Here is a 70138-nt window from a genome sequence, read left to right as displayed (position 1 = left end):
CAAGAATTCAAATGTACCGGGAACCGGGCTGGGGGCGGTTCATGGGTGCCGGTGGCCCCGCGCCCCCAGCGCCCCCCCGCGGCGGGAGGGCGGGCGCGCAGCGGGGCCCGGCCCGCGGGGCGCGGGGCTCTCCCGCAGGGATGGATGCGCCTCCCGTCACAGCGGGCACCGGCGCCGGGCAACACTGGTACCCATGAACCGCCCCCAGCCCGGTTCCCGGTACATTTGAATTCTTGGCTCGCTTTCCTCCAGTCCTTCGTGCCTTTCCAAAACTCTATCGGGCTTTCCCGTTGACCGAGGACCTTTGGGTCATGTGGCGCTTTCTGCTGGATCACACTACTTAAGTAAGGAAGCATCCCAAATCTACACCTTCCCCAAACCCTTCTCAAAAGTAACTGGAACCAATGTCTCTTCTAACAGAAGATAGAGAAGGACAAATGTGTTGCACGAAACTCCAGCCATGTGGGAATCAGAAACAATTTTTGGGTTTCATTCCCAAAAATGGGAGCTGACTTGCTCTGTAGGCAAACCAAAAAACTAAGCAGAAAAACCTCAAACAATCGAAAAATAAACAAAAAAAACCAAAAAAAAACCAACAAAAAAAAAGCCAAACCAACCAAACAAAAAACCCCAATCAAACAACAACCAAACCAAACAAAATACACCCAAGTTGGTAAGATCATAGAACGGTTTGCATTAAAAGAGGGCATCTTAAAGATCATCTACTTCCAACCTCCCTTCCTCAGGCAGGGACACATTCCACCAGACCAGGTGGCTCAAAGCCTCAGTCTGGCCTTGAACACTTCCAGGCAGGGTGCATTCCCAGCTTCTCTGGGCCACCTGTGCCTCACCATCCTCACAGTGAAGAATTTCTTCCTAATATCTGATCTAAACTTACCCTCTTTCAGTTTAAAGCCATTCCCCGTTATCGTATCACTACATGCCTTTGTAAAAGTCCCTCTGCCCCTTACTTGTAGGCTCCCTTCAGGCTGCTCTAAGGTGTTCCCAGAGCCTTCTCTTCTCCAGGCTGAACAATTCCAAAATGCTGCAGCTGTACTGTGCACAGGGCAGCAGTACAGCAGAGGCATTCCAGCAGCAGCAGTGTGGTGTCCCTGCATGTGGCACCACGTTCTTTATCCTTCTCTGCTTTCTAGGCTGAAACAGCAGAACCTGACTATGTTCAGTGCCACTGAAGTGGAAACAGGGCTGGCTTTGTATCTCTCACCTGTAAACAATTTTCAACTGTTAGGATGTTTCAACTGCTACAGTTTAACCAAAAAAGTTTTTAGCAATTATGTCCTGCCACAAAAAGTTCTTCTGCTGCAGCCCCTTCAGGCAGCTGATCTCTGAGCCAGAAGCATTTCTGGTCTCTCTGCTCCCTGAGATGCAAGGCAGGCCAGCTCTGCTTCTATCCCATAATCCTTGTTGGTGTAAAAGACTCTTACTTTGTGTATCTCATTATAGTGTCAGCTTTTGCTGCCCTGAAATGTGTTTTTCCCCTTTTCAATTTTTCTTGTAGCTGTTTTTATAGATTTGTATCTTGTGTACAACGGTGACATGATGGTGATATGTACTATCCTACAACGTGCGTTTGTGAAAGGATGGGGGTTTTGCACCCATCCCTGCTCTAAGCCTCTAAACCGAATCTCTCTGTCACACACACTGAGTACAGCGTCCTTAAACAGCCTTGACTGTCAGCAATAGATTAGTTCTCTTTCACTTCACCTGCCCTTGGGAAAAGGGCTTTCTGCAAAGCCATCCACATGCACGCACAGAGACAGCTCGGTACTCCCACAAAAAAGGCAAAACGCTGCCACTGCAGTGCTTTCTCTTCTTTCTTTCAACCTCTCCTCACACACGTGGCATTGCAGGTGATGCAGCATCCTCCTCAGAGTCACTGCTACCTTCTTCATCTTGTCCGTGACATTCAAAGCCAACAACAGACAGCACTAATAGATCTTAAAGCACCTTTCTGAGCGCTAGTACTGGCTTTTTCCCCCGGTACTGGCTTGTTCATCCTCGCAAGAACAAGCTACGGGGATTTGTTAGAGCACATAATGTTTCTGGGCTTAACCCATCAGCTTCAAATTGCTGCAAGCTGCCCCATTCATGAATCAGAGGCAGGAGCCCTCCTTCAGGAGGATGGCCGGACCGTGTCTGATTTTTGTGAATTGGAAGGGGCGCCATTCATGTGTTGGGGCTGCTCGGATGAGCACTGGATCTCCGCAGTCATGGGATTCACCAGCATGAGCAGCGCCTGGCTGTGCCTGAGCCGGGGAGAGGGGTTCCCAGCCTCTCGCGTGACAGGGACACTGGCTGGTCCACGTGCAGCGGCGGGGAGGAGGGGTGGGGGTCACCGAGCGCAGCCTGCGCCAGCCCATGCAGTGCCCGCAGGCACTTCCTCTGCCTCCCAGCTCTGCCAGGGAGAAGAAAGTGCATCGAATCAATCGTAGCTGAAATATTCACGGAGACTTGATGATCCTTTCATCCCTGTAGGAAAATTTGAAAATCAGTGCAATTTTATTGAAAGCTAGTATTAAACAAATGCAAGAGGCTTCAGCTATTTTATTTCAAGATACAGCAAGAAAAATGGAGGATGCAGTCTGTCTTGATAGAGATTTCCCTGAAACCACACCAGGGAGCCTGTTTATATTCTAGTGATGCAGCTAAGCCAGACAAGTCTGCGGCACAGCATCTATTTTTAGACTCCAGGTTGCCATTTATAGTTTGTGAAAATATTCATCAGCATCTGGATAACCGGCTATCAATTTTTGTCAATGCACAGGAGAAATCAGACATTTCGCTTCTCTTTGCTTTGCCCTTTTATGTCCTGCCTTATGTGGCTCTTTGGGGGTCATTTGGAATTTGTTTCTAAGGGCTTCACCATCACACCATACATCTGTCTGCTGTTGCATACGGCATCCTGCCAATTTTCTGTTGGGATGATCAGGGTACAGAAGAGAAAACCTTTTGCTAGCTACTGTGTCTCCACATGTGAAGAAGCTGCATGTGAGATTATGGTGCACCTTATGCAGTCAGTGAAAACACCTGAAAACACCTTTATAATAAAATGAGGCAATTTTAAAAGGCAAATATGAAGAGGAAATCTAATGGTTTGAGGACATCTTTTCAACCTTATTTCCCATCTATGACATAGCAAAACTAAAAACTCATAGCTCAGTTTATTCTTCTGAAAATTTTGTTAGTGTCTACTGCCAATATATAAGGTACTGAACTTAATTAAAGAGTTTCTGTTATAAGAGAAAGAAGGATATTGTAGCAGCCAGGTCCTTGCTTTGGTTCGCTGTTCTGGTATAAGTCTTACAACCAAATGGTACCCTCATCTATATCAGTGAAGTTTTTACCTAGTGTGATCAATAAACTGTATGTAGCAGCCAATTGCATGGTTTTCTCTCTTGATCCAGTCCATCATTCCAGTGCTGCTGGTTTGTGATGGGTGGCACTGGTCAAAACAGTGATTTAACTTATGTCTGTAACTCTTACTTCCTCTACTGCCTTCCTGAACTGAAAGGAAAAAGAAGTGTAAATATACTTTGAAGGGATGCTGCAATAGCTCCCACTGAGGGATATGAGACACGAGGAAATTCAGTTAGGCAAGAGTTCCCTTCAAAGAAACTGTAATCTGGCAGAAAGATGCAGATAGAAACAATCTGTCAGTGTGTGTTCCCCCCTCCCTAAAGTTTTCAGCTGTCACGGTCTGCAGAGGCATTAATCTTTAATCAATTGAATGCCGTCTGCAGTGAGGTATCCAGGGAAAGGACAGGTCACAACAAGCATTCGCCTAGAATAACTAAGCAGTCGTGCATGAGCTGTGCCATCAGACCTTGCTGGATAGCAGCAGGGAATAGATGGAGAGCTAAAAATAACCTTTCCTTGCAGTGTTTTTCCAGACTATTTTTGATTCTTCATTTTGATAAGGTCGACTGGCTACTTGCTAAAAATAACCATTCCCGGCAAACTGAGGACAAAAAGTAGAGTATTTATAACCACCTCAGACTCTTTAGTACTTTTGTTGGCTGCAGATAATCTAGGATCTTGTCATCAGTCAGTTGCCAGTGTTTTATGTAAGTCAGTAATAAATAAAGCATTAATTGGAATGGAAAACGAGTCTTTCTTGCCACTCTGATTTTCTCAGATGGAACACATATCTTTTTGTACTTGTAGGTTACCTTGCCCTGTTCTTCATGATGTGGTCTGAATTGCTTCAGAAATAACCAAAACAACCTCCTGTTAGGTCAGCTAATCTTACAAAAATAGCTGCATATGTAATTAAAAGTGCAAAAGCAGTTTTGCATGCCTGATACTTGACATGCAGAAATTTTCAGGGGCGTGATTCACTTAGCTTCCTCCATGAGAGGTTTTTTTATTGAGCCTCTGTGTGCCACTATCTCTCTGATGAAATGAAACCACCACTCTGCCAGCAGGATGAGAGTGACAGAGGGATTCTGTAACCAAGTAACTGGAGGAGGACTGCAGAGAAATTGTCAGTATAAATGATAATTTGACCCCAAGGCAGGTTTCAAGAAACTGGGTCATTATGGGGATGGGGGAAACACACACCAGTCAGCCCAACTGTGCAACCTATTGGATGTTCCAAGGGAGAAAAACAACAATTAAGGCATTAACATTTATGTTTTAAAAAATAAAGTCTATCACACAGTACATTTGAGCAACTGTCCTTCTTCAGTTAAGGTGAAGAACTCTTTAAGTTATTAGTGAATGTTTTCCCTTACAGATATTTTGCTTAGGACCTATTAAATTTCTGTAAGGGAAAACTCATCTTCACAGATTCGTTCTTTAAGTATGCATGATTTTTCATAAATATTTATCTAGAATGGGCCCCACTTAAGTTGTCTGCTTAACTGCAATGTAACAGAGGTTAATAATTTGGAGATGCACAGATTTTTCCTTCCCACAAACATGAATATGTCAAGTGTATGCCTGAAATGTATGCTATGGAAGTTTCTATGACTGAGAGCAGTGCTGCACAGGAAATTACCACCTCTACCCTAAAAGCGCTGAACATTTCTCTGGAGAAGAGAGACTGAATGGGGCAGGGAGGAGAGGAGGGGAACAGAGAGGGAAGGGGAGAGAGAGTGACTGGAACATGGCAAGGACCATGAAACTTTCTAGGTTCCTTTCTGTGCTCAAATGAATGATAACTGGAACACAAAAATTGTATGTAAAGTGGATTTTATCATCTTGTTTGATTACAATGAGTACAAACAATGAAGGCACATTGTTATACTCGTTTTGATGGCATTTCTTATTTTAGATGAAACGCAGCAGTTTTAAAAACATAGATCTGACTGGCTTCATTTGAGGTGCTTCTGTGTTTGCCTATTGCTTGACAAAGAGGTCAAAAGAAATGTGAGGGTGGGGACAGCATGAGAGTGTCCTTAATCTTTTCTCTATATTTTTTTCTGTTGAGATTTGCCACATGGAAAAAAAAAGGTCATTAATAACAACTACAAGATATATCAAGCAGAGAAAACATCTAACATGAAGGTAGCAGAAAGAACAAACGATTTGTACATGCAGCACCTGTGTTTTTCCTCTCAGGGGTATTCTTAGAGCAAATAAAAATTGATTTAGCTTCTATATATGTATGCACAGGACTTGCTACATGTTTACTTCTCGTAAACCAGTAAAGGCCATTTGCAAAATTTATGGGGTTTGTGCAGTCAAAAAAACCCACTGCTTTTTCCAACAGCAGACTCATGACCATATTTCTCTTGCCTCATTTCCAGTTAAATTTTTGTTTTCTGTGACCAAGCTAACATTCCTCAGTGGAGAGGTCCTCAGGCAGGTGTTAAACTCAAAAAAACCATGGAAAATACTCCATGCAACAAAGTGCGTGTGTGTTCCGTTGAGTCACAGCAAGCTCAGATATAAGTGACTGTGGGCCATACTATATTAGCTGTGAGGATTCTGAAAGCACCTCTTTCCTGCAGAGGTGTGTTTTACTAGCTGAATCCACACAGAGACAATACAATAAACTTACTTTCTAAGCAGTAAATATATATGGGTGAAAAATATTATATTAATTGTTACTAATGTATATTCACATACTCCAACTGTAAGAGTGACCAGAACAACAAAAGAAAATTAGGAATAATTAATGGGTTGAATTTGTTGCAGGGATCCCCTGAAATACCATTTTAACTAACGTCTTACCTGGTTCTTGATTCCAAAGAACTTGCTCCCTAAAATTTTGTTGTTCATGTCCATCTTGGGGTACATAAATAAGAGAGGAACAATCAGGAAGTCCATTTGTATTTTGGCTGTACATCTCACCTTCCATTCCATGAAGACCTTTGTTTTGCTATAGCTTTCTTTGTGGACTTTAAAATATTGTTCATGGACAAATGCCAAACTAGTAAGCAAATATTACGTTTATAACTATCCCTTATACTGATCTTACCAATCACCTCATCACTGGCCTCTGAGGGAGGAACCGGTTACTGCTCACAGCAGCCACAAGCTCGGACTTTCATTCTCACTGTCCAAGCCTCTTCAGCCACTGCTCAGACCTTTCTTCTCACTGTCCAAGCAGTTCTCCACCATCACCACACAGCAAAGTGGGGTTGCATTAATTATTTGTTGCCAATGCTTTGGTAATTTAGTTTATGATGCAGACATGTGCTTTTGTCACTCATGACCATCTGCCAAATTCTATGAGGAGGGGAAAGGTGCACTTCTATTCAGTTTTCATGGGCAATGCCCTTCAATTCTCGATTAATATGTATGCAGAAAACAGCTCCAATTCCTTTAGGATACCTAAATTTTATAGTATCAGAAGTTAAAGAGTTTTTTATCTGGGAAAGAAGCTTTCCAGTTGAAATATTCTATCACCAGCATACAGAAAGCAGGGTCTTAAAATAGGAAAGAGAGGAAAGAGACAAAAGAATACTGTTTAGTCAAAAAAATTACCCTGCAAATTGACAGACACAGAAAAAAAATTGCATCAATTATCCTGATAATGGTGGAAGATGCCTCCTTGGATGCCTGTGGTAGGTGACAGAAGCAGGTGTACATGCAGGTACACCTAGCACGGTGGCAGAAGCATTCTCTGCACTCTTCTGCCAATATATGTCATCGTTAACCACAAGGGATGGACTTCCAGGAGTAGGAAGATGCAAAAAGAACATCTACTGTTGGGGTCCCTCCCCTGCCGTGTAGCCCTGGGAGAGGGGCCCTGAGGGCACAGACACGGGGCTTCCCTGCCCCTGCTCAGCCTCGTTCCCATTGGTTGGTTTGTGTTCCCTGCGCGGGCAGAAGGACCCTTGGTCCCGTGACTGGAACAGTTCCTCCGCTGAGCCCCGGCCATGCGGCTGGAGAAATAAACATCTCTGAAACAGCTATCAAGAATCTGTCTGTCCATATATATTTCCTTTCCACGGGACTCCTGGTTTGATATATGCATGTTGCAGTATCCCCACTGCAACAAATGGTGGAGAATGCGGGCAGAACGATCCCCGATCCCTAAGCGACTGATTTGTGTGAGTAAACCCTGGAAACTTTGGATTCCTCTTCTTGGTTTTGCTTTGCTATTCCGTATCTAAACTATGGAGGAACAGTGGGAAGACTCTTGGCTCTCCGAGCCGCATATGGACATTTATCTTAAACTTAAAATGATTCTTGAACAACGATTTGTAAATTTTAGCTTGATTCAAGCTCAAAAAGAACTGAAACACTTCCTGGCATGGTTGTTTAAGAACTTTTTCTATGTTTCTTGGGATTTAATTCTTACCAAGGGCTTTTGGAAAACCGTTTGGACACAGTTAATACTGGAGTCAAAATATATGCCGATGGAAGAATATTTTCGTGAATATTATTTAGTTACCGAGACTGTTGAGCAATGTCAGCTGTGTCCTGGCGAAGGGAAGCCTGGCGCAGGGACTGTGCGGCCCAGGCCACGTGCGCCGAGCACTCTGCGAGCAGCAGCGAGGCAGTTCCCGCGTGCGGGCGGAGCCACGCGAGCCACAGTGTCGGTGGCGGAGCGAGGAGCGGCGGGACCCGGCGGTGCCTGCCCGGCCGCGTGCAGCGTGTGGTGGAGCGAGCCCCGGGAATGCCCGACCGAGACGGAGCCGCGCCGAACCGAAACACGCGCTGGAGCAGGGCGCGGGGGAGTCGTCGCCCGGGGGCCCGGCCGAGACGTGGGTGCAGCGCCCGGCATCGGCAGCGAAGCTGCGACCAGAGGAGGCGACGCGCGGAGAACTGAGCGGCGCGGCCCGGCCCGGCCCGCACAGCCCCGAACGCGACCCCGGGAAGAGCGCGCAGGCACCAGCAGCCCCGACAATTCCAACACGGGAGCGACCGAAGGAGAGAGCAAAGACGCAGCGAGACAGAAAACAGCAGCCACTCGGAAAAAGATCATAGTAACTAAGATCTTAGGGATAGTAAAATGGTATAATGTTAAGCAAAATTATGGTTTTATAACAAGGTGTGACAACCAGCAAGACATATTCGTGCATAGAACTGCTATTAAAAAGAATAACCCTGAAAAATACATCCCAAGCTTGGGAGATGGAGAGGTGGTGCAATTCAAAATTATACGAGGTAGAAAAGGGTTACAAGCATCGCAGGTCACTGGGCCTGATGGTGTTCCTGTAAAAGGCAGTATATATGCAAAAAATCGTAGTCATGTTAGACAGTATCTCTATTGTAAGTCCCCCCTACAGTCTCCCTTTCCTAATCCCACCTTTCCCTTTTACCCTATGTCCTATTACCCCCAGTGTATTCCCAATCCGTTTTTTCATCCATGGTTTCCCTCACAAAACCATGCTTTTGCCAACTGTTTCCCCAAAAATCCCTTTCCAATGCCGAGTGGGGGATGAAAAGGGGGAGGGAAGAAGTTAAACCCTCTCCTGCCTCAGTTTCCCCACAAAGCATGCTCAGAGAGTCCTGTCTCCCTTCTGTCAGCCCTAAGATGTTCCACAGAATCTGATTGGACATTTAAAGACTCAGGAGGGTGGCTTGTTTTGTTTTGAAACTGTTCTTGTTATGTTTATCCAGTTATTTTCATTCTCCTTTTATTAAAATAAAACGGGTGAGGTGTTGGGGTCCCTCCCCTGCCATGGAGCCCTGGGAGAGGGGCCTTGAGGGCACAGACACGGGGTTTCCCTGCCCCTGCTCAGCCTCGTTCCCATTGGTTGGTTTGTGTTCCCTGCGCGGGCAGAAGGACCCTTGGTCCCGTGACTGGAACAGTTCCTCCGCTGAGCCCCGGCCATGCGGCTGGAGAAATAAACATCTCTGAAACAGCTATCAAGAATCTGTCTGTCCATATATATTTCCTTTCCACGGGACTCCTGGTTTGATATATGCGTGTTGCAGTATCCCCACTGCAACAATCTACTTTCAATTGCCTCTCCATTTGTAGCTCTTTTCTGGACATTCTGCCAAGAGGCCAATGGATGCAGTTTATTTATATGAATATAAAAAAGAAGAATAAAAACAAAACCGGACATTTCACCAACCGAGGGTGGTGGATACTGTCTGATCTGAGGTTAGACTGGAAACCAATGCAAAACAAAAAGCTTTATAGAACTCAGTCTAGATGACTATGGTCCTAACAGCCTCACTCATGCACATGAATCCATGCACATGCTTATCTACCTTTAGCTGGGGCTAAGTTAGGGCTGACACTAGATTCTATCTCCCAAAAACACCCCTTTGCGACAGCTGGCCCCAAATTAGTTACATCTGATCATCATTTAAGAAAAGGGAAACTTCACATAACTTAACAATCTAAAGTCTCTGTCTTTTTGGAAAGTGTGAAGAAGAATAAAAATTACACCACAGGACCTTATAAGAGAGTTAAGAGCATATTCATTAGAAATGAAATATAAAATACAATGATGCCGCAGGACAGAGAGCAGCACGCAAACAAGACAGCCCCCCCATTCCCTACCCTCACCCCAATCCAAGGAAATACACCTATATAGTACAAATTAGAGATCTCAAACAGGGGGGAGAGGAGGGGGCTTACAAAGTAATTTTCTTGCTATACAGAAAATATATTATTTGCTGGAAGTCACTGCTGAGTTGTTAGGGGCCCAGGGTCAGTCACTGCTCAGGAATGCCCCTGAAGGCACGCTGACCCCTACTGCTTCCCCACCAGTTTGCTGAACACATCATAGATCTCTGGCTTTTCCTGGGCGAACTGCTCCGCTGTGTTTTTCTGTAGCCAGTCAGAGGAACGCATCTGTTGCTGCAGGAGGCCAATGAGGTCACCAAGGCTGGAGCTACTGGCACAGGTAGGCTCCTGGTGGCGGGATACAAAAATGACTTCATCTGTGCTATCTGCTTTGCCATCCTGATCTGATTGACAAGGCTGCTCCTTCTCCTCAGCCAGTATCTCCTGCTCATGCTCTTCCAAAACCTTGCGTATCCGTTGCATACCTGCAGTGGTATAAGGAGGAGAAACACTAGTGGATTAGTTTAAGCCATGAGTGTCTCCAAACCCACCAGATTCAGAAAAGGAAGATGGAAAAAGTGAGAAAAAACATAGAAGACAAGAGGATAATAACAGGCTGAGTTTAGGATTAAGAAGAGAAGGGAACAGTGCTGCAGAAATTGTGGTGGGAGGAAAAAGAGAAGAAAACATTACTCGCCTAACTGCAGCCGGTGGGTCTTGTCAGCAAAGATGATGCGGAACCATCCGGGTTCACTGCACTCAAAGGCTTTTCCGCATGACAGGAGGACCTTATTATCCAGAAAACGCTTCCAGAGCAGCAACTCCTCCTCAAATGTGCCTGTCTTAAGGTACTAGGAGAGTCATCAGAAGGGCCAGAGGTTAGTAACATAGACTACATCACTGAGATCCTCATGAATTTGTGATTCCCATGAGGTCTGCAAAGGCCAAGGGAGACACCTTTTACCTCTGAAGTACAGCAGTTGTGATACAAAGGAAGAAATGGGGAGGGAAGTGGCTTGAGAGTAGTAAGATTCCTGCAAGGAGGGAAGTTCACAGATGGACGAATGGAAAAGAGTACACTGAAACATCTGGCAGTCCTTCCCCTTCCTCATCAGACAACAGATTTGTTAAAACAAAAAGCTTGTCACAGTATTAACCTTTCCTCTAGATGCAGTTGCATTACATGCCTGCCCTCACCCCAGGAGAAGCCTCAGTTCCTAAGACTACCAACCTTTCGGAAGTCAATCCAGACAAAGAAGCCTGCGTTGCGGTTGAGAAAAGGAACCCCAAGTGTCTTCAGCTCATCTGTCACATATGTATGGGCAGCTTTTAGGCGGGCATGGTTGGCCCTCAGGTACACCTGGTTGATCCAGTCTGACCAGAAGAAGATGATTAAGAAAAGCATCACAAACTGAGAAAGTATTCAGATCTGTTCAAGCTTCCGAAACAGTGTCTTTTCTCTGCTTCACACTTCACCTCCTTTTGTTTTCTGTTTCGTCAAATAACAAAAAGACAGGCAAGAAGTATTTTGCAGTTTCATGTCTGTGCAGAAGAGTATCTCCTTGACCTTCCTGAGGAAGTTTCCCTACACTTATAGTTCTTAGTTGTCATGGACTGCTAGCATTCCATCCTGGGCAGAGTTAGAAGGCCACTCCCATTTCCCTTGTCCCACAAGCGTGTTTTTTGTTTCTGCTCAGCTGGTTCTATACAACACTAGCAATTTCTGTACAAATAGCTACCACACTTCTTTCAAGCTGCTCCTCTAACCCTGCTGATCAGGAGATCTGCAGAAATGGTCCTTTTCTGCAGAGCTGTCAGCCTCGTGTTGCATGGGCAGCTTCAGGGTAACAGAAGACTGTCAATTAAGCTGTACAAAGAGGAGACACTAAGGAAAGTAAGGGGAGGGGAGATCTTCCAGGAAATACAGAATGGCAGAGGATTGTACATGGAGCTACTGACTCACCTCTGTCTCTAAGCAGCTGTGCAACCTTGTGCTGGACAGGTCCACAAACCCCGTGGAAATAACACAAAGAAGCCACTGCATTAGCTACATCTTGGTTCTCTGTATATAAAGTACCAAAACGAATCCCAGAAACAGCAAAATCCTGAAGAGGACACAGAGAGACTACTTTATTACACTGAACAACTGGGATCCTATTACTTCTAACTTGATCTTTCCAGCATGAGGAACCTGAGGAGCCCAGACCAAAACCTACCAGCCACAAAGGCACGCATGATAACAAGCAGCACTCACCTTGCTTATGCCCCACATCACGTGAGTCCGCTGTGGATCAGGCAATCTGTATGTAGAAGGATGCAGATGGGCAGTTAGTGTCATAGGTGCTGAAGCTTTTGGATCACCAGTGCAGCATTGCAGAAACAGAGAGGCAGCATTACACAGTGATAGACAGTGCACCACGGAACAGCAGTCAAGCAGGGAAAATTCAAATGTGACCTAACTTTAGAAGCTAGGAACCCCTGGGAAGTAGTTTTAGACAGAATCTTCAAATATTTCAGAGACCCAGATGCTTACAAGTGCTACATTTTACACACCGATTTCCTGAATATATGAAGCTCATACAAATCAGGCTTCTGCCAATGTATTTGTCAAGAATCAAAAGCAAGGTTCCTTTACATCTAAGCCCAGCAGCACTGAGCTAACACTTAACCAAGTATATTTTATTTCCTTGCAAATGAGCACAGAAAGAAAGCTAGCACCACTGGTGAAGACTAGAAATTAAAAAAAGAAATGAACCCTCAACACCCCACCTTATTTTAAAAAAGATATTAAAAGCTTTTCATCTCATTAAAACAATACCTAAAAAAAGCCATTATCCAGTCTGTAATACTACTGTGATCTGGGACTACTCTATGGAAAAAAAGGAAGTAAACAGCAACAAAAAGTCTTTGCAAGTATCAACATGGGAAAAAGATTTTTAGGTAGGAAGAAAAGCATCACCTTCAACAAATGAGAAACCTGTTTTCAGTTTTGGGGACTGCCATAACCAAATACTGATGCACACATTGAAAAGCATACCACAATAAAAAGCTAGCTACCATTTTTTACTTGCTAGATTGTATTGGACAAAATGCATTTGCCATTTAGAAATTGCCAAAAAAAAAAAAAAGAAGAAGAAAGAAATCAATGTAAGGTGGATTTAGAATTTGCTAGCTCATGACTTAACTTCCAGTCACAAGTTCTCAGCAAGGCAGCATGTTGAACTGTCACTGGAAGATGGTCAGGGAAATAGGAGCTGCTTTTACCTGTCCATGCCTAGGACACTGTGAAACGTGGCTGATTCATCAAAAACTGACAGCATGTAGATCTCATCTACTATCACATGCAATTCATGTCTGCAAAAGGACAAAATGGAGATTACAAAAGAAGGCTGCTTCTGGATTAGAAGCAGAGACAAATTCAGACCTGCAAATACTTGCTTTATACAAAGAAGAGGGGATGCCAAATTTTGCAGAAAGAAAGCAATTTTTCTCAACTTATCTATTTTGTGTACCTTGAAGTGATTTGAAGTATATGCACTTAACTGTCACCTACTGCAACCATATAACAAGACAAAAATCCTATCATATCCAATGTACTATTGAAAATTAATTCCTGTGTGTACTACCCATGTAGAGTAAGTTGTATCACCATCCACTCAGCATCTCATAGATTCTGAATCTCAAATAATATTCTGATCCATGATGAAGCTGGGAACCCATATTGATATACTTCCTTGTCTTTACAAATACAGAGAAACTGAGAGGAAAAGAACTCAGCTTCCTACCAGGGAAGCACAGCACCATAGTGCTTCCTAGGATTACTGAAAAATAAAACCTGCATTCTTTGATGCAAGCTGCTTTGTCACCCCAGATAACTGCATGGTCCATGTTCCCAGCAGTCCCCTCTTTCTTAAGTCCACCAATGTGTGTGAAGAATAGACTATCTGCCTGACTTAAAAGATATGCACAGATAAATTCAGGGACAGCAAGTAGTCCACCAGATTCTGAAAGCTGTATCTGACTCAGGATAGCTCAGCCTTCCAAAGTGACATACCTTTTAGCAAATTCCAGGTAATCCCGTAGCTCTGACAAGGAGTAGATGTCCCCAAGGGGATTTTGGGGATTCAGAAGAATTAAGGCTCTTACAGTGACACCCTGCAGAATGCAAATAACACTACTAAGAGAGTACCCATCATGGGATACATTTGCAGTCCCTCTACTTAAACAGTCCCTCACTTGAGTGTGACACAGGATTCCCCTGAAGCTTCCACCATGACTTTTCACCTCAAAGGTTAGATTCTCATGAGAAAATTTTCAGCCACATACTAAGATTTTTTTTTAATTAAATCATTTGTAAAGTGAACTGAGAAAAATATTAAAGAATTAATCTATGATTTTGAAAAGCAGGGATTGCCACCGCCAAGTAATTGGTTGCCATCTGGTCAAACAGTTAATGAGAAAGATGGTCTCACATGCTCCCAGCATGGAAGCACTTTCTCTGAGCTGCATCAGTAATTGGGCAGTAATAAACTACTGAAGACTGTCCATGAATGTGGCAAGAAAGATGAGAATTTGAGTTAGGTGGACGCAAAGTGTACTCATTTAGAGCACACTTGACTGGAGATGTCAGAGCTGGTAACAATTCAAAGATGCAGCTAAACAAATATGAGATTTAGGACAATGCCAAACTTACAGACTAGCTCTTAAGAAAAGTGATTTTCACTTCCATTTTATCCTCTAGATTTTCCTCCTGTCAAAACTCTCAGTATTCTTAGTGGATTCATCTGCCCTGCTGTGTAGAGCAGTCAGTTTTCAGGTAACCCAGCTGGACTTTCTGAGGGAGAGACCCTGGGTAGTCCCAAATTTTAGCGCATGGCCAAGTACATTTTTTTTTGTTGATATGAATGGGTTCCAGTGCTTTGTGAAGGGTCTGGGTTATCCTTCCTGCTGTGACCAAAACTGGACAGACATAACACTGAGGGATTCCCCCTAGAACCGCCCCTGAGTCTGCAAGCATCCTCATCCCAGTCAGTCTACAAGGACAACCAGAAAGCCAGGTGGTAGGTTTTGAAAATGTTTTGATCTTTAGGCCTCTTATGGGATGTGGTGTCTCCAATAGCTTGTAAACTTAGGTGGTAATGTGAAGCTCAGCTAGACTCACCTCTGCTCGGGCATCTTGCAAGGCTTTTTCCAGTTTTTCCACCGTAAGCTGAAAAGGCCGAGTGTTTGTTCCAGTAATCTGCAAGACATAAAAAAGATAAAAAAAGGCAAAGTTGTTTCTCTCAAGAGACTGCCTTGAGCCAATCCACTGAGAAATGTCCCCTGAAAGAAAATAAACCCCCAGCAATAATGACCTAGCAACCATATTCCTATCCTTTTATACGACAGACAGAATAAATAAGTCAATAAATAAAATCAAAGAAATGGCCATCAGAGGCTGGCCACAAACAGAATTTCCTTGCTATCCTTGAATAACTAAAGCAATGCAATGTCTCCATCTGCTCTTCCACCCTGGGGCCAGCTTCAGTAGGACAGGACATAGTTCTCTCTCCATGGTTCAAAATAATCTGTTTTTTTCCTTTCAGGGACTCTTATTGGGAATAAGATACAAGAAAAGGACAAAACCGGAATCCAGATTTACAGTCTCCAATTACTTTCTTGTAAGCTACATGCATATTTTCCCAGAAACAAATAGTGAAAATGTCCACTGCCTGTAGTGTACCCTTGCTCTGAGAACTGCTTGCAGAGGTTCCCAAAGCTCAGAGCACTTTCCAGTTTAACTACAGAGGTTGTTATTCCCCTCTCTCAGATCTTACCTTACTGTCTAAATAGACATACACCAGCTTGACATTACCATAGAGGAAGACACTCTGGGTAATACCACCATAAAAGGGAGTAGCAATCAGAACAGCTTCTGGAACCAAGAAAACAAAAGTTGGTTATCAACAGGTCACAGTCTTGTCTCCTAATGTGCTTTAGCTAAACATGAAAGTGTTTTTACAGCTGTGCCCCCTCGAAACACTGTAATGCTACTGCCTCTTTCTTTGCTTTATTTTTACATTAATTCTCTAATTTTCTGCAAGAGCCCAGGCAAACATGACTATAGCCCATGTCTAGTCTAGCAAACTAAAACAGGGCACCACAAAAACAGTGAAGGCAGACAGGGCAGGCATCAAGTGTGAGCGCATGACATCTGCAGACCATGGAAATAAAGAATTTCACAGCACAACCTTGCAGGAAACAAGAACTTTGCAGCAGGCCAATGCCAATTCCAATAGTTCACTTCTGTCTAACAGTATTTAAACAAAGTAACACATTATTTCCCAGCAGAAAAAAACCAAACCAACCCAAAACTATGTTCCAATCATCCACTTACCCCCTGGATCACAAAGGACTGTCGCTAATGCAGAAAATAAAGAGCCACAACCATTTAAAACAATTACCTAAAGAAGAAAGAGAGCAGCTAGTAATAAATCCATACATAGCAAGTCAACACTATAAAATAATAATTCCTGACAAAATCACTGAAATAAATTTTCTCCCCAACTCTCTATTAGAATTTTCCTGCTGAAATCCCACTTCTACCAGAATAACTTTAATCCTGTTCTTCGCTTCAGAGACACTTTGTTCTGGTGCCATTCTTGATTCTAATAAGCAATTTAGAAAAAGAATAGTCTTTAACTAGGGAAAAAATTGGGGAGCAGTTCTGAGCTGTTAGTAAAGCAAAATACTTTTCAACAGTTAATATGTGTTATCATCTCTTTGTGGTAACAGCAGTACAGACCTCCTGCCAAATTTGTGCAAAGGTAGAAACTACTGTCTCATACAGAAGCAGGTTTGACTCCTGCTTCTACAGGACAAATGCTCACAGGCACCATGAGTTTCATTCCAAGTATCAGGAAGAATCTGGTGCCTTGGAGAGGCAGTGATCAGCAAACAGATCAGTGGTAACCTCAGTCCCCATGAAGTATGGGGTTCTGTTGAATTACTGCAGCCAGAAAAGCAATGGCTGCACCAGCTCCTGCTGCCTTCAGCACTCAGCAGAGGCAGAAGTCCCTGACCTCCACAGGCCCCCATGTCCAGGCTGTATCTCTCACAAGTCAGCAAGTCCTGCAGAGACTCAGGTCTTGATGCCTTTCTAGCAACATTACCACAAATTTACAGGCTAAAACTAACTCTTGGTTCAATCACAAATCTTTGTCCTGAGGTATAACAGAGGAATGGGATAATATGAAACTCAGCTGAAACAGCGGGCACTCTTTGTCAAGGTTGAGGGATACAGGCATAGTAGGTCCCAGAGCTAAATAAGGAGATGAAGATATAAGGCCCCACTGAGAGCAGTGGAAGGAGGAGTTGGCACACACAAGTGAAACGTGAGGCAAATGTACAGCAGACCTGAAGTGTTTTGGCTGAAGTGTGAATCAAAAGCTACTGAAATGAAGAATCAATCTCATGTACATGATAACGGGTTGCATTCTTATCAAATCATTTGTTTAAAAAACCAGAATTTCAAACAGTTTCCCAACAAATGGCAATACATTAGAACCAACACCAATGGACACTGGGATACCTACATTCTCTGCTTTAAGGGGTGCAGGGGCCTTGCAGTAATAGGTCAAAAATCGAGCCACTTCCTCCCGTAAACTGGAAAATACACAAAAGCAAATATTGATTCCAATATTGTCCAAGAGCCTGGGCTCCCAAATCAGGTTCACGTCTTAGGAAAATAAAGTCAGGGACAGTGAAGTCTGGTGAAAATAGCTAGAACACAGGATAGCTCAGGCCCATGGAATAGACATGATTTTTACACCCAGTAGAGGTGTCACAGATAATGTCTATAATGGTGCATGCATTTCTGATGAACTTTAACCCAGCACAGAAGAGAAGGATTAACATCCCCAAGTGTTCACTATGTTTCAAAGAATTGTTTGGAGTTACCCAATTTGTTAATGTATACAAGTGCTTTTAAAACTCTGTTTGCTTTAGAAAATTTGCATCTTCTCTCATGTAAACGGACTTTTAACTGGATGAGCTGCTAGGAGAGCTAATGTAAAGTTTTGCAAAGAAAATATGATTAAATGACCTAGAAAAGTTTTAACTAGAGAATGTAGCAGAAGAGGTTTGTATTCATTCATTCTGTTTATTAAACAAGTAAGCAAAAAGAGAAGTGCTACAGAAAAGACTTACAACAGATGTCCTTTCCAGTCAGGATACTGAAGCAGTGGAGGGTCAATCACATTCATATCAGCCTGTGTCAGCTGGGAGAAATGAGAAGAATCATTAAAAGCACAGTTTCTGATAAGGGAAACATGGAGATAGGATCCATGTACGGGCACACACCTGCACAGACACTTGTGCAACTTCAACAGTTGTAAAACTGGATTGGGAAAGCCACTGACCATCAACATTAATGCAGCTTGGAGAAGCAAGGACCAGCAAACAGATCTATGATACCTTCAGGTTATAGGAACCACGGGCTTCTGCTAAGTTATTGCAGCCAAAACTTGCACAGAAATCTACAAAAAGGATGCAGAACAGGCAACACACGATGCCCATAACCAAGGTGCCCACAGAAGACTTCCTCAGCAAATGAAGCAACCCCAAGAGTGTTTTGCCCAAGCTCTGAGGACAACAGCTTTTGGCTGGAAAAATAAGTCCCAGTTGTGAAAGCTCAGGTCTAGACTGTCAGAAGGAGTTAGAAAGGAATTTGAATTGGAGTCAGATATGTATTTTCTTTAATAAGCTTTCAATGCATCATTTTTTTTAATGAATTACAGCTTTCATTTATGTCTCAGTTCCAAGCTGCTGCAGGTTCTTCAGATTTATATTTCTGACCAGTTTTGGTAAGTGCTGAAGTATAAGAGGAGTTTCCAAAAGACAGGAGAAAAATCAAATTATCTTCTTAATAATTATTCCCCAGGGCAGGCGCTTTGTTCCTTATGAGAAGTTCATTCTGATCTCAAAGACAGATTGACCTGAACTGTGGAAGTCCTTTTCAATATTTATAATTAGATAAAGTGTGCACACTGATTTTTATTATTATTATTATTATTTCCAAGGTTATAAATATCACGGTTTCACATAATCCAGCTCTGTGAAGTTGCAAGGGAAAGCGCACCATTGATACAGGCAGAGAGAACATTCTGGATAAACAAAAAGGCAATAAACAAGTATTATGTGCAATGTCCCTTCCAAATATTTAATGGCAACCAAATCTATGAGTTAATACTAAAAAAGGGAAACGTGGGGGTGACACAAGTAGGTGATGGTGCAAGGGAGAAGGGAAATTCCACATGCAGTGTGAAAGTTTTGCACATGATAACAAAGCTATATAGGTGTTTTAATAACTGGTGCCAAGCTCTGGAGTTTAAAGACACTGTCCTTATCCCATGCAGAATTACAACCTGGTATTATAGGATTTAAGTTCCTTTATTCAGCTGTAGATGTTCTTGGAGCCTATGTAGCTCCAAGAACTGTTCCTCCATACATCTCTTTCCTAAACTTATCTAGAGAATGAAACATCAAACATATCAGCAGACTTGGCCAAAAATGACTATGAATTAGTAAGAAGAGAACCCCTAAAAGTAATGTGTTAAGGGGTAAGGAAAGTTAGCCAGATGGGCTAACTTAAAGGAAGAGCATCTGAGATCTCATGCCAGAAAATATTCTCTAATTTAAGGGTCAAAAGTTGAAAACAGAAATTGGATACATTATTCAGTGGCAGCAGTAAGTATTTTTAATCCCAAATAGCAAAAAAAATATTTGCCTACAATCCCAGCTGATGCTGCATTCCGTGAATCCACACTGTTACTCAAGGCTGCAAGGACTGAGAAGCTGGCAACAATACCTCTGTTCTGCTTGTTGCCACAAGCATGAACACTATAGCTGTCTCAACTCACTTTCACAGAAGGGCTAATTAAGATGCAGCTGACTACTGTCTCCCTCTGCACTACTTCCTGCAGACGTGGTGCTGGTTTAAAGGGGAAAGAACAGTGAAGGAAGGAAGGAAGGCATCACCTACGCAGCCTAGAAGACATCTTTCCAGGCAGGCAGCAGCCCTGCCTTACCTGTTCTTTTAGCTGGAAGGTGGGGTAGAGGGGTAGCATCCCCCGAGTCAGTGGAGTGGCAGGCAGAAATCAAACAAGGAACATTTTGAGGGTGGGAAGTGGTGGAATGGGAGCAACCATGAACTTCAAACTGCAGAGACTGACTGTCCAACCCTGAGCCACCTTCCCTCCCTGCACGTAGCTACAGGTAGGAAAAAGTGCCACCTGCCCACCTCAAAGGCTGTCTGCCACCTCAGCAGTGATTTTAATGGAAATCTAGAAGCATTCCTCTGCAGCACAGTTCTGTTGTTTCCTTCTGACTTTTTCTACTTTTTCAGTTGTGCTATGTTCTCCACTCTTCTGCCTGATGCAACTGAACAAAGCCAGCAGGTAGCAGCTGACCCAGCCTGATTTTGAGAGATTTCACTGCTGCCACTCTTTCACATTTCAGGTGAGCTCAGAACCGGGCCTCCAAGTCGTGTGACTTTATAATGGACAGATGTGAAGATCCTCAAAAATAGAGTTCAAAACTAATTTCAAAACATCTGTATTAAATCATCTACTGTCAGCAGGGGAAAATAAAATTTATCTTATTTTCATCTAGTTTTCTGAAATAAGTACATCCCCAGAGAGAAACCCATTATGAAGAGGAAAAGAAAAACACCCATGTTCCTATCCTTCTGGAAAAATAAAATAAATAAATGTACAAGTAGTTGGATTCAAAAGTGACTTCCAACAAATTTAAAATTCGCAATGAAAAACTTTACCAGAGAAACCTGAGTAACAGCAGTAACTCTAGGAAAGTGCAAGCTTTGAAGAGGAACTGCAAAGCAAATTCCGTGGTTTATTTTGGAATAGAACTTACCCGCTTCGACATCAGGTCAAAGCAGAGCTTGTTCTCACTGGTGCCAAAGTTTATTATACCCTAGAAAAAGAAACAGTGTATTGTTTACAGACACATAAAACATGTAAGTACATCACCTTAGCCATCACTTCACTGAATTGCCTCCAAAAAGCTTACCAAGGAAAAGTCAAAACACAGTTCACATAAACTTCACCATATATAACTCAAGACATGCATCTATGTGTGTATGTTTCCATATATACCCTAAGCACTCGGCTTCTTAGTCAATAAACTGTAAATGAACACGTATTAATGGTTTATACTTCTTTACAGAACATGTTTAACTTAATGTTGAATTCACTCACTGGTATATGCACCTAAGAAAAAAAACCTAAAACAATTCTGAAAAAAACCAAAGGTTTACCCTTCTGCAGTGGTTCTAAACAAGGTTTTGGATATATTTCTTTAACTTAAAAGTATTTGTTTATCAGTAATTACTATTCCACTCTACTGATTTGCTCAGAAGCCATATAAACATGTAGTCATGACAAGTAGTTAAAATTCCGAATTTTCCCCTCTGGAGAGATGACCCTACAGTTCCAGGTTTATGATTTGCCCATATTTAGTATGGTATTAGATCTTGAAGAGTTCAAATCTAGTAGCACATTTTCATTCTTGGAAGAGTTTTGAGTAAATAAATTTTTAAAATGTGAAAGAAAATCTAAACAACTGTACACTTCTGATATTATTAAACTACAAGTCTAATTTTAGGTATTTGTTTAAAAAAACTACCTCTTACATAGACAACAGTTGGTACAAGCAGCAGTCTGTATCTCATAATACACCTTGTAACAAAAACTTCCCTATGTGTTTCTAGTTTAACAATCTAGTTTTCACCACCTCAACACAGGCAATGAAAGTCAGGGCTAAGAATAAAATATTTTTAAAGTTTCAAGTAGTTCAGTACGTGAATGAAGGATCTACTTAGAAGTAATCCACATATAAATTGTTATTTATATTTACTGGTTACTCAGTAATAGTTTGCCATGAAGTATTAACACTCAGTCTTTGTGCCACAAGAGGGCTACGATTAGCTACTTAAAACTGAGCAGCTGAGTGTAAACGGGAAGAAAAAGTGCTGAGTGATATTAAAATTTTAAAAATTTAAAAAATAAAAAAAAAGGCCTATTTCCTGCACCCATGACCTGCAATAATCAGATATAGTCAGATAATCAGAGATGGTCCTCAGTTGGGCAATAGAGGTGATGAGGTGGAAGGAGGAACACGAGCTGCCTTCCTGCAGATTTCTTACATCTTTCAAGGTCTGCTACTGCTATTATTACCCTGGTAGAGAAATCAGTGTGCAAACCTGAGCTGAACACAGCGTTCATCTTTGATACCTAGATGATCTGCAAAGCTACTTTTAATTTCTTTTCCTTAAACAAACAGTTTGACTCACCTTGTATTAGTGAGATCAAAAAAACCCCACACCTTTAGCATATCCGTCAGCAAACCTCTAAGAAACTTATTTCCTAACAAGGAAGCCAGGAAAACACTTTGAGGTTCTTACTCACATTGGGGTTCTTGTCTTCATCATACTTGTCAGCATGATAAGCTTTGTACCCTTCCTCAGAGGAGCCCTGAAAAATGCTGGCAAAGTTTCCGCGAGCAGAGAGGTAGGGGCTTCTCTGGAAGCCACTGGGGTTACAGAAGCCATGCACGTCAACCCTCCTCTTGGCAAGCAGCCGAACCCTCATCTCTTGCAAGTTGCCCCCTCTTCCTCCCATTCCCTCAATTTCGGACAGTGCCTGGCTGAAGTCCAAACCCCGAGGCATGGCAACAGAGGAGGAGCCACTATGACTCTGCTTTAGGATGCTGAGCATTTGAGCAAAGACATTGAACATGCGAAACTCGTGTTCCCGCTCCAGTTCAAACCGGCGCTGCTCCAGTTGCATCCGACGCTCCTCCGCATCCAAATCTCGCTGAAATCGGCGTTCTTCCATCTGCAGAAAGCGCTCTTCCATGGCCCGCTGAGACGTCAGAGTCTTCAGCAGGAGATCATCGAGTGGGTCCCTCATGCGCTGGCCTTTCCGCTTTTTTCTCAGCCGATGCAAAGCAGAGAAGCCAGGCCGGGGAACAACATTCTGGATCCGTGATGAGTTTGCCATGTTTGGCTCACTGAAACCTGTGAATACACAAAAGGAAGAAAAAGTGCAGCAAGCAAAGTGGCACGGGCATGCTTTGCTGCCTTCCCCTGCCTGTCCTAAGAACACCCTGTAGGGTTTACAGAAAAAACAAAGTAAAACCTGTCCGGTACATGCTGAGGTTTGCAAACATTTTTTTAAGTTTGCTTTTACCATCCACATTGGGCACACCATGGTGCTGCCAGCCCCAGCCCCTTACATAGCCTCTGTATTAACCCAAATGATCATAAGTTCTCTCCACCAGGCTAACTAGGCAAGCACCACAGCCAAGGGGACATATCATTTCTTCCTGACCTCAGACATTAACCTCACGTTTGTTACTACCTCTTCTTCTCCAACAATTCATGGTCTTCCATCAGTCCTAGACCGGTTTGAAATCCCCAGGATGCCCAGACTGTACCCTTCCTGGCAGCTAAGCAATGCCAACTGCACTTCCAGTGCAGGAGTCTCATCTCCTGGAAACAAACACACTGTTTCTGCCAGTGACTTTCAAAAATATCTTCTTTCCAAGTCCCACTGAATAGCTCAGAAAGTCAGGCAATGATTATTCCCAAGTACTCTTCACTGTCAAGTGGGCTAAAATGTTAGATCTGGAATATATTTTAAAACACTGCAAGGACAGTTTCACCTGCACGTTTATAGTGCAACCATGGCAGAAGAAGGTCTCCCAGTACAATTCAGTATGAGGAGCACAGAAAGCTCTGGTTATGTTCAAATGATACCAAAAAGCATGCCAATGGGTTTTTTTCAACAAGGTAATTACTGTCAGCATTATATGCAGAAATCTAACTAGCCCACCTTATGGAGCCCTTTGGACTTCATACACAATATATAGCCTAGCTCAGTAATTCCAGACTATATTTATCCGCAGCAAGATACCTGCATTTTGGGAATGGCCAGAAGACCATAAAATCAGCCTTCTATTTTAAAGCTTTTTGGGATCCAAATGTCATTGAGAAAACCAAGTGTTTATCTCTGCACCAGAAATAATCTTCTCTCTCTGGGAAAATGGGCAGAAACCTTATGCTGGAATGAATGTAAAACCTTCCCTACCTGAAGGTGAAACACTGGTTTCAATGGGAATCTCCACCCTGGAGATGGGAGAGTCATTCTGGGCCCTCTCCAAGAAGGCTCTCTCCATCTCCTGTTCTTCAGGGGAGCCCTGCTGGTAAGACATGGCTTGTGGGGGCTCTGGGGTCAAGCTGTGGCCATCAGAGTTCACCTCCTCACATTTGATTTCCATCAGCTCAGGGTGCTGGGAGTGTCCAAAGGGGAGGGTGGAGGAGGCAAACTGGTGGTGGTAGCTCTCCACCATGCTGCCCTGCAGCACCTGCTGAGCCATCATGCTGCTGCTCAGGGAGCCATAGGCCAGGGCCGGCCGGCTGGTCAGCACCCGGTCCATCACCTCGTAGAACTTCCACGTCCGCCCGCCCCGCGGGGTCTTGCTATTGTCCTTGATCCGCCGGTACTCCAGCTTCATCTTCTTGATCTTCTCCCGGCACTGGTCGCCCGTCCGGTGGATGCCCTTCTCCCGCAGCACCTCGGCGATGCGGTTGAAGACGTGCTGGTTGCGCAAGCAGCTCTCCAGCTCTATCTGCACCGACTCGTCGGCCCAGAGCTGCAGCAGCTCCACCACCTCGGGGTCCGACCAGTTACTGCCGCGCTCGTACTTCTTCCCACGAAAATCCATCGCTCCCGGGGTCCCGCCCGCCGCTCGCCCCGGGCTGCGCACCTGCCTCTGCCCCGCCGGGAGGGGCTCTCGCACCTCAGCCCTAGAGGGCGCCCGGGCGGCCCGGCCTCCCCCGGCCCCTACCGGGCTGCAGGGCCTCGGGCACGGCTCGGCACGGCACGGCTCGGCTCGGCACGGCTCAGCCCATCCGCTGGAGCCAGGCGGAGCGAGCTAGCGGGGAGCCGGGCCGGCATGTTCACATCCGGGGTGACGCACATGCGTGCAGCCTTATTCCGGGATAACTATCCCGTGCCAGGCACTTGTCGCGCTCCCGGGGCCAGGCCGGGCTCCGAGCGGCGCCGTGGGGTCCCTCCCACCCTGCCTCTTTCCCTCCCTCCCAGCCTCCTGCCGTCCGTCCCTCTGCACGTCCCGGCCCGGGAGGAGGCAGCACCGACTGGGCCGTGCTGCATCACCCCGTGCCGGGCCGTGCCGAGCCACAGCCGCGCCACAGCCGCGCCTCCCCTCACGGCGCTCGGCACCGCGGCCCCGCCCCGCCCCGCCCGGCGCTGCCAGGCACGGCCCGGCACGGCTTCGCCCGCATCAGCCCCGGCTGCGGCCCCGGCGAGGCCGAGCCCTCGGGAGCGGTGCTGCCGAATGCCGCCGGTGGAGCGGGCCCAGCTCCCGCCGCGCCCCCGGGCCGGGACACTGGCGGCGGCTTTGCGGGGGGCGGGCCCGGCCTGGCGAGAGCTGCGGGGGGCGGCGGCAGCCCCTGACAGCGGCTGTCCCCCTGTCCCTGTGTCCCTCGGGCACCGCTCGGGGACACGCACGGGGACGGGGCACTGCCCGCGGCCCCGGGACGCCGGCGAAGGACTTGTGCCTCACGTCTGTCCGTCGGGAGTGACCAGGCATTACACCAGTTCGCTCCTTTGTTTACACCCCACCATCAGTGAGCTGTGTGGTTCAAATCCCACTAAGCACCCAGCGCGTCCTCTGCCACATCTCTTAGAGGGCTGAAGGACTATCGAGAGCGAATGCAAGATTTCTTCCTTTTCCTCTACACCAGCAGGTCAAATTCCCTGCAGGGATCTGTAATTGCGGAGCTCGACTTCACAGAGCTATCCTGCCGCATCAGCCGTGGAGGTGGCCTCAAGCCACGCTACAGGACAGAGCTAGCAGCACCATGCCACATCGGTTCGGAAATTTCAGTCCAGAGCCCAGTCTGGCAGGATAAGGACTGAGCCCTCAGGCAGCAAGTACAAACATAAATCAGTAATTAATGAGGAAACCAGAATGAAACGTAGTGTCCATATCCTGTATCACCTGTGGCCGACGTACAGGTGGTGAAGCACATAATGAGTCTGAGATTTTGCTCTTCGACCAAAAGATCTACTTCATAGCAGCACTAGGGTTTTTATCCAACTGTTATTACCTTCACTCTGGATTTTAATAAATCATTCACAGCCTCTATGATTCCATTTCTCAGTCTGTGAAATGGAAACAAAAATCTAAATCTTTGCTATATTTCATGAAATACTTTGAATACTGTCTCAGGTGGGGGGGTGGGCAGTGAGGTGGGAGGCAATTAAAAAAAAAGAGGCAAAAAGACTTAGCAAAAAAAAAAAAAACCAAACAAAAAAACAAACTAAAAGTACTTAGCTTTAAAAATCATGCTACCTTTCTTAATAAATTATGACCAGAGAGTAGTTTGGATTTTTTAGTTGTCTGCTGAAATAGCATTTGTATTTCCATATGCCCATAAGGTGTACTTTTACTTTCCTGGCTTTTTTTTTTTTTTTTTTCCATGGGAATGGCACTCTGTGTTCTACAAGTATAGTTATATAAGGACTTTTACATAGATTGTGTACTGGAGTACACAAAGACCAGGGCAACAATGAATAGAGCCATTGATGATATAAGTTTAATAGTAAATATAAATAGATTAAAGGCAGCATGGAATAGTCTTTTAAAAAAGCTTTTCAAAGAAGCCTGAGAGCTTGGCTACAGCCTGTTATACCTGGGGGCCATAACTTAGCCAGGCAGCAGCACAGCATTCTCGAAAGTAACTTGACATATATCCTGGCTTCAGAAAGAACCACTGTTTCAAAATGCAAACATTAAAAGGAATGGAACCTAGATTCATGATATAAAACAATAATAACAAATCTTGAACTATTTTTCATGGTTCAGTTGTTTTCACCTTCTTATGCCTTGTAAAGTGGAAACTTGATTTTTAAAATGAAATGGAGAGCTTCAATTGCAACCATGTATCAGACAAGCATGGGGTTGAGCAGGAACATGTCATGTGCTGGTATATTGCTGAGATACTTGTTTCACCTGCCATTTCTTTGAGCTGCTTTTCTAATTCAAATGGAGAAGAGGATTAGGAGGGGGCTATGCTTCCACAGTGCAAGAAGTGATGTTAAAATGTGCACAGAGCAATCCACTGAAAATTCCAAAACCAAAAAGAAAGGCTGTATTTTCTAAAGGGTTTTGTACACCTGTTTAAGTGACAAAAGTACAGGTGCCACCTAATTTGATGTATCCAAGACAGGGTAATTCTTTTAATATTCCTTTGTAAAAAAAACCCTCTCTACCTTTCCTTTTCATGCAGCAAGCTCAGGAATGCAAACCAAATGCTGTCATGGAGTTCCTTCCTTGCATTCAAAGAATTTCGTGCCTCAGGTTCATCTCAACCGATGACACCTGAACGCCTCAGTTACAGATTCCTTCCCTGCAAAATGCATGTCACAGCTCCATTTCCAACAACCCATGACATGTGATCCTGAACATACCTCCTCTAAAAAATGGTATTAAGCTTCACTATTTCATTACTTTTAGCTTATTATAGGACTCCAAGGCATTGATGCAACTGGTTGATGATCAGCTAAATCTTAGACAGTAATGCTTGCCCTACACATTCCAGGCCACTGGAGCAGGGGACTGTGCTCCTCTCCCAGTGCCCATAAGCAATGATATTCAAAATAAACTTTTGTCAAATCTCTTCCTCAATGGTACAGTCACAGACAGCACTGAAATGAAAGCCCTAGAATTTCTGTTTGTTTCCAGCACATCTGGAAGTTGAGAGGAAGGGGCTCATTGAGTATCGGGCCTTCAGCTGGGAAATATGACAGCCATCATGATGGTTTTGGTAGCAAAAATTTTACTAAAGTAATGGAGGTCTTGCAACTCAGTTCAGTGACAGATGGTAATATTGATAAATTATTTTGTAATTACAGAGGATTTAATAATAACAATAATAAAGCCTTAAAATTATAGATGCCTTCATGCTGCAAAGAGGATGGCTCATAGCAAGCAGCATTTGGGTTAGCATCTCCACTGTCATGCTGCTTCCCTCTCCCAAAGAACGCCCTTTGCATCCCCTCCCAGAGGAGAGGGCATTTGGCAGCTCCCACTGCTGACACCCCCTGAGCCAAGGCTTCCAACAGCAGGACCTCTCTGGTCTTTGGGCTCCATGCACCTTGGCAGTGCGGAGGAGCCGCCGTGGGCTGGAGGTGTCCCTTCCAGGTGGGCGTGGCTGTCGTGGTGACAGGAGAAAGGTCCCTGCAGAGGGTTCTCCAGCCCCGGCTACCTTCCTCTGCCTGGCACAGCGGGTTTGCATGGAAACCTACAGGTGAGAAGGAACGTGTGTGGGACCCTGGCAGGCTGGGAATGTGTTAGCAAGAGATTGAACAGGAGGGCCAGTTGCCCAGCAGGCCTGTTTTCCAGAAGTTCAGTGCATGGTTCTCCATGGTTCAGTGTAAAGGGAAGTTTCTGATGCAGTCAAGTAAAACACAACTGTTTTCAAGAGCCTCCAGCATGGGAAAGGATGCTGGGTTGGCTCTTACAATGCCATAGATCAGAGGAAGGTTTCTTCCCCAGGATGTGTAGTGGCTGCTGGCAGCACCTAAGTAAAGCCCAGAAGCACCGTGACCACCGTGACCGCAACCACCTGATGCCCATTCACACACTGCCTTGGAACCAGACTAGGTGAGCAGACAGGTCTATTCCCTAAGAGGTGGCTGTAGTAAAAATTCATTGCAATAATTGCAGTTTACAAATTAAAGTCCAAATCGACCGTTGAGACAAAAACCTTCATGCATCTCTCCAGTGTGGTAGATAGTATAAATAAATATGATATTTTGCCATGTTATCAAACAAATGGGAACAAGTTAAAACCCTCTTAATTCTGCTAATTTGCCTGGATCTGAGCTACTGATCTGGCCAGTGATGGTGCAGAAGAGCACCCCTAGGCACCCTCTGTTCTTCATCTGATTCCCCAGATTGCAAAGAGGCACTGAGCAGCTGAAGCCAAAGCAGCCTTTATTTTTACGTTCTCTAAAAACTGACCATTGTAAAGAAATGGAAAACACCCCTTCTGCTTCACAGACTTCCTAGTTATAAAGCTTCTTAGTAATATTGATTATCCACTCAATTTCCTGCAAAACCCCTCAGGCCAGTCCCTGAAAACCACAAAATGCTGACTGAAACAAAGCACCTCAACCAAAACTAAGGCAGGATCTCATACGTACCAGGATCTTCCTTCCAAACTTATTACTAATTCTTCTATTTCTGTTTGTTTATTTGGAGATGAGTTTGTTATATCTCACTGGCTTTCAGAACCAGCAAGACCAAACAGCCATTACAGATACCTTCTCTTAGGCTTCTTATTGCATTGGCAGGCACATGAAGGGGTGGGGAGTGTACAGCTGGCTTTGTTAAATTAAGGTATCACTCTAATAAGCAGCTGCAGCACATGGGCATGAGAGAAGAGAAGCAAAAGTTTCTGAGGGAGTCATATCCCAACACATACCCACAAGGTTATTTAAGGTACTTCACAGTAAAACCCACAGAGGGCAGTAGGACAGCCTTCAAAAATATTTTGTAAAGTGGAGCTGGACAACGAAAACTGCAGAAGAAAATAAGAGTTTGGCTGTTCAGCTCCCAGACTTTCTGGGACTGATTCTTCTTTCTTTCCCCCCAAGTGTCAGTTTTGTACACGATTAGACAGCACATTGCATTTCCTGGGAAACTCTGAGCAGACCCACAGGACCTGTCCCACTGTGGGCAGAGGGAGCTATTGGAAGTGGTGAGTGTTTTCCACCCTCGAAGTCAGTGTGACATCTACACAAACAATTAAGGAATTGTGGTTTTCACACTTTCTGTGCAAATTACTTTGATAAGAGCCAAGTGTGCTTACTCATCCCATGCAAATATTTAATGGTATTCCCTGGAGCAGGAAGTGGTGGTTGGACTGGGGGTATTTCAAGTACTGGCTAACCCTGTGACTAACAACAAACAGAGATAAAGGGAATCTGAGTGTTTAAATTCATTTGCTAGGGGGATTCAAGAGAAGAAATGGATGCAGAGTCTTATAAACCATTCTCTTCTTCAAGATATCTACATTTCTGTAGATATAGCTGCCATAATATGATTTCTGTAAGTTGTGACTGAATAAGTGCCTATGTTACAGTTGAAATCGTGGCAAATTTCAGGGCAGGAGCAGATAGCACTTCTGCTAAACTGATGAGCACACCACTAGGGAGTGACAGGGCCTGTGTTTTCTTCTTCAGGGTGAGGTAACAGTGACTGATGCTGCAGGCAAGAAATCAAACCAAATATATGTATTAGGGCAAATAAATTTAACTTTCCATATGACACTGACACTTACCATCCTATATGCAGAGAAAGCTCTTGCAGTGCTTCATGTTCTCCACTAAGGCTTGCCAGGCACCAAGGCCAAGGCAAGCAAAGGCACCTCAGCACTTGCAGATTCACATGTACATTTAAGTTCCTTGAAGGGGTCATTGAAACCTTCCTTTTCTAAATACAGAGATTTTGCATTGCCCTAGAGAAACCCTGAGAGCCTTCACCATGAAGGACATGGTGTGGCATCTGACAAAAGGACCTCTGTTTGCAGTTTCTTCATAGCCACTGATAGTGGAAGAGGACTGCAAGGAAAAGTCATGTTCAAGGGCATAGATGTAAAGAAGAGCTACTGGCTCTAGCTAGAAAATGGGCACTAGTAATTGCTTCCCTCTTGGTATGTTGTTTATATTAGTCAGGCATGCATTTTTGTTTGGTTTCTTTCTTTTTTGGCCATTGCTGCTTCTATGGGCTGACTCTGGTCTGGGAGTTCTTTGCAAATGTTTTTGCCCTCTCTGATGCCAGAAGACGACATGGGTCATTTCAGAACCTACAGACACCAAGCCAAAAACCCCTCAGTCCCTTTTGTGGCCTCCAAACTCAGATTCACTGAGTATTTACTAAGGTACATACAAGAGATAAAAATCCTCAAGTAATGACACAACAAAATCAGGTATCAACCCATTTCTCTCCCTGTGTGTGGTTGGACTGTGCCCTTCTGTTGCCATGATATTTTTTTTGTCTCTCTAGTTTTACATAAGGCATATTCAGGATCAGTCACATTTGCCTTAAAAGAGAAAAGCCAGCCCAAGGAAGAGCAGGCTAACTGCCCTTATCTGATGCTAAAGATAGACACAGAGACCTCCATGTTTGGTGTCATACAATAAACAGTTGGAATTCAATTTCTATATAAAACCATGGGTGAGAATTCTTCTGTATTTTAACTTATAATAGTGAGGAGCTTATACTGCTTTTGCCTGAGTTAACTACATGAGCTGAAACTGGGATCTCATTTCCAGTAGCATAGCTAAGAGCCAAGCAGGATACTTCTAATGTCCCCCAAAAGGACCTGTTCACTCACACAGAGTCTTTTCTAGGGAGGGGTGATGGTATCAGTGCAGTTTTTTGAGTGCATCCACTGCTACAGGTATCCTTGGTTTTCACAGGGCTCTGCCAGTGCAGCTCAGTCCTGCTGGAGCCCCACAGCTTTCCTGGTGTAGCCTCACTGCACTGACAGCAGATCATCGTTCTCACCCTGGCCTTCTTATCTGCTCTGCCAGGCCTGAGAATAACAAATGGTCATAACACTTACTGGTAGCCTTGTGTCTGAGGCTGAGCCACGAAACTTGTAACTGCTTGCCTTGATCAGAGAGCTACAAAGACAGCATCAATGAATCCGTCCAGCTCAGCTGTGCTCAGCTTCTGCTTTCCTGAGCCAAATATAATCCCCAAAAAGGGATAGTCCCCTCACATATTGTCATGCTTTCTTAGCAACTGCTACAAAATACTCTTTTATTCTTTTTTCTCTTTTTAAGCTTTTCTTTGCAGTTGGTTCATGAGAGATAGAGACCTTTCTATTCTCCTTCCTTCATTCTCCCCATCTTGTGCAAAAGCTTCAATGATGTTGTCAAAAGTCAGCAATTGCTCCCAGGAATATTATTGTCCTTGTGTAATTACCAATACCTCAGGGAACAGCCTGAGACCCTGTGGGCCCCAGTGTAATGGCAACTGCCTGAGCCGTACAACTCTTTGGTGTCTCATCCAGCTGTGCTATCATTATCTGAACTTGATGTGGCCCAAAAATGAAGTCCCATTTTTAAATACTATTTTAAGGCAAACTTCCTGAGAGCAGGCTGGGGAAACTATCACTGTCCGGCTGTGCAAGGGAGTGAATGAGAGGGAGGTTTTTGAGCTGCCTGAAATAAATTTTTAAGTAAGGCTGGTAGTAATTTTATGCTAATATTTAAATTAAAATAACCACACTGGATTGATTGCTGTCTGGAAAGAAGAGATAACCAGAAGTCAGATTAGCAAAAGGTTTTGATAGCTGTAAGTAGATATTTGCCAATGCTGCTAAGAGTCTATCTTCCCTTCAAAGTAGTGCATGGAAAGGGCCAGGGAAAGAAACGTGGAAGTGGTTTGGATGGAAGTCAAGTCTCCCAAGAGTGGAAATCCTTCTAATTTCTCACATGGATCCAGTACTAGAACTTAAAATCCCTTTAAAGCCAGCGGCCCCCAGACACTTAAATTGAAGCTGGGGAGAAGATTCTCTTGTTCCCACAGTTGCACAACCTGCCATTAGTATTTGGAGACTACAATAAGACGGAAATAGTAAACAGAAGTGCACAGGTGGTGCTGTTACCTTTGTTTCTAAACAGGCTGACAAACACCTGTTTTGTTACTGAGTGATGTCTCCTGCCAGTGGCACAGACTGACAGGGACACTGTCTGGTCTGTTTCACAGTAAGATTATCAACAGCTTGAGACTGAAAAAGAAACTTGTTTGCCCAAAGGCTTCCCTGGTTTGCACAGCTATCCTATCGGGCTTCTCTGTTGTTCTCTTGTTATTTACATCTCTACCTGTGGCAGCACTACCATGTCAGTTCCTGGAAGATGCAAAGTTTTCGAAATCTCACTTAAAAGACTCCCAAACTCTCCTAAGCAACTTATTCAGTGCTTTTCTACGTTTGGAATGAGAAGGGCTTTCTAAAGGCTAACCCTTATCTCTCCTGCTACAATGCAAGTTGTAAGGGAGAGTTCTTATCCTATCTAGCACTGACTCAGACAATTGCTTTTCTTCTTTCTTTCATAACAAGCTGAGAGGTTAGTGTACAAATTGAAAAAATGTAGACAATATCTTCTCTAGACATCTGATTGTTTTTGTTTTTCTTGTCTCAACTCTCTTAAACTAATCTATGGTTTTTGTGAAATCTGCAATCCACAGGTGTAACACTCAATCCAAAAACCCACCAGTGCTAAGCAGAGAAAGGAGGCTGTTTCAGAGACTATATTCATGTCTGTTTGTCCCAGGATAAGGATGGTCTCTTAGCAGTAGCAAAGCACTTGAAAAACTCATTTTGTGATCCCTTAAAACCACTTGCTGTCCTGCAAGCTGTCACCTACCTTGTATTTGTGCAGTGGATTACTCATTCCTATTTTGTACCTCTCCAGATTGAATATTATTTCATTTCGTCCTCCAGCACCTGAAGACCCCTTTGAATTCTGACCCTGTTCTCCCATGCGCTTGCACGCCCGTGAGCATGACACTACCATCACATTTGACAAGCATTATCTCTGTTGGACCTCTGAAGCCATTAATGACAAGAGTCCCCACATTGCTCCCTCCCATTTGATGCAAAGCTCCAAAGAATGTTCAGTGAATAAGCTTTTCCATGGGACAGTGACTCAAATTCCTGGAGTTTCACATGGGATCTGAGTCCATAGCTCCTTATGAGTATCATGTGAAGGAATATGGAAAACCTTAGCCAAGTCAGAGTATAAAACATCTCCTTTCTCTTCCCTAGTTGGTTCCTCTGTCAGAAAACAGAGGGCAGGTGGCTCTGATAGGATTTCTTCTTGACAGGCCTGTGTACCTGCGACTTACCACTTTGTTATCTTCTATAGGCTTATACACAGCTCGTTTGTCCCACTTTTTCCAGAAATTGCAACTGGGGTGACTACTACCTAGTTTGTTTCGCTTCCTTTTCTCCTTTCTTCAAAGCTATCGCTACATGCACTCTTTTCTTACACTGTGGGATCTCACCCCTTCCCTGTGATAGCTCAGAAATATTTCCTAATATTTCTCAGCCACTTCCCTTAATACTGGACTTCATCGAGGGTCATGAAGACATGTATCTAAGCAGTGCCTGAACAATCCTAGGATTGTTCCAATTCGAAGCCTGCTCCAATCTTTTAAAGGCCCATTTCCTCTGACACTGAGTGAACCCAGTGCTCAAAGCACAACTTATGTGTGCATGCAACGTTGAGTCTGACCTCAGTATCTCTGCCAGACCCCACTGTTTCTTCTCACTAGCGTGCATTTCAGGGGTGCAGACCCATCCAGGAGACTGCCACAAAACTATTTAGATCTGCTGGTTTGATCATCCCGAGTTTGATTTGGTTCCACATGCAACTTCTCCATCCCAATATCTAGCGTATTCTCCCCTACCAGCCAAACAACGGTGAGTTGACTAACACTCATCCCACTACACTGGTCCAGTTCCAAAAAAGTTGGCACATGGAAATAATTACTCTTAAAAATACAGCTGGTGGTCACTCCAATCTTGTTTTCTACTTCAGAACAGGCAAACACCTTGTGTATTTATGACTACACAACACAGTCATACAGCTTGTTTCCACTTTACATTTAAGAAAGAGAAGCACAGGGCAATTCAGTGACTTGTCACAGGTCAAAAGAAGTACCAACTAAAGATTCTTCTTGAGGAGAAGTACCAACCAAAGACGCTGGTTGTCTTATCAGAGTTCAGTGCTCCATGAGAACAACAGTTTCATTTATCCAGAACAAGAATGCCCCAGAAATTAACTACACCCATTGTCCAAAGCAAACAAAAATAATTCTCCACACTTTACAGCTGAAGCAAAACACAACTGGAGTAAGATAGTAATAGATTGCTCTTACCTGTAGATTTTACTGGCAAAAGAAATGGACTGATAGTCAGATTTTGCCTTATGATCCTGGTTACAGCTGCAGTTATAACTCTGGAAAAAGGCTGAGGAAGTGCTCTCTTTGGTGTCTATTTACTTTGTCAGGTACGTTCATCAGATTGCAACAAGGAGCTCCCAGAAAAGCATGTGTGAGAATCACACCCCCCTTGCAAGATTTTCCCAATCAGAGGCCATGTCCTTGTGCCCTTGGCTTGAGTCACATGGCTTCCTTGCAGTATTTAAAGAGCAGAATGTGTGCTGGTTATCAATCATCAAGTGCATGCCTTTTGGGGTGGAAGGGAACATTCAGAATTCACAGCTATTGCTAGAAACTTTTGAAAATCTGATTCTTTGGAGGCTGACAGGTGTTTTATTACATTAAGGAAAAGAACAGTTTGTTTTGCAGTTTCTGGGAAACCTTTTCTTTGAAAACTCAGTCTTAGTTTGAACTGTGCTACGTTCAAATCATTTTAACTGTATGATGTTTACTAAGCTGTTTTTAAACAATGATTCATTCTAGGGAACTTCATAAAAGGTTCTAGAAACATGTAAAAAATATTTCTAGGTATACAAATGACAGGCTGTTAATCTACTCACAGGCTGAGACATCAATAACAATCAGATGTTGGTGCCTTGAAGAATGCCAATGCTTACTGTTTTTCAACCTCTAACTTCAGAATTGCAAAGAGGGTTTCTACAGAGATCATCTCCTAACCTAAGACTGTCACAGCAAATTCCCACCCCAGAGCCTGAGGGAATACTTGAGACCCCTCTTTCCAAAGCTAATAAAGCTCTGGCAAGCTGAGGCCCAGCACCCTTTGCAGGTGTGTGTCTCAAGCCTACTGAAAGCCAGTCTCTGCTGCTGACCTGTTGAGGTCACTTTCCAAATGTGATACACTGTGGGAGCAAAAGAATTTCCTCTGGTTTAGTAAGCTGTTACTTAAAATAGTAGGTAAGTGCAGTGGCAGTGAACTGAGTCAGGGTATTCATACCCTGAGTGCAGCCAGAAAGAGCATGTCATGTTCAGTCAACAAAAGCAGCTCTCCCCATGCGACTCGCCACCATTGCACAGCTTAAAACCGGTGGGTGACTGCAAGAGATGAAAGAAAATGTTTCAGTTTCTCTTTAGGCCTTCAGTGCAGCTGGCAAGACTTCAGAAAAGGAACTGCTTTTGTGCCATGGGAGTTGTGCAGTGGAAACTGAGCAGCAGCCAGTTCCACTCATATCTCCCCTCCAGACCACTGGAACATGTCCAGGACCATCACCACCCTCGCAGACAGACGGAAAGAAATAGAGTTCACCAGTATTAAAGATGTGAGCTGCTTGGCTGGAATTTGAGTCAGATGTCTATAACCCAGACTGTAGTAGCAGCCTACACCCTCTGTAAATCAAGAACAGGTGGGAGAGATGGAACATGACCTCACCTGCAGTACTGGCAAAGACTTACAAAGAAGAGTCTTCACATCATTTTCCCAATTCCTCAGCCTTTCAGTCTGTCCTGTTATCTGACTGTACACTCCTTGAGTATCCTCACCCTAAAGAGATTTTGTTTTAACTGAACCCAAATTTGAGGCTACCCCAAAGTTATCTTACTGATCATATTTAGTTCATGTGCCTTCACCCCTCCTCCTCTGCAGTTTTGGCTCCACTCCAACTGAACAGGGTAATTATGAAGGAAGACACACATAAACTTTCAATTTGAAATGTGTGCATTATTGCCATCTTTCTTCTCTCTGCTTTCCTGTTTTTCATTTTGAGTGAAGCTGCTTTCATTCAGAAGTGACCAAAATTATGGAAATATTTATGAAGGAAATTAGTTGCATTTTGAGTGAGTTATTTAGGAAGGATGAATACCTCACAGAAAAACCATTAAGTCTGTTGTTGGCCCAGAGGTCATGACTCAAGCAGGCTGTTTGTCCCACAAGGGAACTTGCCTTTTTCCAATTAGAAGCAAGAACTATTTTGGCAAGCAGAGGCAGCATACATTGAAACGTGTTCTGCCTATACCTGGGCTGCTTCAGCCTGATGGGATTTCATTCATTCTATCTCCATGAAACTCCTTAAACTTCACTAAATTCAAATATACCAAATGAAAGAAATCAGAGTATAGTTATGTTCAGAAAGACATCACAAATTTCCAAACCAGCTCCCCTCACTAGCATACTTTGAACTTCTTTGTCTGCAAACAGAAGGGTACCTCTCCTAGAAAGTACCAGCTAATAGTAATCTGCTTTAATAGCAGCAGCTAGTTTTAAACCACTCCACATTTCATCTGCATTACTAACCTTTGACACAGCAACTTTGCTAAATGGCAGTGGTCACTTGGCACCCCAGAGGCAGCGTTGTCTATCATTTACATATCTCCAGGCGTGGAAGGCATAGCAGTAGAAGACCTCCTGTGCCCAAGCAGGAGTCACCTTAGCTGTATCGTTTCACCAGTGCTCCAAACCACTGGGGAAAGATTATTGCTGCCTCACTTCCAAACCCAGGTGCAAGCCACATGCCTGTCCCACGTGAAGAATTTGCCAGATGCTCACAAGTGATGCTGGGGAAAAGGTGCAGCTGATTCACTGATTAAGGAGTCAAGGTCTGGCCTCCAGTCTAAAACCAACCGTGGTTATTTACAGAACAATTTTCAAGAAGAGAGGAAGAAAAGAACTTTTATTTACAGCTTTCATATATCTTTTTTCTCCATCATGTGCTCACCCAAAAGAAAATATATATTAATAGACACAAAAATGTGTAATTTCTTGATGTCTGTGTATTCCCATTCCAATTTAAAAAAATTAGAAGTTAAACCAATATCTATTTTCCATCAAAACATTGAGTTAAAAAAACATTCAAAAATTATTTAAATGTCAATAAATAAACACTGATCTCCATAAAGCTGGGGCATTAAGGAAAGCAAAAGCAACCACAAGATTGATAGAAAAATCCAGACTTAGGCAATGCAGTGCTGGTTCACTTCTTCTCCCATTTGCAGTCAGTCAAGCCTTTGCCTTAGCTCTTCCCTCTCTCTCTCTCTCTCTCTTTACTCCCTCTTATCCACTGGGAATATTTATTTGCTTGTGACCAGGCTTCAGATGTTTCCCATGAACTGAGGAGCTGAGAGTACATTGCTGTGCCTGGGCTGGTGCAGAGGTGCTGCATGTCTGTGTAACCTGTAGCCCAGTTCCAACACTTGATTGTAGCCCAGAAACCAACCCAATGGCAGCACTTGGTGTTGCTGAGTGTATCTTGGGCAGAGGCTGGAGGCAGGTGTGCAATGTTTGTATTCCCTCTCCCAAACCACTTCAAGGCCTTGTGCCAGCTGACAGGCAATTAAATACAGCGTTGCTCTTACTCGATTAGAGAACCTCTAAAAACTTCACCACGGGCAGGAGGCAGCTGGAAGATGCAGCATACTCCAGTCACTACCAGACAGAGCAAGCACAGACAGGCAGCCAGTCTTCCTCTCTCTCACTCATCTGGACGTGAAGGATCCTCCATTCTGAGTTACTCCAACATCACTGAGGATAAATTGGACCTCTTTCTCCAAAATCCCATTTGCTTTCCATTTCCTCTACTGCCTTCACATCCAGGCCATGTGGCAGTAGAGGAAAGAGGAGCTGCCTTCATGGACATGTCCAATCTAAAGGCTTCATTCATACAAGAACTAAAGTCCAAAGAAGATACACCAAACCTCTGGTACTTTTTTAAGACTTCATGCTCTGATTCACACTCTCTGTCAAAATTAACTGGAACAGTATAAGCAAGGCAAACAGCCCCATCTGTATTCTTTACTGCTGAAGTTCACCATTCCTGTGGGTGTTGGTAACCTCTGGCAAACTTCTGCACCAACTCCTATGAGAAGTTTAGAAATTTCAGAAACCTTTGCAGACAAAGTTGCTGGTGCCAGGTTCAGCACTCATAGCAGTAGGTGATGTTTGTCTCAGCAAAGATGAGAAGTACAGTGCCTGTGCTCCAAATGAATCATGCTCATCCATAATTCCTCTCCATGTTCATAGAAAGTACTGAAAGATTAAAAGAGGAATGAGAGGAAACAGCATAAAGATGCTGATCTTCGGTGAAAGAAGCTGATCTGTGGTAGGAGCGGTCTGGGATCCTACAGAATTAAGTCACCAGCACACTGATATTTCAGTGGTCTGGGGTTAGAAGTGAGTTGAGTATGGTGGTGCTCTACCTCTGATATCAGACTTAAGTGAGATGCTATGTTGATCACGATTCATAGTTGGAGTATAAACCTTTCCTAATCTGATCCAAGACTTTTCATAGAAATGGCGTGATATTTCTTTTTCTGCACATATTAAATTATATCATTTTATTCTGAGGGATATTTAGAGCTTTTTGGTGACACAGATTTGTTGCTTTCTCCTAAATGTTTAGCTGTGCAAGCTCATGCTGTTCAGGTCTGGAATGTCTCAAGATGGAAGAGGGAAATGAGACTGCCTGGAGCTAATCCCAGCATTTCTCTGGCAAATGTGCACCAATAAAACAAAAGATTTACACACATAAATAAGAGATCATGGGGAAAGATGAGGGGGGAACCCAATTATCTGTCCCATTGTGTCCAGCTTTAACTCAAACACAAATATTAGAGATAGGAGGAAGGGGGCAGAGGAAGAGGATAACATGATAGACAGAAAAGAATGTGAAAAAGCTGTATTCCAGCGCAGTCTAAAACTTTCCAGGGAGACAAATGGGGATAAGCAGGTAACACTGTGTGGCCTTTTATAGGAAGTCTTCCCTTCATAGGAATTCTCTTCATTTCTCCATGACCATGTCCCACTGCTCTTTTTCCCACCATTATCTGATTCTGGATTCACATGTCCTCTCTAGAGTTAACCACAGCAAATATTTTGAGCACAAGTCACTTTGCATCTCACAGAGTTTTGGAGAAGAAACCTAAGAGAGACCTACCAAGGGAACCTCCAGAGCTAATAATTTACTTTAATAATAAAACTGTCTCTTTTAAACTAGCATGTTTAAGGTAAGTGGAAAAGGATGCAATCTTTCATCTACAGATCAGAAGGCAATGAACTCCATCTGTCTCTCAATCCACACTTTCTGGTGTGATCAATGAGACAGAAGCTGTGGTGGTTTCTGTCTGGAACAGAACTGCCCCAGGGAACATGATTGAGACATGCCACTAAACAACACCAGGTGAGAGCTTGATTGCTATGACCTCAAGAAAGAGTCAAGAAGGTGACATGAGCAAAAAGACCATCTTTCATTCCAGGCCTGCCTTAAGATAACAAGGTTTTCATGGACTTTGAGTCAATCTGTTGTGTTCCTTCAAGGAATTTTAGCTTTAACTTATTTGCCATGAAACCAAAACGTCATTGTAGTCATATTCTTTCTAGAAAGCAGGAATGCCTGTGAGTTACTCTCAGAGAGGCATAAACAGGTTTCCCTAAAATTAGGTGATATTGGGATACGAATGCTCACCCAGATAATTTCAAAATACCCATTTTGGCAAAAATGCAGCAGGTGGAAATCTGGCATAAGCAGTCATTTTTGGCATAGAAGTATCTGAACTAGGAAGCACATCATTTACCCCTGACAAGGGGAAGCCTCCTGCCTGACTTCTCTAAAGCAGCTGAATTTCTGGGGCCGAAACCTCACTTTTTCAAAAGAGACAGCCTCACATTCCAAGTCAATCAGAGAGGCTACCTCTGTTCACTGCTGAATTTGAATTAACAAAACGCTTTTTCTATTCATCGTTGTTCAATGACTCTGGAATTTTAAAGAATAGAACAAATTGCAGTGGCCAAATTTCTGCATTCAAAACAAACTAGCACCAAGAGGGGGATAATTAGTCAGATGAATTAGTCTGTGGAGAGGGAGTCAATCTGGGAAGCGAGTGCTTAAGAGAGCAATCACAGAGCTCTAGAAATCGGCTCCTGGGTGGGTTTTCCAGGGACTGGGGAAATTACTGAGGCAGCCAGACCAGTAACAGCTGCTGTAACAAAAGCACAGACTGGATGCCAGGCCCTGTGAGCTCAGGAGAAAATACAAATGAGCATCCGACGCTGAACGCGTGAGGCGCCGACGTCAACAGCGTTGCAGCAGGAATGCTCTTGGCCCCTGCGCAAACCTAGCTCCACCAGAATTCCCCCCAGCCAAGTCCGTGGGACTCCCATCCAAACCCTCTGCCCTTTGAAGCCGCTGGACCCCTTTCGTGCTGCTCTGTTGAGAACACAGCGGGTTGAAAGCCTGTTTTCCACTTTGCATCCCACTGCCCAGCGGATGGCGTCTGCAGCAATTAAACCCAACAGGCTGAGGCTGCATTGATCCCAGCTGGGGAGTGAGACCCAGCCTGGAACCAGGTACTGTGCTCCTGGGTCAGGGTTTCGCTGCAAGCTGTAGTGAAGGCCAGGTCTGCTCAAGCTCACAAATACTTTGTCAAGCCGGGTTATGCTTTGATCACATCTGAATGTTTTGAGAGGAAAAAATGTGCAGTGTGGAGAGATCCAGAGCCGGATTGTTGGTTTTCTGTTTTTTTTTCCTCAGAAAAAACCTGCTTTGTGTGTGAGAGCTCAATAAATATCCAGGCAGCTCAGGGCAGCCACAGTTGCTGGGAATTTCATTTCCGTTTCCATGGGTGGGCTGGGTCGCAAGCCAAGCTCTGAGCTGGAATTTCAGGCCAAAATTTGGACAGGCACCTGAAAATTTTGATCTCAATAAGAATGAGCAAGCAGAACTTGTCCAAAGCCCCTTTCCAGATACAACTGTGTTGGAGCAATAACAAAGCCCCATACGAGGGTTTGAACTTGGCAAGCTCAGCCCCATCTCTGAGACCTGCCTGGTCTGGGATACTCTCTCTGGAAGGACAACCTTTCCTCTAAGACTTTTAGCTTTCTAGATCCTGGTAAATATTGCAGAAGGTGATACACCATGCACAGTTTCACACCTCTGTGTCAGATCCTTAAAGACAACACACACTGAGAAGAACAGATATTTTTCAAACCTACAGCAGTAACAAACACCTGAACATTTTGTGTTTTCAGAGGAGGTCTGAGCCAGTGGAGGTTCTGGCAAGCAGGAGCAGCTCTATGCCTGTTCCGTGTAGCACATCATGTCAAGTCACAAGGGATGTTTTCTGTGCAGAGACTCTGGGTTTCAACAGGTCCATTGCACGTATGGCCCCATGGAGCACATCACAGTACAAACAGGGAGCAGATGGAGCCTCAGTAGCCCATGAGACTTTTCCAGCTGTGAGTCTACATGGAGCCAAAGAGGAAACCATGACAGCTGCTGTCCCCAGGGGACCTGCCAGACCCCCAGGCATCACCTGCAAATCTGGGAACAGCTCAGCCAGCTCCGATCACCCTCCTCATCACCCCTCTTCTGCTTTTCACTGAACCGGGTGGGAAAAGTTTTCCCTTCTCTACTCTCTTCTTCATAAACCAGCCTGTCTTCTGTTCAACTTCTACTCCCCTTCTCCTTTGGTTTGGATTTCACCTATGTGTTTGTCATGGTTTAGGAATGCTACTCCCCAGTTCAGTGTCCCCTCTGAGACTCTCTCAAATCACAGGCCACTCTCTATCTCCCCCTTCCCCTCCCTCTTCCCTGCTCTGGTGGATGGAGTTGAGAACTGGGACACAAACAATGAAGATCATGGCCTGAGATAAGAATGATTTACTGGAAACTGCAATGACATAAGAAAAAAAACAGTAACAGCAGCAATGTTAATTACAAAAGTATACAAAAGAGAGGGTGATTCACATGCAAAAATGCTCACCACAGACCCCAAGACAATGAAAAATGGTGGACAGTTTACTGTCCCCCTCCCCCATTTTTTTCAGCCAGAAGCCATGCCCTTCTTTTACTAACTCAGAGACTCCCTTTCCTCTGGCCTCGACAGCTATGTGAGGTGGTATAGATTAACGTCTGTGTCATGGCCAAAATTAGGACAGAGATGCTACTCCCTCACAGAAAATATCAGTGAGTGTGTGCACATTCCTGGGATAATGTGCAAGGGCAATTCTTATTCATCACCCATGCGCCTCAGCTTAAAAACCAGGGTTCATTCCATCTGAAACACAGCCTTTGCACTCAACAATTTCTACTGCAAATAACAATCCGGGAGATCCTATGGGTTATATAGGCTGCCAGAGAGTATTTTCACAGGTTATGCAGCTTGGTAAAGCTAGTACTGTAAAAGGAAAAGCTACAGGCCTTCCAAGTCCACTGGACTCAAGGGATTCATCCTTACTCCCAAAGGATTAGCTATTATAAGGATTAAAAGCCACAGAAATAGAACATAAGGAGTGGAGGGGGAAAAAAAGGTAGGGCAGGCATATTTTTGACCTACTCTATTATCTAATCATTTTGAGAGAACATTGGAGTTTCTGATAATCATTTGTTAGTTTTTTATTGTTATATGTTTTCTCAAGATATTTGAATATACTCTACCATTTTCACCCACACTTTCAAGGGTTACAGAAATAGAAGGGTCTACATACAGAGTGATATCACAGCCAGAATGGAGAAAATCGCTGCAGCATGGGAAGGTTGAACTGAATAAAAAGAAAGTTACTAACTGAAGAGAAAGGGGCTGAACTTCTTCTGCCATGAGAAAAGGAACAGAGAAAAAGGGATAAAGGAAGGAAAGAAAATAGGACAGAGCTCACTGGGGAACACAGTAACCAACCTGACTCACCAGTACTCTGGCGCAAATGCAGTGGGGGTTCACGACCTGATTTGGTATCCCCGGGGCGCTCCTGCCCTAGATCTGGCAGGGTCAAAGCCTTCCTCAGTTAAACCTGAAAAAGTCAAGTCTGTGGTAGTGGGGGGGAAGCTATTCTGCAAAAGTTTTTTTGACAGAATCTGAGAAAATATATCCTGCCCGGAAGGACAGAAGGGACAATCCTTCTGGATAAGGTCTGTGGGTGATGTTCTCTGGGATACTTTCACTCAGTTGTGTGTAGCACATTGCTTGTAAAATATTATCAAAGTGTGAATTCAGAGAGGAGAAACAAACTCTAGCCAGACTCTCAGAACTGAGCTGTATCTGCCATTTTGCTGAGAGACAAAACAGATATGATCGTAAGTCTGCAAATATGGCAAAAATAAGCAGAAGAATTTTTTTACACATGTGAAAAGGACTTAACCAGAAAAAAAAGGAAAGAAGTGAGTAGGGATATGGTAATGCAATACAGTAGGTCTGAAAGCTTCAGTACTAGAGTATTTTTCAAGTCAGACTGGCCAAGATACTAAGAAATCCTGCAGAGGGACTGGGTTTGTTTTAGCAGAAAGGACAGGAGGGAAAAGGAATGATGTATGATGCTGGGAAATCAGAACAAATTAGGTTGAAAAAGATCTCTGAGATCATTGAGTCCAACCTTTGACCGATCACCACCTTCTCAACTAGATTGTGGCATTAAGTGCTATATCCAGTCTTTTCTTGATCATCTCCAGGGATGATGACTCCACCACCTCCTTGGGCAGTCCATTCCAATGTTTAACAATATTTTCTCTGAGGAAATTCCTCCTGATGTCCAACCTGAACCTTCCCTGGAGCAGCTTGAGGCTATGTCCTCTTGTCTGGTTGATAGTTGCACCCAAAGCCTTTCCCTCACTCACTGAGCAGGTCACCTGGTCATAAAGTCAATCCAGTTGGTCAAGCAGGACTGCCTTTGTTGAACCCATGCTGGATGGACCTGATCCCTTGGTTGTCCTGTGTGTGCTGCATGATCGCACGCAAAATGATCTGTTTCATAACTTTCTCATGCACCAAGGTGAGGCTGACAGGCTTGTAGGATCCTCCTTCTGGCCTATCTTGTGGATGAGCATCACACTGGTGAACCTCCAGGCATCTGGGCCCTCCCCGGTTAGCCAGAACTGCTAATAAATGATGGAGAGTGGCTTAGAAAGCTCTCCTGCTGCTCCTCATCCAGTCCCACAGACTTGTGAGCATCTAAGTGGCTCAGCAGGTCACTAACTACCTCCTGGATTGCAGGACTTCTATTCTGCTCCCTGGCAATGTCTGCCAGCTCAGGGAGCTAGTTGCCCTGAGGAAAACCACTCTCAAAGACTGAGGCAAAGAAGGCATTAAGTACTTCAGCCTTTTCCTCATCCTTGGTGACACTGCTTCCTCTTGCATCCAATGAAGAATGTAGGTTTTCCTTGGCTCTCCCTTTGTGGTTAATGTACTTATAAAAACACTTTTTATTGTCATCTTTTACAGCAGTGGTCAGATGGAGTTCTAGCTGAGTTTTACCTTTCTAATTTTCTTTCTACATGACCTAATGGCATCCTTCTGCTCTTCCTGAGAAATCACAGAGATCCATTTTTTGATGTGTGCGGAAAGAGTGTCAGGTCCTTGGGTTCTTTCAAAGACCTAAATGCTTTTTCTGGAGTACTCAGCTCTGATGGTCTGGGGAAGTTATTCCGTTTCCTGAGTGAGGATTTCTTGGAAAAGGAAATGTGAAGGACAGCACTGCATCTAACTCCCTGCTCTCCAAAATCTTCACATTTCCACAAGAGATGTGTCATTTTTTAGCTGTCCACTGAATGCCACCTCTCCATCCTACTCCACACCAGCCCATCAGCCTGGAGCTCACAGAAGTTGCTAAATCACTCAAGTGCTTAAGTAACACAAAAGAACATGCAGCACAGGAAAGGTTACCTGAAGCCAGCTTTCATCACCAGCTCTGTTTACCTGTCCAGTGCTTCTTCCTGTACTTCACTCCCCTAACTGAGCCTTGACCTGAAACAGCCTGTGTGTTTTTTAAAAACCTTCCACCCAAGTGAACAAGAAATCCTGCTGATTTCAGCATGAAGGAAGAAACTACTTAATATTAGCAATAATAATGAAATCAGGCCCTACAAGTTTAGATTAAGCTATGGAAAATTGCACCAGTGACTCATTCTGCCTGGTGACTCCTCATTTATGATGCTGAGAAATACAGCTCTGCTTGGAGATGATCTTTGTATGTGCAGGTACAAAGAGCAAGGATAAAGCATGCACAACATCATCTTGCAGATGAGAAGAGAGAAAACCTGCAACACATGTTGGTGTGATGGGACAGTGAAGTGCAGCAGACCTGACCTCTTCCCAGGGTCTGTCCAGATTTCAGTCTCTGTGAAATCATAGAACCACAACAGATCAATAACATCCCAGAAGCAGCTGTTGTGTATCTGAACAGCTGAGCAGTGCAGCCCATCTACTCAGAGTTTAGTACCTTAGTGTGCCCCAGCAGCACAGCATCAGGTGGAACAGGAGAGCTGAACAGGCAAGTGGTTATAGCATGGGGCCTGCAGAAGAGTGCTTCAAATCACAGACATAGAAAGAGAGGATTCATCAAAATGATTCTTAAAAAATAACAAGAAGTGGGGAAAGGTTTGGACAGCCCTTCCAAGCCCAAGAAGCAAAGAGTCATAGTCAAAGCCTTTGCAGTGTGCCTCAGAGCAAGGCTGCATGCTGTGGTTTCCCAGCAGCAGGGTCCTGTGCTGGTCAGTGCCTCACAGCAGTGGTCAGGAAAGCTGGGAGAGCATCGCTCAGGTGAAGGCAGGCAAGAAGGGTGGCAGGGCACCCAGCCCTGCCAGGATAGTGGGGACAGGGAAATGTGGTGGCAGCTGCTCCGCAGAGCAGGGAGGGAGCACCCAAGCACCGTAGAGCACTGCACTGGGGGTGGGAGCTGGGAAAAGCAGAGTGCTTTACCGGCTTCCACAAAAAGGGAATAAAACTGACAAAATGAGAGCCTTAATTGCAGAGTAGAGACTTATCATCCCCTCTGCTCTGTACCCCTGTGGGGATGTGCCACACAGATGTCTCTGACTGGGGTGGTTGCCAGCAGGGCTTTGCAGAGGCTTTGTCTCTGGGCTGTGCACTGGCAAAGAAATTATGGCTTTTATGTGCTCTCTAACTGCAATTGCAGCTCCAGCTTTATGTTCCTGCTTTGCTGGAAGACAGTTTGTTCCTCCTCTCCCTCATTTAGCCCTCCTGAGGAGCATAGGGGCATTATCACGGCCCAAATGACAGATGAGGAGAGAAAAGACTGATGAGTTAAAGCACAGATTTGACATTGGCAGCTGAGGTGAAGGTATCCCCATAACAGAGACAGGCATCATACCTGCAGGCAGAGTTTCTGGGAAACAAGAGAGCCAGAGGCAGCAGCTGCAGGGGAGGAATGTAACTGAGCCCACAGCATCACCATGTCCTTCCTTGGACACTTTCTGTGGTGCCTGGAGGAAGGTCACTCTCATGACAGCAGGAACTTTGGTCCTCCATACTGTTCAGCAAGACAGACAACTCGAAAGAAGGAGCACTTCAGTAGCCCCTGGGCATGTGAAATGAGCAGTTCAGCTGTCAGTGGGTAGAGATAAAGGTGCCCAAAGGACAGATGGTGTTGTGAAATTCATCCGTTTGTCAGAGGACAGCCCTGAACCACAGAACTTCTGAACTGCTCACATCTCTTTTTGAAGGGCTAGTTTTTCACTGAGAAGCAAACAGGCAAGTGTGACTCACTCAGACATGAGCTCGACCTGGGGGTCAGAGGGTGTCCCCTTATCACTGCCCCCAGTGTTTCCCTCAGCCTGAGCACATTTTGCAAGGCAAGGGCAGATAGCACTGCCACTTTTACCACCTTACCTTTAGGGTGAGAGGAGGTGAGGCACTAGTTAATTAATTCTGTTCTGTCTTGGAACAGGAGAAAAAAAAGGAAGTGTTGTTGTAGGTCCCCCTGAGAATTACTTATTTTGGAATATCTGGCAAATTGGAAACATTTGGCTTCAGATTAAGTGAAATGTTTATTAGGTGGAAATCAAGTAATTTCCCTTGGGAGGCATTTTCTACAAAAGCCAAAGGAATCAGACAGAATGGCTGGATTCCTGAAAGAGCGGAAACTGTTCCCGGGCTACAGAGAGAGGTGGTACCGCTTGGGCTAAGCGGTACTAAGCACCTGGCCTTGGAACCCACTTTGACCTAGTAGTTACTGGAAGTGAAGAGGAGCAGCTTCAGCAGAGACAGAGGGCAGAGTAGCCCCGGTACTGGTTGTTCATCATGTAGGAGAGAATCCCAGGTTCGTGTCCTTCTATTTGCCCTAATTACTCTTCCTCTTACAGGGTCCCAATCAACAAGCCATCAGATATGCTCCCTGTGTATTTCAGGCTTCTCTTCTGAAGCCATCCCCCATTTCTACAACAAAACCTAATGCAGACCCCCGGTAACTGAAGCACCTGGGCATCAGCCTTTGCCAAAGGAGGGGTCTCTTGGATGTGGGTCTCTCACACCAAAGGATCTTCTGCCCTAGTGGTTGGACTGGGAAACCCAACAGTAACTGCTAGCCAGTTCTGCATGGGAACCCAGTCTGAAAAATATGAAATATCCTGTTACAGAAACATCAGAAAATGGATCAGTCTACATTCAGCCATAGATAGACAAAACAATCTGCTTGTTTTTACATAAACTAATCAATCATTTTGAGCAATCGGGTACTGCAGTCTTTGGCAAAATTAAAACAAAATCTGGTAAGGTGGAGCAAAAGAAAGTAATATGCACATATTTCTGGATTTCATTTTTCTCATCTCTTTGCATTAATTATTCTTTCCTTTGGTCAGTGATGAAGATGGACACACTTTTTGACCACATGCAGCTTTGTTAGTAACATTTAAACAGGCAAACCACCTGTGTGCCAGAACCCAAAGTTGTGTGCTACCAGGCAGATGTGCAATGCTCCAAGAGACATGTGAGCAAAGCCTCCTATGTTCCAGTGGTATGTGGGGTCAACAAGGTTATTTGGGATCCATGAGGGTGCTGTAAATACTAGAGGGAAGAACAACCAGATTTTACATAAACAGTGTCAAGGTCCTTTTGTGTCAGCAGTCAGCACCTCAGAAAATTACCTCATGACAAAGTTTTCAGGGAGAGAAAGGTTCTGCACAGATTTCTAGCTTCCCTGACGCAAGTGCTTGCAACACACACTTACTGAACATGCTCTTCTTCAGGGCCAATTTATGCTTGTTTTAATATCCTTTCCAAAATATCTTACTGGGGTCATGGGAAGTGCTACGCAGCCAAGTCAAGTGACAAGCATCAGCATGTTGTCAGCATGTGAAAGCAAAAACAAACCTTTTTTAAAGGAATTAGAGAGTCTAGTGACTGAGCTAATCTGAAACAGTTCCAAGAAAAAATGCTTCTGGTAAAGGAGAGAAACTAGAAGGTTTTACCTGCAGTTACTCCCCAAGGTGAAACTCCTCTGCACCCCAGATGCAAAGCCAAGCACAGCAGAGACAGCAACAGGATGGACAAAGCAGGGATCTGGCATCAGAACCTGCTATTTCCAGACTACACTGATTAGTCCATCATTTCTAGCACAGCCTCTGACAAAGCCAGCTCCCCACGTTGCCTTTGCCATCTGTAAAATCAGGAGAACAGGTGGATTTTTCTTATTTCCAAACCAGTAATGACCAACCCTCACAAGCTGTACTGTATTCCCACGCCTGGGAGACAGAAAGGTACTACTGCCCCCACTTTGAAAAAGAGGAGCCAAGAATAGGTGAAATGTAACTGTTTGCCCAAATTCTCACATAAAACTGATGACAGAGCAGCTGGCTCAAAACCAGTTGTCCTGTCCCTAGGTCAGGACTTTAATTCTTAACACTTTCCTCCAAGCCTGACCTGAGATTTGGTCTAGAAGGTAAATACTGATGGCTGTGGGTGAGTTTTTTGTTTTTCTTACAGGACTGCAGTTCTTGAAATTTTCTTCATTAAGATCTCGGTCTCTGTTTATTTATGGGCAACAAAATTGCACACAGAGAAACTCAAGCATCCCACAGCTAGTATAATGTCAGTATCACTTGGAAATGAAGGCAGTCAGCATGCCAAAGCTTTAGAGGCATAATATTTTAGATTTGATTTCAGTCTATAATAGGATAAGACTACATAGAATTGGGTCGTAGAATCTCTTTAGCCAATTAAACTTCCCCAGAGGTTTTGGTTCTCTGGGGTGGGGTTTTATTCAAGCACTAAATATGCCTGTGACCAAATTCCCAAGAAAGGAACATCTCCTGAATGTGGAAAATACTAACACTATTTTTTGTTGGTGCTGTTGATCTTCAAACTCATTCTGCAGAGACAGAACAGAGCAATACCTTATCAGAACCTGTAAAACAATTTTCTTTCTTGCAAAGAATTTTGGAAATGGCCAAATTTTTTCAACCCTTAGTCTCCACTGAATGAGCCTCTGGAGCCTGTGTGCAAGTAAACCTCAGAGTAAATTATATTTTATACAGCAATAAAAACAGCTGCTATCTAGGAGTATAGTGGTTGTCACAACACCTCCAGTCATCTGCTAAAAATTTCAGCAATGATAAGGTAGAAGTCAGATCTCAGGCTAGCTGACTAATAGGATTTCCTTTCTGCAGACATTTTCAATAGCTTGAAATGTAATTTCAAATAGGCATAAAAAAAGTTTGCAAGTTTCCTATGAAGCAGAAATCCTGTAAGATTTTATTTCAGAAATGCTGATACATACAAAATATTAGATGCAGACCAGGACTTCAGTAGCTGTTGAGTAAAATGACCACAGCTGGGTCTTTTTCCAATATCATGGCTGCTCAGCACTGAATGAGGACAGCAAATGTATTTGGAAGTGAGCAACAACAAAACTGAAGAGTGACATCAGCCTCACGCAAGAACCAAATTTCCAGGTTCTAAGGAACAAAATAAGTCCTACCTCAGCCAGCCAGAGCATGCCAGCCTGACCACAGGGCAGCAGTTACTGGGCAAACCTCAGCAGCTTTGTTTCTGTGCAGTTCCCAGATCAAACATGTGATACAACAGGCAAGTTATCCAACACGAGACTGACAATTAAAATTTGTCAAACCACATATGTTTGTTTCCATGAAACATTTCTGCTTCAGCACATGCACATTTTCTAACTGCATCAGCTTTGTTGAAACATTCCTACTCGGTTCCTACTCAGCCTGTGGAAACAAGCTCTACTTAGTTCTGCTTGCTCCCAAAATTACAATTTCTTCTCATAAAAGCTACAGGACAGCTGTGATTAGGACCTTATCAAGATCCTTTGTGCATGCAAATGGACAGGCTAATTCTGTTACTGTTATTCATCAGCCGTAGCAAATTGTGTACATGTGCTCTCTTAAGCAGCTTGTCACGGTACTTAGAAACACACTGGCCCACACTAAACTGACCAGCTCTGCAACCCTTCATTAACTCCTGTGGAATCATAACCTAGCACAGATAGGTGCTGTTCAGAGCAGAGCCACAGAGATCAACTCCGTTTTGGAAACAGGCACCTGCACAGCCCATAAAAGCACAGCTAAGAAAGGAAAGCATGTTCCAATTAATCACTAATGACTGACTTTCCTTTGTGTTGAACAGACTATGCTGAACAAAGCAAACCTAGAGCTTGGAGTATTTAAACAAAAGCACGTAGTAGTGCGTTGAGAGCCTATAAAAGGAAGCAATATATAAGAAATCACATTTCTGCATGTTTTCACAGTACCACCTAGGAATGCACAGTACTGGGTACAGATCCAATATTGGGGCCATGGAGATCTCACACCTCAGTAGGCAACCTAGAAGGCATCAGATACTCTGCAATTTACTGAATTCTCTATTAGAGAGAATACAGTTCTTTCTGTATAACAGAAAACCCAGTCACTTCAGTCACTTTGGTTCCCACAATCAAAGAGGTCCATCAGTGTGTGAATACCATCAGGTCCCCACTGTCACAACAGTCCTCGCCAAGTCACTGTTGGCCATCAGGATGCTGGTACCCAGAGTAAAGACAGAAACATCGGGACAAAGTGATAGGGTCTCCTAGATACATGATTACATCTTCTCATATGGTATGGGTGGCTACAAGCAGAGTGTGCTCAATGATCTGCCCCCTTATGAGCAGCCCTCAGCCCAACTTAGGCAGAGTAGCCTAAATAGATGTGCCCAAGCACAGAACATCCCAGGAGATGGCCTCCAAACCCACACTGAGGTGACATCAGGGTGCTTTTCAAGGAGTCCTTCAGCTATGGTGTCACTTACACCTCTGAGTTCTCTTTGGAGCAGGGATTGTTTCCCATATGTAACTTGTATCAGGTTTGAAGCCTCTGGGTGTCACTGACATGGGGGTGACTTGGACCAAGAAGACCTTGGTCCAAGTAACTTCTAGTAACTTGTACTAGGTGCGATTAAGTAGATGCGTAAATGCACTGAAGAAATCACTGTGGCTCATTGCTGAGCAGGGGACAGATTTACTGACCTGTGCTCATCTGTACAACCCACGTAGCAGGCATAATGCTTCATCCAGAAGATAGAGCCACCATGAGAGATTTTCTCTTCCACAAGTTCAAACTTAGAAGAGTTAAAACAAAAAGGACCTCTGCCCCAGCTGCATAAATAAGAATATTTCCACTCAGAACAGAACTGAAATGGAGGTTAGATAAGCAAGGCCTTGGCAGCAGGAAAAACAAACAAAGCCAGTCCCTGCTACGCCCACTGAGAAGCAGCTTGTTTTGCCATGAAGCAGTTTGTCACACACGATCTGCAATGACTCACTGGCAGGCAAGAGCAACCCAGCTAGGTTTCTGTGAGCTCAGACAGGCGGAGAAATGGCTCCTGGTTAAGATGTTTCCAGTGCTGTGAAAGGAGGGCAAAGCTGCAGCCCATCCAGGCACACCACCAGGCAGATGTTCCCTGGGCAGAGGGCTAACCTGGAGGCTACCCTGGTTCCAATACACCATGTCAGTTGGGAACAGGAAGCCAGTTTAATCAGGCCATGTAATTCTCTGGCAATCCTCACTTCCCTTAAAGAGGTTTTCCACTAATAACAGTCCAGCTTGGCTCAGACAGTAGCGGGAAGCTGGGGTTCTTCTGCTGAGGTCTCAACACTGAGTTGAAAACAAGAGATGTATCAGACCTAGGCAGACATCAGAGCACTGACCTCCACACACCTCTCTAAGGGATCCCAGAGGTTTAGGAGAGAGCTCTGAGCTTGCCCCAACGCCCTCACAGAAATTACACTATTCACAGTCACTCACGGAGGAGCTTCAGCCCAGCAGCCTCATGCTGCTGACAGCAGCAGCACGGCTGTGCTGAGCCCAGCTGCACCCACTAACCTCCTCTGCCCTCTGGGACACCTTGCCGTTTTTACCTTGGGTAGGCTGGCTGATGAATAGCTCCTTGACTGAAGGGATGATTCAGATACAGCTCTACCAAGAAGAAACTCTTGTGCTATGACAGCCACACAGAATGCAGCATCTCTGTTTTGTTGTTCAAGTGTCCTTTCCCCTCCTGCACTTCCCTCAGCTTTCTCCCTCTAATTTTATTCCCAGAGCCGAGCGATTGCTTTTAACAAAGATGGTTGAGTCATTTCCCAGCTCTGATGTGCCATCTACCAAATGCTTCAGATGACTGATGTCTTAAGAAGGAATCCAGCCTGTTCCCTTGCTGCACATCTTAAAGCCGCCAAAATGGAGCAATTATACCTAATTTCTGTGACAAAGAACAAGAAGTCCTGTCATTATCACAGCTTCCCCTTGGAAAGGCAGTGGGTGAGAGAAGGAAATACATGATCAGTGTCACAACAATAACAGGCTGATGCATGCCATGAACCGCAACCGGCTGTGAGTCTGCATTAGGAAGGTGTCTCTTCTTGCAGGAAAATAATAAAGCCTGAGAGACTGACCTGGGCATTACAGGAAGGTACCACTCTTCAGTGGTGGGCCCAAGGGAGCAGTGGTGTCCCTGCAGAAGACCCTCTGCCAGACAGCTGCCACTACACCTGTGGCCGGACTCTGGGCTCTCAGTACGGACTCCAGAGGACATTAGGCATGGAACATTTGACTCCCCACACCATGCAGCATGGGCTCAGCAGAGCATACACAGCACCTCCAGAACAGGCAAGGCAGCTCTCCGGGGAGGTGCATGACTCTGCTCTGACTTGTCAACACAACATCCACCTCTAACAGGGACAAAATTCTGTCAGACAGCTGCCAAGTAACCTTTGTATAAGGCTACAGAACATTTCTCTGTGGCTTCACATCCACCGCAGGGGAAAATGTGTACCTTTGGCTTTTATTCCCTCCTATACATAGTCCCATAAGGGATGCTGAAGGTTAAGAGAGGAATGGCCGTACCCCAGGCAACACTGGCATCACTTTTTTTCGTGGATTTTGGCAAGGCAGTGTAGACAGCACCTTGCTGGGTACTTCCCTGACTACCTCAAGCAACCAAAGCCACACAGTGCATCCCTCCCTCCCCACACTCCTCGTGTTCATCCCCGTAACTCCCACACCCTTTCTCTGGCACTGGTTTCTCATGGAGGTAACTGATAGGCTGCTGCCTGGCTCAGAAGACCCCTGACATGCTCCAGTATGCCTCACAGCAGTGATGAGTCCTTCCCTGGGAACCAAGAGAGGAGGCAGCAGGCCCTGTTCTCTACGCAAGATTCATGTGCAGCAGGTTGGAGACCTCCAGCTTTGTTCAGCCATAGTGTGAGCCTGACAGATGAAGGAAGAACAAGTAGAAGAGAAAAGGCAAGTGGGCAAGTCACGCTTCTCAGACCTGAGCTTCTTTGCATGTCCCTTGTGTCTGAATGCATAAATAATACTTAGAACTTGGACACCATCACAAATTTCAACAAGAACACAGAAAATCTTTCACTTGCCTGACCACTCCCTTTGCAGGGGGTCTGTACCACTCCAAATTTTCCCTTCCTTCTTTCCCACCTCATTTTCTCTGCCCTCTCATTCTGCTCCCCACCCTTCTCTCTTTTCACAGCCTATAACTCTTCCAACTCATCACATGGACTCCTAAAACCCAGGATCCGTTACACCTGAATCAAGCGCTTTCTGTCTCATGGCTCCTTTCTCATGAGCCCAGCAAAGCCCCTTCCCCCACTGACTGCTGTCTCCAGTCAACACAGACGTGTTGCACACCAGTCAACCACTACCAACCACTGCTCCTCATCCTTTGCTGTTCTAAGTTCAAACCAAAACAATGTAACCGTGCAAGTCCGAAGCATATTTTCCTGCTCCCATCTAACAAGAGTTAGATGCTGTGATTTGCTAAGATCTGATCCTGAAAGTCAAAGACCAGAGAGACCTCAGTTCTCCCAGTCATTTCCCGGCACTCAGCCTTCCAACTCTTGACTGGGTCCAAACAAAACAAACCAATGAGAAGGGCTTGAGCCTGCCCTTTTACTGATCCAACACTTTATATTGCTGAAACAAAAGTGTAAGTGAGAGCAGAATAAAGGTAAGGACCTACACTCAAGGGTCTGGGAAGCTGCATACTATTTGTATTGTTGGCAGGAGACTGGCTTTATAAGTAAGTCCGCCCATGCTTATGTTTTCAGGTTTGAGCCTAGCCTATATTCCTTGGAAAAAAGCCATGCACACCTTCCCATCCACAAAGGAGAGTCCCAGGAAACAGCTCTTTCAGGCATTTTGGTTTTTTTAGCAGTATGAATACCCTTGGACAAAACTCATCATTACTCTGTGGCAGGGTCACTGATCCAGCCTTGCCAAAAGTACAGCAAAATCTTCTTTAAATTTGAGTGCTTGTCTCCCCAGAGCAAGTCTCTGCCTCAGACACCTCTGCCTGTCAACTCATTTCTCTGTTGTCATCCGAAAAAAGGAATAACAAGTGAAAATCACAAACCAGTGTGGCCTGGGAAAATTCTGACAGCTTGACAAAGGAAAGCAGAGGAAGTATCTACTTGTTTATACATTTTCAGATCTTTGAATAAAGATTCCCCTGAAAAAACATCGTGACTTCCTCTAACCAGATGAAGAAAAGAAGATGTCAGATTGTATCTCATCAGATTTTCTGGTGTAGATGCTAAACCAGGTATTTAGATGGATGATGCCATTCAATGACAGTAATGTCCCTTCTGAGAAGCACTACCTGCACTTAAAAACACAGACTAAACCAAACCCACTGAAAGAACAGAGTGTACAGAAACTACGTACCACCCACTCAGCCTTACAGATGCAAAACAACTGAACCCACAAGGAAGAAAACAAACAGGGAAGGCAGCCGGAGCACAATGCCTGGCTCAGGCAGCAGCAACTAAGCAGCAGCTGTATCACAGAGGTGGGTAAATGGCTGCACAAACACAGCCCTGAGCATGTGGTCCCCCGTGACACCCCAGAGGCCCCTCTGGAGCTGCCAGGGGTCCCAACTGCCTCCTGCTCTAGCACACTTCTCTAGCACCAGGGTTTATTTCTCAATATGGTACACACTTGCAGAGCTGTAGTGCCCCAGACTCCCTCGAGTACAGCAAGTGCATGCTTGGCCCCTGTTACTTCAGACACTTCAGGAAGGGCAGCAAGACTAATATGGGAAATGGAAGGGAAAGCTGAAAAGGGAACACGTTAGATCTCAACAAAGAGCACAACAATAGGATTACGTGCAGTCAGCAAAGGACAGAGCAAGGGAATTTTTCCTTGGGTATTTAGACACAAAACAAACCCTGATGAAGCTGGTCAAGCAGTGCAAGAGTCTCTTGGAGAGGCTGTGAATTCACCATTAATGAAGATACTCAGTAATCAGCCAGATGTGGCCCCAAGCAGCTTTGCAGTTGGTCTTGCTTTGAGTGGATGGAAGGTCCGGGTGATCTTCAGAGATCTCTTCCAGTCCAAATTAAATTCTACAATGTGTTTAATCAAAAGCTACCATTAAGCGTTGGAATAAAACAGGACCTTGCGAATGGCTATTCACAGTACTTAGGAAGAGAACTGTGATCGGGGGAAAAATTGAATGCAGAACAATTTGGAAATATTCTGTTATTAAAATAAACTTGATCAAGTAGGTTTTACTGAAATCACAGGCCCGTCATATGCCTGACATTCCTGATACTGCTGGATGCATCCAGAATGGGAAAGCCAGACTGAGGGGGAAAGCAGAAGCACCTGTCTCCACCTTCAAGAGATGTCTTTCCTGCCCACCATGCTTTGCATGTTGGAGAGGCGAGGGTAAGGATCCGCCCTAGGAAGAGGCAGCTCCCTGTCCAGTGCCGGCAGGTTCTGGCAGGCAGGAGTGACCTCTCCTGGAGACTGCCAGCCCAGTAGTCCTGCTCCGGGGACGGCAGGAGCCCAGCCTCATGCTCTGGTTGCCTCTGTTTGGCCAGAGTGCAAGAGAGAGGCCCCTGACAAACCTCTGCATGCACCCCAGCGTCAACCCCCAAGACACACTTAACAGCAGCCACCCCCCATAACATTGTCAGCCTGCAGAGAAACACATCTTTTGGAAGCACCTCTGTTTTGTATTTGGCATGAGCAGGATTACCTGATAATGAAGTGCTCTCTATTTCATCCACAAATACAGTTCTTTAAGTAGATTTGGTACAAAGGATATTTAAATCTGCAGGACCTATTCCAGTTAACCTGTCTTTGGAACAGGATGAAATGCAGAAAAGTGACTGTAGAGGACAGTGGCAGTTATTAAAAGTAGTGACCTAATTAGTCACACAATTATATATTTACAGAAAGATTAGAGTTGGGAGGGACTTCTGGAAGTCATCTCACCCAAGCTCCGGCACGAACAGGTATGATTAGGTGGTGAAGCTTCTCAGGGACTTGTCTGGTTCAGTTTTAGTATCTGCAGAGACAAAAATTCCACTTTCTCTCTAGGAAAGGTGCTTATCTTTTTATGGGATCAGGTCTTATTAAAACACAGTCCCATATTTGGTGACATCACTAATTTATTCTATGTAGATAACTCTATCAGTACATTTATATCAGGAGTCATTTCGCAGCCTCACTTGACACTGTCACATGAAAACAACAATCTACAGCATTAGTATTGCTCATGGAAAGCAGGTAGCACTAACCATGATAGAAAAATGGTGAGCTTGGAAAGACAAGGAGCCTCCTCAGACGTACAGGCCCACCTAAAACCCTGTCCAACATGACAAATCAATTTGTACATTATAATGGTTAATGCATCCGAATTTGGCTCCCTCATATGGTAGTAAAGGATGGTGAGGGTTACATGGGTACAGTGGAAGACAGTGCCTTGAAAAATAGCATCTCCATGAGGGATGACTAAAATCTGACTCTATGCAATGGTCATGGTACATAGTTAAACATGATCCTATTGCTAGAACAAATGTGATTCTTGGACCTACAAGTACGAAAATATCCTGCAATAGCAGAGAGGTGGCATTATCTTAGTATACACTGCAGTTGAAACAGCAGCAGAAAATACTCCACTATATCAAAAGAGAATGTGTAGTTTTATGTCAGTGCTCACAGTTTAAAAACAACACAGAAATGGTCAAGAGTTCAGGGAAGAGCTTCAAGAAAGATACAGCATCTGGAAAACATACTTCTAGCAAGAATCTTAAGAAGGTCAATCCAAGTTTACCCAACAGAAGGTCAAAAGATGATTTGAGCACTGTCTATAATTGCCGGCACCAGAAAAAATTATAAGAAATAGGGCTTTTTAATCAGGTAGAGAAAAACAAAAACAAACAAGGAATACAATTTGATGCAGTGGTTGGAAGCCAAGCAAATTCAGAGGAACTATAGGGAGCATTGTTTAACAAAAGCCATTAACTATTAGAACCACTTATGTAGGAATGGGATAAGATCCCACAGTTTGAGGTCTTGAACCGAAGACAAAACAGCCTTTTTTCAAAGATACAATGCATCTCAAGAAATGTTGGAGCAGAAATTATTGGGTGAGATTTATTGTCAGAACAGATAATCATAAAGATCCCTCTGGTCTTAAAAATATGAAAAGTGCCCAGGAAGAACAGAAAAGACCTTTGAAAGCACTGAAATACATCAGAACAAATTGTTCTATGTTATGAAACAGATTCTGATTACTATTAGAAGTTGCAAAAGAAAGTGAAATCTTTTTGAAAGCCACAATTTCTTTAACAAATATTAAAAATCCAGTGAGGAAGTCCTTCATGTAGCTGCCAACAACTGAAGAAAAGAGGAAGGACATCTGTAGAAAACAAAAAAGAGGTCACAGAAGTATTCCTTTTCTGCAAAACTTGAGTGTAAATGTAGATTAATTTTGGTGCAACTGAGAGCAGCACCTGGCCTCTCGTTTTAAACAAATAAGGCAGAGTTTTGTACTCTCATAAAATCAAACACAGAAAACAAAGGAAGGTGTAAAAATTACAGTCTAGAGATTGCTCAACGTTGTTGAGTTTGCTCTACCCAGTTTTTGCAAGCTGGCCTTGTGCCTTGTGTTTTTGTATATTTGCAGAGGCTTTGTGGGTGCAGAATACCACCAAACCAGCCACTTTGTGCTGGTGCCAGTGGCAGTGCGCAGTTGCAGGCTGCGAGAGAGACTCAAGCTCTGGCAGAGGATTGCCTGGGAAGCGCTGTTTTGATGTGAAACCAGATGGTATTCCAGTGGTGATTTGCTTTGAGATTTCTGGGTTTGCTCAAATCCAGGAAACTCGGGAGGAGGGAAACCATAAGCAGATGAAAACATACCCAACTAACAAACAGAGTTTGCACAAGCTCCCCTGCACACAGTCTGGGGAGAGATGTAACCCCGGCCTTTCCCACTGGAGCCACACTGGGACCCAGGCACGGAGGAGACGTGCTGTGAGCGAGGACATGCAGACAGTGGGAGACCTGCAAACCCAGCTCCTTGGGCAGACGGGAAAGGAAACAGGAATTCAAAACAAAATAATGCTTTACAGAAGATGGGTTTTTTTCTAAAACAAATCCCAGCAACCACCAGCTGGTTCTCATTTCAGTCTACAGACAAATAGATTTCCAGCAGAAAAGCAGCAACAGATGCCTCAGTGCTGCTCTGCAGGAAGCAGAGGAAATTATCCACATGCAACTCACCCTTGGGACCTACAACCCAGGAGGCTGCGCCATCCCAATGCCTACTGCTGTTTCTCTTCCAGCCCTAGGTGCATCCCTCTGGGGCATCACAGGGCCTGGCTGTGCTGTGGAAGCTGGAATAAAGGCTGTCCTTTCCTTTCACATCCTCAGAACTGCTCACAGCTGGGGAAGTGTGCAGGGAGGCACAAGAAGAGAGCTGGGACAGACAAGGCAAGACTTTCGCAGGCATCCCCAGGAGGGAGGACGGGGCCTGTGCTGACCTCTCAGTGGTCTTTTGGGGACAGAAAGCAAAGATTATCTGCCATTTACAGGTTTTACCTACTCAAGTCTCCATGGTTTTTCACAACTTAGGTGCAAGGGAGAAGAGCTGAGGTCCACAGCCTTTCAGGAAGCATGTCACCTCCCTTCACGTGCACCTTAATCTGTGTGAGAAAGCCCCTTGAAACCAGATCCGCACAGGCTCTGCTGGATTTGCCCTGAGAGCTTCTCTGCTTGGTCTGCAAGACTGACCACAAGGGTTCAAGTTGCATCAAGTGACACACAGGAGCCCTGGGACACAGCCCAGGCATCCAAGTCAAGGACCCCCTGCCTGGGGCTTACCGTCTCTCATGCAACCATCCCATCCTCAGCCGTAGGGGTCTGCCTGATAGAGCAGCAGCAGCCTGGGCAGCTTCAGCCATAAAACCAGCAGTGAGAAGCCAAGTAGGTAGGGAATTGGCTTTGTAAGGTGGTTGCACATTTCCAAGGACCACCCCTGTGCCAAGAAGAAGGCCAGAGCTACTTTCATGGCTTTTACAAAACCTGCAAAATCCTCTCTCCAAGGAGGTGTATATAAGGAAGCTGCACTGGTGGATTAGTTGCAGCAGAGCCTTGAGGAGGAGGCAACAGGTGGATTGAGGCTGGGACAGAACATACGTGTGTGTGCTGCAGAGGCAACCTCAGAACGGGCTAGCCCACCATTCCTGCTCCTCAGGGCTCTTCCTGGGGCAGCTGGCTGTAGGGGTGCTGCAAGGTTGTTTGATGCCTGCTGGAGCTGGGGTCAAATGAGAAACAATATGGGTAGGGATTAGCACAGTGGGTTCTGTGTCATTGCCTCTTGTGAGGGTGGGCTCCTATGTGTTTTCCAGCCGTTCCCATCCATGCCACGGTCACGTGCTAAGCCTAGATCTTAAGCTTCCTGGGATGGACTCCATGTGAATTTGTGTATAAAACAAAGGGACAGCACATACATGCTTTATATAAACAGATATTGGAGTAAGGAACTCTGCTACAGTTAACATTTCTGCAGGTCAACCCGAGTCCTTGTTATGATTGCAAATGGTTTTTCAAGTGCAGCTCTTGCTGTCAAGGAATGTGCGTTTTAAATATCTGTAACATATCGTGCACAGATAGATCGCTGGGTCAACAGTGCACATGCACATACACACTCAGTACTCCAGTATTACCTGCTGACATTCACCTCGCGCTCTCTCCTGATCAGCAGTCTTCCAAAAGCCAGAACACTTCTCAGGCATCCGGTTTGGAGAGCAACCTGGACTTGCTAGCTAATGTCACAGCAGCTTCTTGTGACAAATCAAGAGGATTGATTGGCTTTCTGTGGTCCTGGAAAAGCAGCTTATGGTTTCTGTCAGACTAAACAGTCCAGTTTCTCTGACTGTTCCCACCACCTTACAACTACCCGGCACAGAAAGCTGACAGTCCTGGTGAGGGAGAGGGCCACAGAGGAGCATGAGATTAGCAGGCAGTAATTCTTGCACTTGTTTAGAGCTGGACTAAAAATAGAGGTTCTTGAACCCATTTCACCGTAAAAAGCCTGCATAATTCAGACAAGTTTTACCAGTAAATTGCAGCTGCAAAGGAAAAACCCCACAGCCTTAAAAGGTCTTTGGAAGCCCATCCAAAACAATGTTCTGTCCAAGTGCCCTGTATGAGAGGGTGGTGGAGGACAGGGTGGGAACTCAGATGCTAAAGACAGCTCTAGCCTGTCGGGAAAAGAGCAAACTTTGCCCCCCATCTCTGGTGTGTGCCTGCCACCAGAACAGCATGTCCGAGTGCTCTGGGCCCAGGGCAAGAGGCAGCCCTTTGCTTATTCATTTCTGTACTGCCACCCCAGAACATGCGCACACTCTGTACTGCCTCTGCCCTGGGAACTGACTTCAAGGGAACTGCGGGAAATGAGGAGGAATCTTTTCTTACCAGACTGCAATGCAAGCCTTTTAAGATGAGTTCTACCCCTGTATTTATATAAATATCCAAAGACAAAACCAAACATTAAGTCCATTTGCAAAAAAACCTAAACAAATACAACCCCCAGATACACGGACCTTGCTCCCCTCATTGTTCAGGTAAAATCTCCCCTTTGTTTCTGCAACACTGAGTGTAAGGAGTTGACATTCTCCACCAGTCTCCTGCCTTCAAGTGTCAGTTCTGGTTTCCTCTCCTTTTATCCTTAAGTCTCTGCTTGCTTCCTCCTTCCTTCTCACAGTCTGCTCAACACAAAACAGAGGCTGTGACCTTCTGCAGATGGTGTAGTCAAAGACAAATTCTGGCAGAGCTCATCCCTTCTCGTTTGGCCTGTAAAGAGTTTCCCCACAAGTATTCAGTTTTATTTCATCAGCTACCACTTTTAGATGTTCAGAGATGCAAACTTTCTTTTAATGCTAAATGTTTAACCCTCTACTTAAATTCAATATCTCGAATGCCCCCTCACTAGGTGAGGAGCTGCACCTATCCCTGAAAATGCAGAGGAGAGAATTCAGCTGAGCCAAGATGAAAAAGGTGGGTTTATTCTCCAGCTGAAAGCATCGCAGCACTTTTAGTAGTCATGAGAATGCCCAAGCTTTACTACATAACACACATATCAATGCTGACTTCCATGAAAAAACTGCATCAGAGTAAATCCATCTTTGTAGTGAGTAGGAATAGCTGTGACAAGGCAGTTGGCACTTCAGGCTCTGAACTCAGGAGCGCACGAGTGAAAGGGCATCTGTGACTCAAACCTGTTGGTAAGATCATAAAATGTCCTTTCCAGCTTTCCCTGAAACTATTTGGACTGCTGCCTGACACTCCTGACACCAGCACTCCCTGAGACGGGGATGCTTTCATCTGTATTTGCACAGGGGAATTTATTGAACTATTAAATCAGCAGCAGCTCCCCCAAGGCTCCAGCTGGCACAACAAGTAAGGCACCAAGGCAGGAAGCAGCCAAGAAAGTGGGGCAGTGAGCCAGGAGCATCTGCCTCCTCCATGGGACTTCAGGTGCCATCCCTGCTCTCAGCAGCTTGGTCTCTGACGTGTCCTGGGCACACTGTTGTGGTGCAGGGCCTGGAGTCATGTGAGCAAAAATGCTGCTGGGGTTTCCCATTTAGGCCTGCAGCAACATCAGAGAGACAGGTGCACTTACAGAAGGCAGATCCAATTTTTCCATTAAAGATCCACCTAGAAATAATGGGGGAAGCCCAGGCAGGGAAAACAAGCATGATGACATTCGGCAAAGCTCCTCCACTTTCATGATAAATTAATTAGTCTGGAGGCAGCGAGCAGAAGCATCCCCAGCTTGCTGCAGCAGAGTGAGTCATCCCCTACTCTTTCCACTGTTTAAAGACTGCCCTCCTCAACAGCCAAACACATCTGTGGAAACAGAGGGAAACAGAATTGACAGGAACTAGTAGGTAAGGGCTGCCATTTGGTTTTGGCTGGAACCCTTACACAATCAAATTAAACGAGTCGTGTTTAATTCGAAAGTTGTAACTGCCCTACTGGTGTTGAGAGGATGACACACAACTGGTAAGTCAGGGTTATTGGCATTTTCCAGGCAGCAAACAACAGGTCACAAGACCCTGACAGTGCATGGATGGACCTCAACAGTAGCCACAAGGATTGTCTAGTCAGCCTTCAAACTTGACGTAATTAGAAATATGATCTGCCTGCTCACCTCCGGCCAAGTCTTCTTCCTCTCACAAAGACAGTGAAATAAAATAGGGAGAAAAAGATTGGCTAATATGTCTTGAAGGCTTGTTTTCATCTGCACTTTAACATGTCTGATGGGTTCTGTTGCTACCAGGATATACCCTTTTAAATAAAAAAGAATCAAGAACTTAGCAACATTGTGAAAATTCCCATATCATCCTGAAATGTTTGTTGTGACTATCAAAACATATGAACATATATTTTGCACATTGTAAAACGTATAACGGTCTCAGGTCAGGAGAGAGAGAAAAATGGATTGGTACCATTGTATTCTTGATTAAATGCAACAATTCCGCCCATCACAGCAAAGAATTTATCATTATTATGCTGATGCAGGGCCAGGATCATGGATCCCAGACTGTCTCAGGTATCACACACTCAACATGCTTTCTGCATAGTACTGCTCATGCACCCCTTCTGATCTGCATTTCAGATGCCTGGTTTTGAACACAAGAGATATAAATAGATCAAGGCCAGATCAAGTGGTCTTCAAAGTCACTATGACAAGTGCTGGAGGACAGCAATGCACCATGAATGTAGCAATATTTTCCTAAATTTCTCCTATGGCAACTTCTATCAGACCCCAATATCTCTCATGTTACCCTCCACCCTTCTGTTAGGGCTTTCTCCCTTGCCTGCTGCCCCTTGCCCAGAGTAGTCAGGCTGTAGGTCACCATACATATTATTCCTAAGATATGTTAAAATTGATTTAGAATTGATGAAAGATGACAGCCCCAGAGTCCAAGACAGCAATAGGGCAAGCTGCCCAGGTACTGCCTGGTATCAAAATTTCTCCAGGGAAAAGGGGCATTTAACCTTTTAAATAATTAATCATTTAATCTTCAGCCTGCTCCAGGTTTCCTTCCCTGGGAATGCCAATTAATGTTCAATATGGCATTTCCTGAAATATAACTTTGAACAGTTTATGAACTTGGCAAAGATGGTGAACTCACCAGAGACTGCTGCCAAAAAGATTTTTGCCTTTTCTTTTATACCCCTGTTACACCTTTTTACAACTTCATTATTCTTAGTGCTTTTTGCCTACATTCTTGGACTTGTTTGTTCAGCAAGGAGACTCAACATCATAGAAACTTCATAGGTAGGCGTTAGTGTGCCCCAGACCCCAAGGTCCTCTCCAGAACACATTCTGTAAACCAAGATAGAGCCATCCAGGAGAGGGTTCCTTCGGGAGGGGGGCTCACTTGAGCCTCTCATTGGGGAATCTTTGATAGATATGCTAATTAGTAAAACCTATAATGTTATACCAGATCTTTTGGGGGTGTGCATTGCAGTGTGCATTGAGGTGCATTTGACCTGGACGTGGTGCACCTAAGGATCCTTAAAATAAATACCAAGGTAAAATCCCTTTTTCCCTTCTAACCATGTTTGACTCTTGATTTCCAGACCAGGAGAAGGCATCAAGACCACAGAGTGGCCATGAGACTGTCAGCAAGGATTTTTGAACACAATTAGCTAGGGTCATGTTCTAAGCAGTGACTCAGAAATGAGTGGCTCTCTAACCTTTTTGCCAACCTTGCTTCTTTGCCTCCTAATGATTGCTAAATTGAATCTGAAGCAACCCCACTGATGACAGGAACAAGAGCTCTGATTCCTGGGAACAAGTGTTGATGACAGAGGACTCACCGGTTTAGTAAAGCACTGGTTCCTGGGCTGTGCTCCATCAGATGAATGTTTCCTTATTATGTCCCCAAAATCCCCTGGGCAGGAGAAGATGCAGCAGAAGCACACTCAGTTATTTTTCAGAGACTTTCCCCTCCAGGCTGTCAAAGATCTGAAGAAGCTGGCAACCAGCCCACACTTATTCTGATAAATGCTATTTGCAACTAAAAAAGGATTAAAATAGCCTCTGAAAGCTTGTCTGAAGGGGAACAAGCAGTCTTCTTCAGAGATGCCATTAGCAGGAAGATATGGAGAGGACTATTCTGGGGGCTGCTTATTTTTGGCTTTCACCCCATTTTGTCATTTGCCCTGGCCAAATATAAGGAATAAGGAAATTATAATTAGCACTTGGGGCACTGTCGATGGGAGCAGCAAACAGGGCACGGCCAAAATCCAAACTCTGGTTTCCTCTGCTTCTTCTTCCATTCCCCTCCCCATGATATGGACCCAGGGAATCTGAGCTTTGGCCACTGTGTCCACCAGACAGCATGGATTCTCCATTTACCACAAAATGGTGTTATATCAGGAGCTAGGCAATGGCCATCTTTTTTGCCTGCCTGATCCTGTTCTTAGTCTTGTGGATATCCAAATCTTCCCCTCACAGCTATCTGGAAGTGAGAGAAATGCAGAAGTTTCAAGGGAGAAATTTTAAGGGTTGACAGAAGGAAAGTGCCAATTCTCCATTACATTTTTAATCACTAAATAGCCATATACAATTAAATGGTCAAATTGGGAGGAAGAGATGAGCTGATGCTGTGAGAAGAGGGGTGCACAGTGAAAAAAAATAATGGAGCCTTTGGTCTTAGAAGATAAGCTGGGTGGCAGTGGTAGGTCAGTGGTTTTTGGATTTCCAAAAGCTCATCCCACCTCTGTACAACAGTAGCTGACAACAGTGGTGGGAGCTTTGCCATGCACTACACTGGGAGAAGAGTGAGTCTCTTGGCCCAATATCCACCACAAATGCAGGAGCTTTTGCTGTTTCCAGAGTTAGCTGTCCTAGCTCGGCTCTCCAAATTAATGCTTCTCACATGGAACAACCCCACCAGATCCCAGACATCACTAAAGAGAGGAAGATGGGGATCCTGTCTCCACCTGATGAGCTGATTGGTCTGTATGCTCACCTCCTCAGCACCATGAGGCCCCCTGGCCAGCAGACCAGATGCCCATTTCAATCTCAACAAACTGCTTGTTACCTCTTCCAAGCCTCCTGGGGGTCAGTGTGCCTCTTCAGACATCACAGGTCACAGACAGAGCAATATGTTTGGGCTGCACGGTGAGGTGAGATGCAGTCTAAGTCTATTCACTTAGAATAATCCCAGAGTTTCGTACCCCTACTGCAGCTGGGACCTAGGACATCAGCTTTGCTCTTAATCGTTCACGTCCTGTTCCTGCAGCACCCCAAAGTTGTTGCAGGTTTTATCCTCCATGCTATAGGTCTGAAGTTAGTTTGCAATGAATGCACTGTGTGCAGGGAGTGGTCTGTGACCTGTGGTAGGAGGGATGCAGGAGTCAGGCAGGAAATTCTTCCAGACATCAGGGTACCCCACTCAATGGCAATTCTTCTTTAAGGTACACTATGACTCAACAGCTTTGCTATCTTTCCCAGTTTTCTACAGTCTCCAGACTCTTCCTAGGCTACAGGAGTCTGTAGTAAGCCTACATTAACAGCCTTTCCTTCTCTTGGTTATATTCTGATAATCATCAAGCCATGAAAAAAATTCAGTTATAGCTGAAACTGGTACCCAACCCAAGGTGGCAAGCTTACTACTGCTTAATAGCAATAGCCTCCTCCTTCCATGTAAATATATTTTTGCATTGAAAGACTTGTGCTTTACATATTTATTAGTTAATTACAAATAAGGAATGAGAAAATTAATCCTGTATATGCAATGAATCATAAATTAGTATATTATCCCTTAAGAGCATTATGGGTAACTGTAAGGAACTTGCAAGAAATTAGCTGTCTGTTTTGTACATCTTCATAATCCTTGCCTTCCTCCTCCACATGTTTGCTGACATGATTCTGTGCACAGTCTTCCTTTTGGTATAGATTTGCAGCTTGTGGATCTTTGCACTGGAGTTCACAATACTCTGCTCCACTGACTGATCTACTAGGATCCTTGCAGTCTTCCTTAGAAATTTACATTAACCCCTGTATAAAGATTAAGGAAGTCAAAAGGCCATTAGTTTTCTGTTGCCTTTCAGTTAACAGGAATAAATTTACAAAGAGCCATGGTTCATAAAAGGAGTAAACAGCACGGGTTGTTTCAAAACTTCCTTGTCTCCCTCTGATATGAAACTGCTAGAAAGTCATGATTATTTTTTAATAGTTGGTGCATTTCCCCTCTCTTTTCCCAGCTTCCAAGAAAACTGAAATCCCACTTTAATGCTCTTTCTTTCCATAACAGGATGTGTGGAAAGTGTTACAGAAGCAAAAGCAGAGATATTTGCCAGACCAGGGGCTTCCAGGAGCCAAGATAGTAAGAAAAAATCCTGAACTAGCATAAGATTTACAGTCAAATTGCCAGAGCTGGGACTCAGAGCTGACTTACAGTGACATGAGTTACAGTGACATGAGTTACCATAAGTAACCAGCCACGCACACAGGACGAGCCAGGATTGTTGCAAGGCAAATGTTATTAAGCTTAGCCTGTGATGAAAGGCAGTAAGATGATCTGCTCATCCTGGGCTGTAGCACGTACACTCAGACAGCTGCCCCAGCTCAGCAGCTGCGCTGGGACTTGCAATGGCACGGCAGAGCCAGGGAGCGTGGGAGCCCTTTGGAACCCCGAGCCCTTCAAAGCAAACTGTCCCTTAGGGATGTCTTTGTCACAGGGGACCAGAGCACACAACAGAAGCAGGAGAGATGACCACAGGATGCTCTGCTGCACCTTCCCAGAGCAGGCTGAGGGTGCTCAAACAGGCACCCCAGGAGCCAGAGGAAAGGGGCCGTAGCAGCAGGCAGAGCATGCAGCCAGGGTCAAGAGCTGTCACTGCAAGAGGAGTAGTCACTGCCTCCAGGGCTTGGTCCCTTTGCCCTCTCACAGGTCACCTCCACCCCTTTCCCATACCTGCAGCCAAGCAGGCTTCAGGTTTCCCTTTATGAAAATATTGCCTGTCCAGCCTTAGGTCAGCCTGCTCCTGCCCCCATGTAGCCAGGTTAAACAGCAGCAGTGACACATCAGCTGTACAGCAAACACCTCCAAAGGTGTCTGGCTTTAGGAAGAAGGAAAGCCAACACAGAATCCTCAAAAATCCCCCTGGTCTGCAGGCCAGGGCATTCATTATTGCCATGGCAGCTCCAGGAAATGTTTGAAGCATGACAGGAACTATTACACTGCAGCACCAATCGCATCATGTACTGGCACAGGATAAATGGGATGCTCTTGCCCTGTACTCCTTGATCCTATCAGCTATAAGAGAAAGCAAAGGTCAGCCCTAGAGAGGACAGAACTGTGTGTACCTGGTACAGCAGAAGAGACTTACAGTAGTGGGATGAGTGTCCTGCAGTATCCAATTCTTCTCAAAGCTCCCTCCATGGCATTGGAACAGTTGAGCTGCTGGGCTTTCATTTTACACAGTGGTTGACTGTAAATGCTAAAAATTGTTCTGGTGACTTCCTCACCTGAAATGTGAAAGGGATGTTTTAGCACAAGTGCCCACCTCACTTTCTGCTCACAGCAGGGCATGATGCTGGGCAATGTCCCATAGCAAAGTTTTATACCTTGTCCCCACACTTTGGTCCCAGGGCTGACAGATTTCATTGACCTCACAAGACTTTTTGTGGCAAGAAGACAGGACTAGAAATTGGTGGTGAGAAATGCACTGCAAGGGATATATTTTGAGCTAGGCTAAAATTAGAGCTCTGACCCTGCTTGTTTATATATAGCAAGACCTATACGTGCACTTGCTGGCAGTAAGTCAGTGTAGGGGCAAAGACACCCCTGCAATACACACCCCAGGTCTGCTGGAAGAGCAAAGCTGTTGGGTGCAGCCCCGAAACAGTGTCTCCCAAGGGCAGAGGGGCAGCAAGTGTGGCTACCCCAGGGGCAGAGGTGGTAACTTCTGGTGTGAAACAACCCTGAAAGTACCTTCTTCTCCAGGACGTCAGATGGGACAAATCCACAGCAAGGAGCAACACCACCAGCTCAGGACTGCAGCTGGAGGGTTCTGCAGCACCCTCCTGTACAGGACTTGTGTGGCCTCCTTGCAGGCACCTTGGGAGAAGCTGCAGAGTGGGAAAGAAGGCACAGTGCTGTAATGTGGAAAGTGCAGACTTTTCAACAGGGGTGCAAACTCCAAGTGCAAGACTTCTGGCTTGTGACTAACAGCTGGGCTGCAGAAGAACAAAGCATTTCATTTCATCCCAGTGCACCCAAACACTCACACTCCAGTCTGGCACTTCATCCAGACCCATGTGCCTTGGGATTTTATCACAATAGCTCAAGACACATTCATTACTATCTTTAAATCCCAGTCTTTGTCTTTGCACAAGATTCCCAGTTTCTGCTCAGAAGAAAAACATATTTCCGGTCCTCCTGTGTATAGAAAAGTGTTTGAGTCTATTGAAATTTGTTCAATAGATGAAAACAAGAAAAAGAAACCAAAATTAATACTTCGTTTAGTCTCAAAACTTTTTCTGCACATAATTCATATTTTTCACAGCCTGAAGCCATGGCTGAGCAGGCAG

The 70138-nt window shown here is 44.6% G+C and overlaps 1 protein-coding gene and 1 long non-coding RNA gene across 4 annotated transcripts; one reads left to right on the top strand and one right to left on the bottom strand.

Moving 5' to 3' along the window:
- Nucleotides 1-9832: 9832 nt before the first annotated feature.
- ACCS (1-aminocyclopropane-1-carboxylate synthase homolog (inactive)) lies at nucleotides 9833-35132 on the bottom strand. 3 transcript variants are annotated; one of them, XM_042038616.1, is made up of 15 exons: nucleotides 34985-35132; nucleotides 22405-23015; nucleotides 20852-20911; nucleotides 18128-18198; nucleotides 17515-17584; nucleotides 16317-16383; nucleotides 15757-15854; nucleotides 15102-15179; nucleotides 13995-14095; nucleotides 13205-13294; nucleotides 12195-12240; nucleotides 11904-12045; nucleotides 11172-11314; nucleotides 10638-10791; nucleotides 9833-10425 (listed from the first exon to the last, which is right to left on the bottom strand). In XM_042038616.1, the coding sequence occupies exons 2-15, from the start codon at nucleotides 22996-22998 to the stop codon at nucleotides 10127-10129; spliced, it is 2013 nt and encodes a 670-aa protein (XP_041894550.1). In that variant the 5' UTR covers nucleotides 22999-23015; nucleotides 34985-35132; the 3' UTR covers nucleotides 9833-10126. The 3 variants fall into 3 exon arrangements, with proteins under 3 accessions (XP_041894550.1, XP_041894548.1, XP_041894549.1); XM_042038614.1 differs by lacking the exon at nucleotides 34985-35132 and adding an exon at nucleotides 24088-25166; XM_042038615.1 differs by lacking the exons at nucleotides 13205-13294; nucleotides 34985-35132 and adding an exon at nucleotides 24088-25169.
- A 9264-nt stretch (nucleotides 35133-44396) lies between these two features.
- LOC121669587 lies at nucleotides 44397-55228 on the top strand. Its single transcript, XR_006017812.1, has 3 exons — nucleotides 44397-44562; nucleotides 51225-51229; nucleotides 55219-55228. It is a non-coding gene; the product is annotated as an uncharacterized LOC121669587 (long non-coding RNA).
- Nucleotides 55229-70138: the final 14910 nt, after the last annotated feature.

The sequence above is a fragment of the Corvus kubaryi genome, unplaced genomic scaffold (genome assembly GCF_017639235.1).
Source record: "Corvus kubaryi isolate FWS band 111438036 unplaced genomic scaffold, C.kubaryi_AGA036_p1.0 37392, whole genome shotgun sequence".
Lineage (NCBI taxonomy): Eukaryota > Metazoa > Chordata > Aves > Passeriformes > Corvidae > Corvus > Corvus kubaryi.
The sequence above is the reverse complement of the archived record's forward strand: the minus strand, read 5'-3'. Positions and strand labels throughout refer to the sequence as shown.

Coding starts and splice junctions, on each gene's coding strand:
- ACCS (XM_042038614.1), bottom strand. CDS start 24,724: ATGGATTTTCGTGGGAAGAAGTACGAGCGCGGCAGTAACTGGTCGGAC. Junction 23,016..24,087: donor AACCAGTGTTTCACCTTCAG/GTAGGGAAGGTT, acceptor GTGTATTCACAG/GTTTCAGTGAGCCAAACATG. Junction 15,180..15,756: donor ATGTCTATTTAGACAGTAAG/GTAAGATCTGAG, acceptor TATGTCTTGCAG/ATTACTGGAACAAACACTCG.